The 69805-nt window shown below is 56.7% G+C and overlaps 1 protein-coding gene across 1 annotated transcript; it reads left to right on the top strand.

Annotated features, from left to right (window-relative positions):
* Positions 1-17879: 17879 nt before the first annotated feature.
* CD82 (CD82 molecule) lies at positions 17880-67426 on the top strand. Its single transcript, XM_012790380.3, has 9 exons — positions 17880-17982; positions 44704-44786; positions 49400-49472; positions 54017-54141; positions 54320-54394; positions 63197-63298; positions 65783-65986; positions 66207-66290; positions 66590-67426. Exons 2-9 carry the CDS (start codon positions 44724-44726, stop codon positions 66665-66667), a joined length of 804 nt encoding a protein of 267 aa, XP_012645834.1. The 5' UTR covers positions 17880-17982; positions 44704-44723; the 3' UTR covers positions 66668-67426.
* The last annotated feature ends 2379 nt before the right edge of the window (positions 67427-69805 follow it).

Raw genomic sequence — 69805 nt, 5'->3', positions numbered from 1 at the left:
GTATGCTTTAAATCATCTCAGGATTACTTACAATTCCTAATACGATGCCTACAAATCACTTCATTCATGTGGATTCAAGGTAGCACTCAGCACGCAGTAAATTCAAGTTTTGCTTTTTTGGAACTTTGAGAATTTTTTCCTCCAAATATTTTCAGCCAGCGATTAGTTGACCCCATGGATGCAGAGCCCACAGATACACAGAGCTGGCTGTAGTCGTGCCAGCAAGAAAGCACTGGCGCAGCAGCAGCAGCAGTGACAGTAGCAGTGGTGGTGACAGCAGCAGTAGCAGCAGTGACAGCATCTCTTAGTGGACGTCACTCCGAGGCTGGGAAGGGTGATGGCCATGCTGTTGCTGCGGGTTATTGTGATGATGATGAAGATAATCATGATGATGATGTTGTCAATAGTGATGCTGATGATGTAGACAGTGATGATGGTGACAATGACGATGGCAATGATAAGGATGATGGAGGTGGTGGTGGTGACACTGATGATGATGGTGCTGGTGGTGACACAGATGATGGTGGTGCTGGTGGTGACGCTGATGATGATGGTGCTGGTGGTGACGCTGATGATGGTGGTGCTGGTGGTGACGCTGATGATGGTGGTGCTGGTGGTGACGCTGATGATGGTGGTGCTGGTGGTGACGCTGATGATGATGGTCCTGGTGGTGACGCTGATGGTGGTGGTGCTGGTGGTGACGCTGATGATGATGGTCCTGGTGGTGACGCTGATGATGATGGTCCTGGTGGTGACGCTGATGATGATGGTCCTGGTGGTGACGATGATGATGATGGTCCTGGTGGTGACAATGATGATGATGGTGGTCCTGGTGGTGACGCTGATGATGATGGTCTTGGTGGTGACGATGATGATGATGGTGGTCCTGGTGGTGACGATGATGATGATGGTGCTGGTGGTGACGATGATGATGATGGTGCTGGTGGTGACGATGATGATTATGGTCCTGGTGGTGACGATGATGATGATGGTGCTGGTGGTGACGCTGATGATGATGGTCCTGGTGGTGATGATGATGATGATGGTGCTGGTGGTGACGCTGATGATGATGGTGCTGGTGGTGACGCTGATGATGATGGTCCTGGTGGTGACGCTGATGATGGTGGTGCTGGTGGTGACACTGATGATGATGGTGCTGGTGGTGACGCTGATGATGATGGTCCTGGTGGTGACGCTGATGGTGGTGGTGCTGGTGGTGACGCTGATGATGATGGTCCTGGTGGTGACGCTGATGATGATGGTCCTGGTGGTGCCGATGATGATGATGGTCCTGGTGGTGACGATGATGATGATGGTGGTCCTGGTGGTGACGCTGATGATGATGGTCCTGGTGGTGACGATGATGATGATGGTGGTCCTGGTGGTGACGATGATGATGATGGTGCTGGTGGTGACGCTGATGATGATGGTGCTGGTGGTGACGATGATGATGATGGTGCTGGTGGTGACGATGATGATTATGGTCCTGGTGGTAACGATGATGATGATGGTGCTGGTGGTGACGCTGATGATGGTGGTGCTGGTGGTGACGATGATGATGATGGTGCTGGTGGTGACGCTGATGATGATGGTGCTGGTGGTGACGATGATGATGATGGTGCTGGTGGTGACGATGATGATTATGGTCCTGGTGGTAACGATGATGATGATGGTGCTGGTGGTGACGCTGATGATGATGGTCCTGGTGGTGATGATGATGATGATGGTCCTGGTGGTGATGGTGATGATGATGGTGCTGGTGGTGACGCTGATGATGATGGTGCTGGTGGTGATGCTGATGATGATGGTCCTGGTGGTGACGCTGATGATGGTGGTGCTGGTGGTGACGCTGATGATGGTGGTGCTGGTGGTGACGCTGATGATGGTGGTGCTGGTGGTGACACTGATGATGATGGTGCTGGTGGTGATGATGATGGTCCTGGTGGTGACACTGATTATGATGGTGCTGGTGGTGACGATGATGATGGTGGTGCTGGTGGTGACGCTGATGATGGTGGTGCTGGTGGTGACGATGATGATGGTGGTGCTGGTGGTGACGCTGATGATGGTGGTGCTGGTGGTGACACGGATGCTGGTGGCTGATAATGACGATGGCAATGGTGGTGGTGGTGATAGTGGTGCTACTGCTGATGCTAATTTTTCTCCTACGCAAATGGTTAGGTCGGGGGCCCCACTGAGTGTGCGGGTGAAATCCTCTCTCCTGTCTTCTTTGCTCAGCCTCTTCGATGTGTAGCTGCTATCTTGAGGTCTAAGATGGCTGCATGAGCTCCAGCCATCACACCTCTATTCTAGCCAATTCAGGGAAGAGGAGGAGCAAAAGTCGCCCTCTAGTCCTTTCAAGAGCATAACCTAGAAAATTTTGAAATGGAGCTCTGATAAAACATTTTTTTTAAAATACTGCTATCATGAGTAAAGTTCACCATACTGCCCAGTGCCCCTGTACCTAAAAACCTCCAAGCAAATTCCTCTTAGATCCAGGGTAAGGGGGGGGGTCTCTCCTGGTGAACTAGAAGGTTTTTTTTTCCTTCCAGTTCTTTCTTCACTTCCAGCAAAGTGCCTGAGCTCTAAAGACGGCCCACAGACATGCTGGCTGGGCTGGTGTTGGTGGGGCCAGACTTGGAGCTGGGACGATACCACAGACTTGGGGCCTCATGAGGAACAGGGAGGGGAGGCTTCTAGCAGAGCAGAAGGGAGAGATCTTGGCAGAGAGTGTAAGTTGCTTCTGCCTCTTAAAACATGTTCCTAGTGGGCTGATATTAACATGTGATGTTATTGTTTGAAATACTAGTGCTATAATGTCAATGTGTGTCCTTGCTAAAATCCATGTTGAAACTGAATCCCTACCGTAGAGGTGGCGAGAGCCTGGCTGTTGGGAAAATGTGATTGAGGAATTAATGAAATGTGGCTCATAAGATCATTATTTTACTGTATAACCCCATATTACTACATTAAAGACAGAAACAGGAGTCTGCAGGGTTTTGCCCTGAAGGAATGTGTGGACTCAATGGTTCACTTATTAGAGGCTGCTATCATGGGCGAGCTCTCAAATCTCTGGTGGGGAAGTTTTCCAGGAAGGCTTCCCAGTATCTCAAAATCTGTGAGCTTCCCTGTGTCTTGAAAGACAAGGCAAAGCAAATATGGCCCGCTGGATGGGAGCCAGAGACAGTGAGTGCACTTTGCCCAGAGATGTGCCCCGGTGGTTATAAACAACCTGTTTTATAGAAATGGGCTTCCTGCTCTCCCCTGAGTGTCTACCTTTAAGTCCATCATAACTAATCAAAGATATTTAGAGTCACTATACCTCTTTTGTTTTACCTCTGTTAATTGACAGCTATCGGTTAGAACTTAGAAGTTAGCCCCTGAAAGATGTTGTACCTGTTTTTTCACCTAGATAGATTAGAAGCCCCTTGAGAGGACTTTTGACCCTAACCCACTACCTGTATCCCCTAGCAACTGCATTCTCTGATATGCAAATATGTTATCCTGACAACTGGTCATTGATGTTTGTGATTATAAAAACCTGTATAAATCTAACCATATTGCCGGCGTTTATGGAGATACACCAGTCTCCTAGGTATTCTCCACTGTGTTATATCTGATCTTTTTATATATATAAAACTATAAACTATACCTTAGTCTCTGTGCATTCTTTTGTTTCTCCCTGTTGCCTATCCATTTCCTTATCCTCTGTAGTGAGCCCTATCTTAGAGACCTGGCTCCGTGGGGAGAAGTAGCTGATCTCCTCGCAGGCCTGCCTCAACTACTCTCCCCCGCAGCGGGCCTTGCGGGAAGGGACTGAGTCATGAGGGCTCCACCCTCATGAGTGGATTCGAGCCTTATAAAAGGGCTGGAGGGAACCAGCTTAGGCCCTGTCTGCCCGATCATCTCTCCCGCCACGGGAGGACTCCAGAGGATGCTATCTATGAGGGACCGGCCTTCACCAGACACCGAACCTGCTGGCAGTTTGATCTTGGGCTTCCCAGCATCCAGCACTGTGAGAAGTAAACTTCTATTATTTACAGACTGCACCGTCTCAGATATTTTGTGATAGCAGTACAGACGGACAAGACACCTGGTTAAGGGAATGGAACAAAGAATCATAAAGAGGCTGTCCTAGTTTTGACTCTAGCACAATCTGCTTGACAGCCATAGGCAGTTCTCTGATTCTCACTTTTTTTTTTTTTATTTCTGATGAAATTTAGAATGCACACTAGTGCATATGAAAATATACATGTCCACTTTGAGGACACTATTAAAAACAAACGTCTGTCTAGCCATTACCCAAGCCAAGATATGTAACCTCCCTTCACCTCCCTCCGTAAACTAGCATTAATTATAAAAAATGTATCTAATGTATAAGCCGGTTTTAAGCACAAATAAATTACAATATATTAAAGGCTTATTTAGCGCAGTGCCTAGGATGTGGGAAGTACTCATTAATATTAGATATCACTGTGACCAGTTCTTTAATTTTTTTATATACGAGTATGCCTCCGTATAAAATCTAACCTATGCCTGAAGTGTTAGATAGTAAATTTTGCATAGAGAGGGACTATAGTCTCCTTTTTTATGAGTGGGAAAAATAATTCATTCCTAATTGTTTTAGTCGGGCCAGGTTGCTATAACAAAATACTACAGAGAGCGTGGCTGAAATAACAGAAACTTATTTCCTCACAGTCCTGGAAGCCAAGACATCCAAGATCAAGGTGCGAGGACTGGTTTCTGGAAGGTTCTCCCCATGGGTTGCAGGTGGCTGCCTTTTCCTGTGTCCTCACTTGGGCGAAAGAGCTCGAGCACGCATGTGTGCGCTGGCATCTTTTCTATAAAGACACAAATCCTATCAGATCAGGGCCACGACCGCCTTTAACTTTGGTTCCTTCCTTAGCGGCCCCATCTCCAAATACAGTCCCACGAGGGGTTAGAGCTTCAACATATGAATTTTAGGGGGACATAAGCTCTCAATACGTAATACTAACCATCCAAAATTCCCAATCAATTTCCTCAAATATCATGCAAACATGTACAGTGTAGCAATCCGCTAAGGACTTCCTCATAATAGAAAGCATCTAAAACACCAGATGCAGCTTTTAGAAGCAATGGTGATATAGCACCTCTTGTATATTCCTGGATAGGGCTGGAACCCATTCTACTAAGTGAAGTATCTCAAGAATGGAAAAGCCAGCACCACATGTACTCACCAGCAAATTGGTATTAACGGATCAACACCTCAGTGGACATGTAGGAGTAACATTTATCGGGTGTCGGGCGGGTGGGAGCAGGGAGGAGGGGATGGGTGTATACAACCACAACGAGTAAGATGTGCAGCTTTTGGGGGATGGACACGCTTGAAGCTCTGACTCGAGGGGGGAGGAGGGAAATGGGCAATGTACGTAACCTTAACATTTGTGCCCCCATAATATGCTGAAATTAAACACATAAAAAATAAAACACCAGCTGCCTAATTAGTCCGCCCTAACGGAGTCATTAGCGGGTTGGCGTGTCAGCTGGGCCCGCTGTGTGGACACGGCGCTCAGGGTGCTGGCGGATGAGGGTGTCTGCTCAGCGCTCAATCCGTTTCTCTATGTCTTTCGAAAACACCTGTCGTGCTCAGGAAATGCAGCGATGCTTCCCAGAGCCAACAACGCCTCTGTGATCATTCTTTACTTTTTATACACGGAAGAAACCCCGCCCAGTAGATGGAGCACACGCAGGGCCACATGTGGCTCACTGGTGCCTCTCCGGCATTACTCAGCTCTTCTGCAAGCGATTAGATTTTCCAGGTCTCCTGGCTCATCTGTTAATACTTTCTCTGCAGGCTTTTGCTACTTCTCAGAAAATGTTTACAGGTAATTACGTGGGGAAGCCGCTGGGGGTGGTAACACATTGCGCTGGGAACGCTGGACAGGGACCTCCCTGAAGAAGTGCTGAGATACAACTGCTGCTGACACGCGTCTTAGAGGGAGATCCACCCACAGCGGAGATGTCCTCACTGCCCTGGTTGTGTCCAATCATTGCAGCAGGCTTTTTGTTCATTAGTCAGGGCTGCGGTCTGAATGCTTGTGCAGCCCCCCATTCATATGCCCGAGACCTAACCCCAATGCGATGGTATTAAGAGTCGCAGCCGTTGGAGGTGATCAGATAGAGATGGTTCCATCCCCGTGAGTGGTGATATGGTTGGACCATTTGGCCTCTCCAAATACCTTAATCAAATGTGATCCCCGGTGTTGCAGGTGGGCCTGGTGGGAGGTGTTTGGGTCATGAGGGTGGATCCCTTATGAATGGCTGGTGCCCTCCCCAAGGTAATGAGAGAGTTCTCCCTCTACTGGTTCACTTCAGAGCTGGTTGTTTACAGGAGCCTGGCACCTTCTCCTCCCTCTTCTGCACCTTCTCTCACCACGTGACTCACCTGCTCCCCATTCGCCTCCCACCTTGATTGGAAGCTCCCAGAAACCCTCACCGGAAGCAGACCCTGGTGCCATGCTTCTGGTGCAGTCCCAGAACCATGAGCCAACTAAACCTCTTTTCTTGTGGATTACCCAGCCTCAGATGTTAGGGTGCTGCAAAAGTAATTGCAGTGAATTTTAAATCATTATAACTAGGCTCAAACACGTCTTTATTAATCAAAATAGGAACCGTTACAATCGATACATTGATGCCAATGAGAAATAAGTTTGTTTATTTCTGTAGCGTAAAAATCTGTGCTCCAGGATTCAGTGAAACCTTGGAAAGCATTTTCTGCATCCTGCTGATCGTGGAAACGTTTTCCCTGCAAAAAGTTGTCGAGATGCTTGAAGAAGTGGTAGTCGGTTGGCGAGAGATCAGGTGAATATGGCAGAGGAAGCAAAACTTTGTAGCTCGATTTGTTCATCTTTTGAAGTGTTGGTTGTGCTACACGCGGTCAGACGTTGCGTGGAGAATCGGGTCCTTTCTGTTGACCGATGCCGGCTACAGGTGTTGCAGTTTTCAATTTGCTGAGCAGACTTGTCAGATGTAACGGTTTTGCCGGGATTCAGAAAGCTGTAGTGGATCAGACCGGCAGCAGACCGCCCAACAGTGACCGTGACTTTTGGTTGGTGCAAGCTTGGCTTTGGGGAGTGCTTTGGAGCTTCTTCTCGGTCCAGACACTGAGCTGGTCATCACCGGTGGTTGTATAAAATCCACTTTTCATTGCATGTCACAATTTGAGAAATGGTAAGTTGTGTACAAGAAGAGAAGATGACACTTCGAAACGACAACTTTTTTGATTTTCAGTCAGCTCATGAGGCACCCACTATGGAGCTTTTCCACCTTTCCACTTTGCTTCAAATGCTGAGCAACCACAGAATGGTCGATGTTGAGTTCTTGGCAACTTCTCGTGCAGTCGTAAGAGGATCAGCTTCAAAGATTGCTCTCAACTTGTCGTCAACATCCGATGGCCGGCCACTGCGCTCCTCGTCTTCAAGGCTCACCTCTCCTTCACCAAACTTCTTGCACCACCACCGCACTGCGCGTTCGTCAGCAGTTCCCGGGCCAGATGTGTTGCGAGTTGTCTCTGCTGCTTTATGACCCATTTTGAACTCGAATAAGAAAATCGCTCAAATTTGCTTTTTGTCTAACATCATTTCCATAGTCTAAAATAAATATCAAATAAACAGCAAGTAGTAAGTCATTAGCAAAAAAACATAAAGCAAGAAATGTGCATTAAAATGATGTATAACATAACCACATTTATTTAAGAATGTATTCCAATATCAAACAGCAATTACTTTTGCACCAGCCTAATATTTTCTTCATAGCAACACAAAGTGGACTAACACAAATGGGGTTGTAAAAGAGGCTCAAGGGAGTTTGTTGGCCCATTCAGTTATGTGAAGATGCAGTTGGAAGGTATCATCTTAGAAGCAAAGAGGGGCCCCCATCAGACACCAATCTGCAGGAGCCTTGATCTTAGACTTCCCAGCCCCCAGAACTGTGAGCGGTAGGTTTCTATTGTTTATGAATTACACAGCCTAAGTTATTTTGATATAGCAACCTTCATGAGCTAAGACAGAGAGTGAATTTTGAGTAAATATTTTCCAAATAATTATGGCAAATATATATTATGTAAAATATTATTGTATAATATGTTATAAATATTATATAAATCCAAATATATATCAAGTGGGCAAGGACATTGACTGCTCACTGCTCTGTCCTCAGTGCTAGAGTATTGCCCAGTATACAATGGGCACTCAATAAACATTTGTGGAATGCAGGAATGGATTTTAGTCAAATAAGAATATCAAGCATGATTTACTGCATTCAGTTGCTTTGTGACTGGTGTACATGGCAACTCTGCTCCCCAGAATCCAGCTGTCAGTGCTAGAGGGACAGGTGGTGATGTATAAGGACAGGTGGTGTCCTTTCGTTCCCAATTTTTCCTTTCCCACCCCTGTAAGATTGGACAGCCCTGCCCTGTCATGTGACTGGCAGCGCCTCTCTGAAAGATCACTTCTCTGCCCACTGATGTGGGGCTCAGCCATGGGCCTTGCTTTGACAATGGCATGTGGGCAGAAGTGACAGAGGCCATATCCAAGTAGACACTCTGAGAGCCACCATGTGGCTTGGCCATTGCTTCTTGTCCCCTCTCCCATGAGAAGAGCCAAATAGGGGCTGATTCTCCATCTTAGATCTAGAAATGACACAGACACATAGCAGAGCCTCAGGTGACCCAGAGCAATCCTTAGTGGTCATTTAACACCAGTGAGAAATAAGCCTGTGTTGATATAAGTCAATGAGATTTGGGGGCTCTTTGTTACTGTAGCATAACCTCACAGAAGCTGACTAATACAGGACAAAGGCCGCACTGCAGGAGTAGTTAGATGAGATGACCTCTGAAGTCCCCTCTAGTCCCTCATTCTAGACTCCATGGCTCATTCTCAGTAATGGAACAGGAGTCCTGAAAAAGAAATTGCTTTAGGAAGGCAATATAGCATATTTACTAGGTTTTGGAATCGAGCAGCCATGGCTTGCCCACGGATTTTGCATGTATGAGCTGCAAGGTCTTAATCAAATTATTTTAACTCATGAGCTTTAGTTTCCTTCTCTATAAAATGGGTTTGACCTGCTTCAGAGGGTGGGTCAGTGTGCGATAAATGCAGCACACCCTGCATCTGCAGTAGCTGCAGTGACATCTGTTGTATTCATAACTACCCTGTGCCTTTTGAATCATCTTTCTGTATTTGAGGGAATTCCTGTATTACAAATGCCATCTCCCCAAAGTAGGCATCAAACGCTGTAATTCTCAGCGTCCTGCAGGCTAGTGGCTTAGCCTCTCTGAGCAGACAGGTCCCATGCGTGGCGTGGATTTGGAGGGGAGCCCTGGGAAGAAACAGCTCTGCAAGGAGCTTCCCATGCTTTGCTGGTGTGGCCAAGACAACCTCCTGGTGGTGGTTTCCAGGTTGACTTCCCGGGGCTGAGGAATGTCACATGGAGGATGGGAACAGCAAGGATTGCCTCACTAGGCCAGCTCTGCAGTGTGGTTTGAGCCTTATTCCTGGAAACTGATCTTGAGCCTGACTCTCCAGGCGACCCCAACCCCCTGCTTGGGGACTTTGCAAGAGGACTTTTAATAAATTTTCCTGCATAAACAACTAGATTCCACTGGCCTGCTTATAACTAATACATATGGTGGTTAATATTATTTTATAAATGAAGAGTCATCAAGTCCTCTAGGCCTCCACCTCCCGAGGGGACGCTAGGCCAGCTGGCATTGGCTTATGAATCCCACATCTCAAGCGTGCTTGCCTGAGCTGAGTGTCTGCAGTTGGAACCTGGTGTGAGATCTAATTCCATGCCTGCCTTCACCTGGCCCTCCAGCCCGGGGAATTAACCTGAGACCATGAGGGGTGGGAACTCCCTGCCCCTCCCTGCAAGCTGTCATCTCCTTGTCCCTCTCCAGGCCACTCTCGATTGGCTGCAGTGAGCACTGTGGACACCAGAGGGCGATAAACACTCATTTTGGAGGGAAGAGTGCATGAGTTTCTCTCTCTCTTCCCACACCCCCATTTCTGTTGGGGAAAAAAAATGACTTGGACACAACTAACTAGTCCTTATTCTTTCTTTCTTTTTTTTTTTTTTTTTGAGACAGAGTCTCGCTTTGTTGTCCAGGCTAGAGTGAGTGCCGTGGCGTCAGCCTAGCTCACAGCAACCTCAAACTCCTGGGCTCAAGTGATCCTTCTGCCTCTGCCGCTGGAGTAGCTGGGACTACAGGTATGCACCACCATGCCCGGCTAATTTTTTTTTCTATATATATTAGTTGGCCAATTAATTTCTTTCTATTTATAGTAGAGATGGGGTCTCGCTCTTGCTCAGGCTGGTTTCGAACTCCTGACCTCGAGCAATCCGCCCACCTCAGCCTCCCAGAGTGCTAGGATTACAGGCGTAAGCCACCGAGCCTGGCTTAACTAGTCCTTATAGCTCTAAAGCAGCCACTATTGTGGGTGCATTGCCCACAGCTTACAGGTGAGGAAACAAACCCAGAGAGGCCAAGGGCCATGCGCAAGGTCACATGGCCAGAAAGTTAGCAGAGACCTGAGCCCACCCCAGGGCTCCCAGAGGAGGGCTGAGCAGACACTGTGGCTTGCATAGGGAGGGTCACCGGGAGAAGGGAAGAAGGGAGTGTGGTGTCCCTGTCTTCTTGCAAAGGTCTGCGTAGCACTGTGGCTACTCAGAACGCTCTCAATACGAATGTGAATCCAGCCAGGATTGGTTGATCCCTGGATTGCAAACTCAGTTGCCCACAGGAGCCAGGCAGGTCACAGAAGTGCGGGAAGCAGGCGAGGTGAGCAATAGGGAGTGGTGGGGACTGTGGCCAGCTGGAGGTTGTATGTTGTAACTGGAAGGGGCAGCCACAACTCAGGTCCAGCCAGCTACTGCCCTGTTGGAAGGCACCTCAAGATATTTCGATGTTCCTACTTTTCAACAGTAGCTATAAATCCAAATGTCAATGCGAAATTTCCCAATTTTCATATTGTGGCAACAAATTCAAAACTTTTTCAACTCAACTCTCTGAGCCTTGGCATTCTCGACTGTACAATGGGGAGAATGTCTACACCATTGGCTTCTTGGGCCACAAGAGTGTTCTTTTTAACCCTGACTCAGGGAAGGATCTCCAACTGATTCTGTGCAGCTGCCCCCAACAGCTGGTGTGAGAACTTCCCTCTCCACAGCGCCGCCTCGTCCATCTCAGGGGCCTATGGGTACAGGTGTACCCCACTTGATTTCACTTCACTTTATTATGCTTTGTAGATACCGCATTTTTTTTTTAGGAATTGAAGGCTTGTGGCAACCCTGCATTGAGCATTTTTCCAACAGCATGCACTCGCTTTGTGTCTCTGTGTCAGCATTCTTCGGCAATATTTTTTAAGTAAGTTATGTTCATTGTGTATTTTTAGACACCATGCTATTACACACTTAATAGATCACCGTATACTGCAAACATAACTTTTAAATGCACTGGGAAACCAAAAAAAAAAAAAAAAAAAGTATGTGACCCCCTTTATTGCAATATTGACTTTATTGCTATGGTCTGGAACTGAACCCTCAGTGTCTCTGGGGTGCATCTGGAGTGCACCTACATCTGGAGACTCTGCAAAAGGATTGTCCAGAGGATTCGTCTCTGTTTTCTGCTTTGCTGCCCCCACAACTCTTCCCTGTGGGTGCAGAAGCCGGGGTAGATGGTCTATAACGCTATCTCCTGGGATTCCAGGACAAAACTGCTTAATGTTTATTACATAGAGAGAGAGAGAATATTTTTAATAATCACTTTGATCTTATCTTTTTAAATTTTGTTTTTGTGTATGGTTTATAATATGAAAAATGGCTAGTAAAATAGTGCATACATAGTACAATTTATAAATAAATAACATATATTGGGGTGTGGGCTCATGGCCCTTTGGGGTTTCTAACTCCACAATGGGGTTGAGCTGATGTCTGAAAAGGAAAAGGAACAGGTGCAACAGTGACTTGTGGATAAGGGGACATCATTTAATAGTTCCAAACAGTTACCCAAGCGCCACAGTTGTAATCTGAATCAACAAGTTTCATAATATGTAAAGGACTGCACAAATGCTGGTTATCAAAGTAGCTAAATAAAACTTAAATTAGTCGTTTTAAAAATGCCTGGCCCATGGTACAGGTTACTTTGAAAACGGTAGCTGCCATTATTAGTGTTGTGGTTGCTATGGCGACGTTGCAGTGTACATTCCCCACTGTGCCAAAAGCCCCTGAGGCCAGGGCTGGGTGGGATTAACCCCGGGACCTTCAGCTGTAGTAGGGGGCAGGGTGGGATATGGGCAGGGCCTAACCGATCTTTTTAAAGTGACTGTGACAGGCACAAATCAATGGCTCAGCCTCTTGGTGGGAACTTGGGCCCTTGCCCCAGCTACAACCCAGCTATAATGGGCTTAGAATTCAGATCCCCATTAAGCGCTTTGGAGAAGAAAATAAAGGTCAGTAGCCTGCTGAGCCCATTCAAATGCAGGCCTTAATGTGCTTAGAATAGAGAAAGAGAGAAAGAGTTGGAGAAACTGTTATTAACCACTTCCCGGCCTGAGACTCAGCAAGAGGATGGAGCACGATGCAGAGTTTTGCCAAGGGCTTGCTGGGGCTCAGCTGTCTGGGGCCAGTGCTCTTTCTGCCACCCAAGCAGGAAGCAGGGGCCCTTCAAGGCCCTGGGGAAGCTCTTTGACTCAGGGTGAGCCTTTGGGGTAGACCATGTGGTTCAGCCATGGCTGCTCAGAATCTGGGTCCCTGCAGTACTGACCAACTTGGGCCTTTTCCTTAGGGCTCAATTTCTGCAACTGAAAATTGGGTTGGCTATAAACTGTCACTTCTCTTCCCTCCATCACTTATCAGTTGTATGGCTTTAGGCAACTTACTTAGCATCCGAGTGCCTCCATTTCCACATCTTGGAAATGGGCACAAAATAGTATGCACCTCATGGGGTTGCTGCTAGAAGGATTAAGTGGGTTGTTGCTATGAGGATTGAGTGGGTGCTATGGAAGCTTCTGACTTTGAGGAAAATGCAGGTTGAGGAGAGGAAGTTGCTGCTTTTATTCTGAGGACTCTTGAAGAAAGAAGATCTTAATCCAAGCACTCAAGACTAATTGTCCATTGCTGGACTTGTTCATTTGTGCACAAGTGCTTGTGCAAGACATATTGTATACCATTTCCTCTAAATCAACTGAATTCGGACTCTCAGCTCCCCATCAGAGGAAATTCTACTCCAGCCATTCTCAGGGCCCACTTGGGGCAGATGGTATTTTCCTAAAGTGGCTGCAACAATATCTCCTGTCCCACAAGCTCTTCCAGAACTTCGCCACCCTCTCCCTCGAACCAGGTGAGCCTTTGTGATTGCCTCCACTAACAAAACGGAAAGGAAATGATGCCATGTGACTTCCAAGGCTGGGTCACAAAATGCCACGCCCTTCTAAGTTTGTTCTTAACCCACAGCCCAGTTGTGAGGAAGCCCAAGCAAACCTGTGAAGTGGCCTCATGGGGAGAAACTGAGGCTTTTGGTTCACAGCCCTGGCTGCGCTCCCCGCTGACAGCTAGCGACAACTGGCCATGTGAGCAGGCCATCTTGAAAATGGACCCTCTAAGCGGCCGGCATTGCGCAGAGCCTTCACTGCTGTGCCCACCCAAAACTACAGATTTATGGGCTATGAAACGAGTGGGTTGGTTACATAACAATAATAAACAGTTATAAACAGTTATCCCCCTCACTCTCCCCCTCCTTCCCTCCTTTCCTCCACCGGAGTTGTGCAAAAATCTTGAGGCCTTACTTAAACCCAGGTACCAATAAGAAACCGACCCCATGTTCTTGCTAACAAGGACCTTGAGGTCTCTTGCCCCCTGCCCCTGGGCCACCTTTGGGGTGGGAGAATCTTCTGAGAGACTGGGAAGCCCATGGCCATACCCCTTTGAGGTCTCGCCAAACTACCATCTCCCCCCACCTCCGGTTGGCCATTGGTATCTTCTCTCAAGACTTGGTGGAGGGGCTCTTCTCACCCCTTCCCCCACCTCCGGAACTCCTGGCTTCACTTCTGGAATGGACTAAAGAATTTCGAAAAGGTGGAGTCTCCCACTAGAAGCCTGGCTCTACTCTCTGCCCAGGGTGAGTCATGACAAAGCCATACTCCTACCGGAAGAGAGGGAATGAAGACAGACCTGGGCGAGCCAACCAAGTGTGATAGTCCAGTGAATGACTCTGCTACAGTTTGACAGTGTCCCCCAGATTTCATGTGTTTGAAATTTAATCCTCAAATTCATATGTTGATGGTATTTGGAGGCAGGGCCTTCGGGAGGTAAATAGGATGAGATAAGGTCATCAGGGTGGGGTCCTGATGATGGGAGTAGTGGCTGTATCAGAGGAAGAGAGACCTGAGTTGACATACTCTTGCTATCTGACCATGTGATGCCCTCTACCGTGTTATGAGACAGTAAGAAGGCTCTCACCAGACACAGCTCCTTGACCTTGGACTTCCCAGGCTCCAGAACTGTAAAAAATAAAATTATTCTCTTTATATATTACTCAGTGAAATGGTTTCGATATTTGTCACCTCCAAATCTCATGTTGAAATTTGATCCCCAAGGTTGGAGGTGGGGCTGAGTGGGAGGTGCTTGGGGGTCCTGGGGGAGGATCCTTCCTGAATGGCTTGGTGACCTCTTTGTGATAATGGGCTCTATTTCTATTAGTTCACAAGAGCTGGTTGTTTAAAAGTGCCCAGTGCCTCCTCTTGCTCCTTCTTTTGTCCTGTGACACACCTGCTCCCCCTTCACTTCTGCCTTGACTGGAGGCTCCCTGAAGCCCTCAGCAGAAGCAGGTGCTGGCACCATGCTTCTCATACAGCCTGCAGAACCATGAGCCAAATAAACCTCTTTTCTTTATGAATTACCTAGTATCAGATATTACTTTATAGTAATGCAAAACGGACTGAGACACCCAACCTGTGGAATTCTGTTACAGCAACAGAAAATGGACTAAGACAGACCCAGACACACATCTGCTCAACAACTGTCCATTAAACTTCCAGGTACTGTGCTAAGTGCTGGGGGTACAAGGCCAAATGACAGTGGCACTACAGACTCGGACAAGAAATGCATTTGTGTCCACCCAGAGCCCACACTCACCTTGATCATGCTTCAGGTACCTAAGAACCTGGAAACCTCCACCTCACTGGCCCAAGCCCACTTTTAAGACTTGCAAAGCCTCCAGCCCAGGTCCATCCTCCTGAGGGTGCATCCTGTCCCTAATGTACATTCACAGAGGGGTGACAAAGACATGGCTATACGCAAAGTGCATGGACAGGGTTTGGGCATGTGGACTAGAGTGTTCACATGCCAAAGTCCTAGGCCACTCGTGACACACAATAGAGATGGGGCCGGGAAGAGGAGTGGGTGGCCTGAGAGCTGGGGTCAGGTTGACCTTCCCACACTACCATGTTTTTGCATGTAATTCCAAAGAGTCCAAGAATTCTAAATTTGAACACGATCTTCTTGGTCATTATAAAGAATATTTGTCAAGGTAGGATACATATATTTCATTTTATAGTCAGTTAAATGTTTAAATACAAGGTAGGTGGTCCTCGATTTGCATTCCTAATGGGCTGCTCATGTTGGGGTAGGGCTTCAAAAAGGGACCAGTGCTCCAGGCTAAGAGTCCTGCAGGGAGACCCTATTCTATGGGGCTCAGAGGGTGGTGGTGGGGTATGGCAGAGATTCCAGAAGGCCTACAGGCTGCCCTCCATGCAGCCACAGCTGCCTCCATCTCTAATCTGGAGTGGCAGAGACAGGAAGGGGGAGCAGATGGGACTAATGGTGGGAATGTCTGCCTGGGGGGAGAGAGGGCTGACAGGATCCAGCTGTTTTGCAATTCCCAGTCACCATCACAGACACCCCCAGCTTGGAGGGAAGGAGTATGAAGCAGGGTGGGAGAGGAGGGTATTTTATGCCCATTTTGCATGGGTTGGGTAGGATAAGGAGCTGGAGCCCAGCTCACGACAGAATAGCACAGTGCTTCTCAAAACGTGGACCCTGGACCAGAACCCACATCATTTGGGATTTTATTAGGATTTTGCAGGATAGATGGTGTCCCTCTGTGGGGAGAACAACCAGATGGGACACTGCTGAGTTTAAAGGATTCCCCAGCCCAGCTCCCCCAACTCGGTGTGGAGCTTCTGAAAAGGATACATTGTACTGGGAAGAGGACATCATTGAGCATGCATACGTGCAAGCAATGGCTCACACCGTCATGAACACTGTCACACTGAGCCTTCAACAGCCACCCTCAAGACTGGCATTATCGTTATTGCTGTTGTTATGATTCCCTGTTTAAGGACTCTTCCTAGAGAGGTTAAATACCTCGCCTCACCCTGGGTTAAAAAGCTAGGAGGAGGCTAAGTCTGTGTGATTCTCAGACCACCCTAACTTCTTTACAGTTTGCTCAGCAGTGGTTCAAACTTGAGTGTGACTCAGAATCACCCGGAGGCTTTGTTAAAACAAATTGCCCCACAGTTTCCCATTCAGTAGGACTGAGATGGGGCCTCAAAATACACAAGTTCCCAGATGACGCTGCTGCTGGTCTAAGGACCACGCTTTGAGAACTACTGTGCTGGGCTGGAATCCAGCGCCCTGCCCTGCTCCACCCATGCAAAACGGTGGGTTGTAATCATGCCCTTCCCACAATGCTGCTGTGAGATGCCAGTGAGATAATGGGCAGGAAAGCGCCTTGTCAGCAGCACAGGTGAGTGGCCCTGGTCATTAACCAGCTAACCTGCCCAAGGCTGGTCCCTGGAGTCTGGGAGTGCAAAGGGCTGGGCCCCACGCCACCTAGAGATCTTTTGCAGCCCACTTTAATTCTGGGCCACATTTTTGGGAAAGCCAGCTTTGAGGGTGCAGGCCCACAGCCCTTCCCGCCACCTCAACCAACCCACACCCCCTCCCCCACCCCAGGCAGCCTGCTGGGCACTGCCCCAACAGCAGCTGGCCTGGGCCACTTCTCCAGGGGCCGGGCCAGGCAAGCTGGGGCAGCGGCACGCCTGTGATTCAGGGCCTGAGGCCGGATCCCGCTCACCGCCGCCTCCCCCGTGAGAGTCAGAGCCTGGGACTTGTCTTCTCCAAGCCTTAAACTGGGCATCAGCAAAATGGGCGCAATATGAGTACCCGTGAGCTGTGGGAATTCAGGGGCCAGTACTTTTCACAGCGCTTGGCATGGAGCCTGGCCCTGGCAAGGGTTCAATCAACGGGAGCTGTTAGCATTTTCAAAAAGTGCTGCCTCCCGATAGAGGCCCCGGCTGGGAACGCAAGCCGCTCCCACGCCGTTCCCCGGTTGCACCCGGATACACCCGCCCTGGAAGACCAGCGTGGGGGCCCCCAGGGCTGCCCGCGCAGAGCTGGGGTTGGCAGGGCTGGGCGCGACTGGGGAGGCGCGGAGGCCAGGCCTGGGGGAGGGGGCGTGGCCGGGGCGTGGCCTCCCCGTGGAGGGCCAGGGGGCGGGGCGATGGGGGGCGGGGCGATGGGGGCGGGGCGATGGGGGGCTGGGGGGGCCACCAGCCGCCGGGAAGAGACGGGGACGGGTGCGGAGGGCCGCAGAGGGGCGGGACCGATAGGTAGGGCTGGGAGCGGGCAGGGCTCGGGAGGGCTGGAGGGCACCGAGTGCGGGAGGCGGCGGGGCGGGGGGCGGGCCTCACCGCTGTGCGGGGTGCGGAGTGCGGCGGCCGGTGGGCGGGGCCTCGTCTGGCCGGACCCTTGGGCCTTCCCGCAGGGCTCGGGGGCGGGGCCTCCGGAGGGGCGGGGCCTGGCTGCGGCCGCTGCGTTCCCCCACAGCGTCCGGGAGGGGACCGCGGAGGGACCGAGCCAAGCGCTGCGCAGTCGGACGCTGACTGGGGAGCGAGCGGGCGACGCAGGGTTCGCAGCGCGGAGCGAAAACAGAGCCAGCAGGTAAGACGAGGGGCAGGGGCCGAGGCAGGCCGGCCGGACAACCAGAAACAAAGTTAGTTTTCGCTCCCGCTTGCGCAGCTGGCTCCGACAGCCTTCTCGCAAACAGTGACAGGTCGGGGCAGCTGGTGGGGAGAAGGAGCATTAGCCTGAACCCCCAGTTCTCTGGCCCCCCAATGCACCAGCTGTGTGACCCCGAGTCTGTCCCCCGACCTGGCTCTGAACCTACGGTAGGTTCCAGTAGGAGGAAGTTGAACCAGGTGAACTCCACGCTCCAGTGGCCCTTTCTCACTAAAAGCCCGGAAGGGCAGGCTTGGCAGGTGACAGCAGGCTGCAGCTCAGCCACAGGTGTTTGTGCTGTCCAGTTCCTCTCCCTGCAAAATGGGACTGAGCGAAGCGAATCGCTTTAAAGGTCACACTGGTTCCTCACATGGGGCTGGAGCCCAAGCCACAAGTCCTGGGGAAGGGGCGCTCAAAGCAGGGAGGTTTCAATTCCCCCTTACTCCCACCTCTCACCATTTCTGATAGCTCAACTGAGCAAGGCCCTCTAAGACGTCAAGTCGCAAACTCAGCGGGTCAGCCAGACTTCCAGGTGAGCTGGCCTGAGAGGCTGAGAGGGGGCGAAAACTGGGGCACAGTTCTTACCCTGGTGCGTGGGAAAAGAAGGGAAGACACCAAACCTTGGGCCCAGTGTCAAGCCCTGGGCACCAGCAGCTCTTGCTGCATACCCAGGTTCATTTCTTGGGCTAGAGTGCTCTGGCCCTGTGGCAGTGGGTGTCCTGTGCCGGCCACGGTAGCTGGGGAGCCGAGTTCAGTGGTCAAAGGCTTGGGGCCTTGGGACCAAACTGACTTGGATGCTACTGCCCCTCCAAACTTCAGTTTCCTCCTCTGTAAAGTGGGGATAATGGCAGCATCCAACGGTACCAGCGAGCACTAAATAGAATAATGTGTATACCGTGCTTAGCAAGCGCCAGGTGCCCAGCAAGGCCTCGGTATGTGACAGCTGCCCTGATGTGGATGGGCAGGTGATGGGCTGGCTTCCTGCTGGGGAATGAGCCCTTTCTCTGGGGTGGGGAGTTGAGGGGGAAGGCTCGGGCTGGCTGCAGCCCCTCCTGACCTTGTGAGAGCCAGAAATTGCCACCCACCAGCAACATTACTCTGTTCATTTGAGAGTTGGGAGTGTGTCATCTGGAGCTGACAGTGGCTGGGTTTTCTATAATATTGCATGAGATTGGCCAGTGTCTACTGAGTGCCTACTGTATCCCAGACAGAGCTAGAGGATGCAGAGGCGAACCAGCCAGGCCTGGCTCTGCCCCCATCCTGAGTTGCTGACAGTGAGGGCTCCCATAGGCCCACCGTGTCGCTGCAGAAGAGGATCATTGCCACCCAGGGCTCCAGGCCAGATGGGATTTCATGGGTCTGTACTGCCCTGGTGGTTGGAATCCAGCTATACCATTGCATGCTTGCCTTGGGGCAGAGGTGAGGGGCAGCGTGGGCACCTGTTGTCTGTTTGAGCAGGGTCGGGCACCAAAGAACACTGAGGGTGCTGCATGTTGGCTTCCCACATCTTCTGGGGGGATAAGCTGTACACCGTGCAACCAGCTGGAAAATACTATAGGACAGAGTCTGATTGGAGGCTGCAGTATGTGCAGGAGACAGTGTGTGTGTGTGTGTGTGTGTGTAGGGCCCGGGGAGGTGTTCCGAAGAGAGGAGACATTTGAGAAACCAGGGTGGGGGTGGGGGTGGGGGAAGGAGATAAGGAAGATTGCTGGAGTTGGTGAGACTTAAGCAGGACTTTCTGTTTGGGTTCCTAAGTCCTGGTTTGGCTTGCACCAACATGGGGCCACAGACTCTCCAAGCATTTCAGTGGCATAAGATTAGAGTTCGGTATAGTGTGGATGGAGAGGGCCCGGTAGGTGGTGCCTGTGGTGGGGAGGAGGCGATGTTCATTTCAACAGTGCCCACCTAGTAAGCCTCAACGGAAAGCCCTCCCCAGCACCACCCCTGCCCCACATGACGAGTGACAAGCGACCGTACAAGGCCTGAACCCTCAGGTTGCTTACCTTCTGCAAAGGGGCTTAGGCAGGGTACCAGGGACTCTGATAGACGATAAATGAAGAAAGGATTGGAGGGTCTTCGGAGCCATAAGGATTGGGAGGGTTTCGGCAGCAAGAGTGAAGACCGTGTCTCGGGCAGAGGAAAAGGCCTAGGCAAAGGCAAGGAGGACAGCCTGTTCAGGGCATTCTTGAGAAACTGCTGGGTTGTTCAGTCTGGCCGAAATGTGGGACCTCACACTGTAGTGGGAGTGGTAGGTGGCATCAACTCGTGGAGGGCCTTGAATGCCAAGGTGAGAAGTTTGGATTTAATTGGTAGAAAGTGGGAGCCCCTGAAGGTTTTTGAGCTGGGAAGTGACCCAACAGAAGGGTAGTTCAGGAAAGGCAGCCTGTGGCAGGTGTGCTGGGAGGGGGACCCAGCAGTGGTACTGAACCAGTGGCCGTGGTGACGGGGAAGAAGAGGTCCGGATAGTTTTGGGGACATCTGCAACTGGAAGTGAAAGAAGGGGCACCAGTCACAGAGATAGCAAAGGCTCCGGGGGGGGGGGGTGTTCTAGCCTGCCTGTCTGTTCCCCTACCCTGCCTGGCCCGTGGCACTCAACAGGGGCTCCGGAAGGTGGCTGTACTGGGGGGGGGGTCACTGGGGAAGGTGGTGGGTGCTGCAGAGCGGTGGGGAGGAGCCACCCACGAAGCCCTGTGTTCGCCCATGAGGGGAGGCGTCTGGGTGGCAGAAGCCTGAGCCAGCTGGCAGGTCTGGGAGTGGGGTGGGCAGGGAGAAGTGCCCCCCCTGCCCGGCCCGGGGAGGACGGGGGTGAGAGGTTAGCCTCATGCTGTATCTGGCAGGGGTGGCAGTGAGGCACAAGCTTCCCACAATGGGGGAATTCTGGGTTCTCTGGGCTCCTCTGAAGTTTCTGCCATGCGGTAGCCCCCTCTCGAGGCCTGGAAGCCCCCGCCGGCCATCCCCCTCGCTCGGGGGACCCTACGCCTGCTCCCTGGAGGACTGGACAGGCCCTCCTAGCACAGGGCTGAGCAGACCCAAGCCCTGAGCGTTCCTTCGGATCTGGAGCATCTGGGGCCAGCTGGCACCCCCGGCTTTAACTTGGCCCCTGCTCCAAACCGTTATGCCCACTTCCTCCGCCCCACGGGAAGCTCGGAGGGGGGCGGTTATGATTTAATCAAGAGCATCAAACGGCCAGGAGTTGGCTCCGCGAGAGGCGGGAAGGGAGGGAAGAGCCAGGGCTGCTTGGCCGCCGGGCCGGGGTGGGGGGCCGGTTTAATCTCAGCAGGAACTGCCCTGCCCACCGCTTCCCCTCCTCTAAGCCTGGGCCGGGGAGCTGGGAGGGAAGCCCAGAGGTAAACACGGTCCGGTGATGTGGGACGTGCCGCTGCTCCCCTCCTCCCTCGCCCCGCACTGCCTGGGAAGAGGCGGCCAACCCCAGGCCCCGGCCTCTAGCAGGCCCAGCCAGCGTCTCCCCGGGGCTGAGGCTGCGTGTTCCCGACTCACTCCCGGGGTTCCCCCTCCACCGTGGGTTTCCTGGCAGCAGCTGATTCACTCTGCGCTGACATGGAGGGGCAGCTGAGGGAGGAAAGAGGCCTGTATTCTGGTCCTTGGGGTTAGCGGGGCTCTTTGTGTGCTGTGTGACCTTAGGCGAATTCCTGCTACTCTCTGGGCTTCCTTCCCTGATCTGCTAATGGGGGGCTCTTGGGGTTCTAGGACCTGGGATCTGTCCTTTGTAAAGTAGGCCATGTGTCTGCATGCCCAAGAGCACGTGCACACACACCACAGCCTCAACGTGGTAGGACTCGGCACCTCCCCTCAGATGGGCAGTGTGAGGTCCCACCTCCCTGCTGGCCCTCCCTGGTTCCCCCACCCGAGGCACGCTCACCTACCCTCTGCCCACCCACAGGTTAGGGACAGGGTACAGCATGGTGGCGAAGAACTGGACGTTAGCGTTGGAATCTTGGCCCCGCCAATTCCTAGCTATGTGACTATTTCTGAGCCTCGATTTTTCAATCTGTAAATTGGGATAATAATGGTAACTGCTTCCTAGGGTGGCCTGAGGAGAAAACAAAAAGTATATGTGAAACACTTAGCGCTTTTATACGTAGCACCTGGTCAGCGCTCGAGAACTGAGAGCGCCGTGACTTTCTGCATCTGTCTGGTCTATCAAACTGCGCCAGGCTCCCAGGGACATTCCCCCAGCACCTCCCTTCTGTCCAGGCCCTCTGGCCTCTCCAACGTATGTGTGTGCGTCATTTTTGGCCACGTGGCGCTCCCTGGCTCCTCCTGGGGGTGGCTGGCGTTCCCCACCGTGGCTGCAAGCTTGCTGAGGGGAAGTATGTCTGAGCGTCCAGGCCCAAATCGCCTTCCCAGGCCCCTCCTCTCCCTTCGCACTCTCCTCCGTGCTTGTCCGCACAGAGCCAGTGCCTTCGCTTTGGCCCTGCTGTGTCGTAGTGCACAAAGTGTCTCCGTGAACTGTTGGGCAGGCACTGCCCTGTCCATCTCTGTACCTTTGACTCCTGGCCCGTGGTTTGGGAAGTGATGGCTGGATTCTTGGGGTCGGGGGCAGGACCCATCTTGGTGCCAGATACTTGGTGACTCCTTGTCAACGGGGAGCCAGGAAGCAGGGTCCACATGCCCCTGCCGTGCCCTGCAGGCCCGTCCGCCCCGCTCCTGGAGCCTGGATCCAGAGAGATGGGAATGGCCTGGGATTGCTTGAGCTGGGGCTTCCGCTTCCCTTGTGAGGCCTGGCCTTTACCCTCCTGGGAGGGGAACGGCTCCACTTCCTCCAGCCCAGCGAGGGGCCACTCTGGCCTTCAGCGAACTCTGAGCCAGAAAAGACATCTCCGAGTCAGCAGTTGTCTGTGGAAGGTGCCATGACCCTGTGGGGACTCGGGCTAGGGCCTGGGGGAGTGGGACCGCGCCGCTCAGGAAGTCCATCCTGGACCTCATCCATGCAGACCTCCTGGGGGGCAGCTCTGGGAAGCGCCACTCTGCCCTCTGACTTCTCCCCTGCAGTGGACGCTTCTGCCCCTTCTTTGGGCTCCACCCCTGACCTTCCCTGCTGTGTGGAAGGGTGATCAGCATGGGAGTTGTTCAGAATTCCGGGCCTGGGCTCTTAGGCTGATGCAGAGAAGTGGGCGAAGCACTAGAGGCTGGGCGGGCGTTAGGAAGCCTGGGTTCAAATCCTGGTGCTGCTGTGGGGCTGCAGAGCGATCTTGGCCAGGGAGGTGACCTCTGGACTGGTTTTCTTACTCCCAGGCAGCAAGCGCTCCAGAAGCCTGCCTGGGGTCCCAGCTGGGCTTGTGCCCAGGGAAGCAGGGAAGAAACCCTAGGCAAGGTCACAGACTCTGGAGTCCACCTGCCTGAGGATGATTCCCACCTCTGGTGCTTACCAGCTGAGTGTGACCTTGTGCAAGCGTCTAAACCCATCTGTGCACCAGTTTCGGCATCTGTAAAATGGACACAATAGTAGTACTTACCTTGTACAGTTGTTTGAGAAGAGTTTCACTTAGGACATTTAGAAAGCATTTAGGACAGTGCCTGGCACGTAGTAAGTGCCATGTATATTCCTGCTGGTTTTGGTAGTTTTACTAATAGGAAGTAGGATGTATATCTTTGGGAGACAGGAGAGCTTGGGAATAGCTTGAGTATGGGGATCAGGAGACCTGGGCTTTGCTCCCAGCTCATCTTTTATTTGCCATGTGACCTTGGGCAAGTCACAGCCTTTCTTGGGCTACAAGACTAGAACTATTATCCTGCACTTGCTATACCTGGCTTTTGTGAGTGAGGCACATGTGATGCCGCAGTGGGCAGCTGCCAGCTTGTATTCAGTGAATGGACTCCTGGGGGCCTGGCCCGTTGCCCCACATGGAGACAGCCTGGGGAAGAAGGCTGTGGGGGGCAGGTCCCAGCGGTTGCAGACACGAATAGCTGAGCTTACTCAACAAAGCCAAAATGTAGATGAATATATGTAAATACACTGAATATATAATTATATAGATTAGATTACAGACCTTTATTATCTTTTTATTTTTCCTATTTTCTGAGCCTTCTGCGGTGAGCCCGTATTGTTTTTATTCTCAAGAAAAAAAGAACACACTCATACCATAAAGCTATAAAAAACTTACTGTACATATTCAAATAAAAATGTATCATATGAACTTGAGATCACATTGAGGTTTGTGTTGTGAATAAATCATATTTTTTTCATATTTTTTCAAAGGGGGGGCGGGGTGTCGGTCTGAAGTGAGTATCAACTTGTCAAGCCCCAAAAGACTTCGAGGGAGTGTCTTTGGACACCAGCCTTGCAGCCTGGGAGACTAGAGTCAGATACGGATGGGGCTGTAATCCGGCTTCCCAGGCGGTGGACACACCCTGAGTGCTAGGTGGTGTTTAGACAGCTTTTCGACAGTAGTTGAGAACAACCGGCTTAATGAACTTTCTGAGCCTCAGTTTCCTCATCCCTGAGGGAAGCTGACCAGAGAAAGTGGCTTTAGATCCGGGGCCCTGAGGGTTTGCTGACTGTCTACCCTGGGACTGGCAGAGTTTATCCGTCCAGCCACAGGCAGTGCCGGACAGGAGCCAGTGTCCCAGCAGGCCCAGGTGGCAGGAGCAGAGAGCAGCCCAGTTGGAACACTCCCTGCAGGTAACCTGGCTCAGCAAGGGGCGGGCCCAGCCGGGCATGACCTGCCTGTTCCCAGACGGACGAATCAGATAAGCCACTCTGGGGCAAGGAGTGAGGCAGAGGGGCGGAGCAAGGCCTGAGGTGTTTCCCCGGTAGAAGTCCCTTGACAGGGAAACAAATGGAAAGGGGAACATGAGTTCCTACTGTCACATACAAGGCTTTTCTAGTGATACCCAGTGTGCAGTAAGCACTCAGTAAATGTTAACTTGTTGCTGATAGTAATTACAATTAGCAATTACACTACTGCAGATGGAAAATTATCTCCCACTCACTGTGTTAGGAGATGGAACACTAGAACGGTGTTGCAATGGGACCTATGACATGTCATCATTTGTAGAGGAAATAGAAACTTGATGGGGGAGGATTGTTCTGCAGGAAGTGGATGTCTAGGCTTGGGGTCACCTTCGGTCATGCAGATACCCCTCCTCCCTGACCCCTGGCCTCTCTGAGCACACAGTGGCAGAGTAACTGAGGCAGGGAGGAGGTGTCATCTACTCTGGCACTAGGCATTTATTGTCTATTCCAAAAGCCCCTTTCCTGTCTGCCTCCACTCTCTCCTGGTAGGGTCAAGCAGCAGGCTCCTCTTCTGCCAGGAGACAGGATAGCATGGTGCCAGGGTTCTCCAACTGTGTGCATATCAAGAGTCCCTGGGGGCCGGGCGCGGTGGCTCACGCCTGTAATCCTAGCTCTCTGGGAGGCCAAGGCGGGCGGATAGATCTAGGTCAGGAGTTCAAAACCAGCCTGAGCAAGAGCGAGACCCCCGTCTCTACTATAAATAGAAAGAAATTAATTGGCCAACTAATATATAGAGAAAAAATTAGCCGGGCATGGTGGCACATGCCTGTAGTCCCAGCTACTCAGGAGGCTGAGACAGCAGGATTGCTTGAGCCCAGGAGTTTGAGGTTGCTGTGAGCTAGGATGATGCCACGGCACTCTAGCCTGGGCAACAGAGTGAGACTCTATCTCAAAAAAAAGAGTCCCTGGGGATTCCTGCAGGTTGCAAGTGGGGAACCCCTGGGGTTGTGCCTGCAGCCTGGGGTTCCACTGGCCCCTCAGGCATTGACCTTGGCCAGACCTAAGTATGGGCCAGCTCTCCCCTGCAGTGTCTCCTTGCCTCCGGGCAAGTTTCTCAGCCTCTCAGAGCCTTGCTTTTTGTGAGGATTAAATGAGATAATTCTGGTAAAATGCTCAGTGGCAGGCCCAGGGAAGAGTGCAGCCTCAGTAAAAGCCAGAGGTTAAGAGTGATGAGGATGAACAAAGGCTGCTCCTGCCACTCCTTTGGAGGAAAGGACAGGGAGTCCTCCTCCCCAAAGGCTGAGGTCCTTGATCTAGACTGAGGGCGCTTTTCAGGGCTGCCTGGAGCTCTGGGGTCAGGAGGGATCTTGGTCCCAGTCAGACTCTCTGAGCCCAGCCTAGACCTGGGTGCTCTTGGGGTAGAGTTGAAGGCAAAGGTAGGAGCTTGTGTCTAGAGTCACAGGATCTTGGTGTTGTGAGCAGCTCTATAGTTCATTGACTCAACCTACCTACCCAGTCTGGTCCCATGGACAACAGGCAGCCCTTGCTCGCACACTGCGAGGCTTGGAGAGCTCACCACCTTTCATCTCTAGGCAGATCCGGCTCTTAGAAAAATGTGGCGCAGAATGTGAGCAAACCCACACTCCCGTAGCTTCCACAAGTTGGCCCTGGTCGTGCTGGCTGAGACCACGTAGAATGTCGACACTCCCTGGTGGGGCCAGATCTTGTAGCAGGGGACCGCAGGCCAGCAGTGCCGCGATAGGAAAGAGACGTCTTTAAAATGTTTCCTCTCCATTTGAACCAAATGGCCACAAAAAGTCCCCCTAAACTTTCCGATTGTGGAAGAAAGAGTTTTTGTGGAAAATTTTGGAGGGCAAGGAACAGATGTACAAAAGGAAATAACCACTCAGAGATAACTGCAGGGAACAGTGTGGCGTTTTGGGTTTTGAAAACCGCACACACACAGGATTGGGATCGTACCACGTGAACCACTTCCTGTGCTGCCGTTTTTTTTGGGTTAGCATCGTAGGGGGGGATCTCTCCGTGTGACCCAACGTCCTTCCAAGGCGGTTCCCAGCCCCGCGGGTCGCACCGTGATTCCGCCCGGGGAACCGGCTGAGTGTCGCCTGCCATTGCAGTTAGCGTCCACATCGAGGCAGTGACCGCCGAGTCCGGGCGCCGATTTTGTGCTCGGGTCCAACGAGTGCCACAGAGCGAATCCCTAGAAGCGGCTTTCCCACCAGGTGGGTTTTAAACCCGACGTCCGAGGACCAGAATCCCCCGCCACGACGTGGCCCCCAGTGTAGCTCCGGCCCGCTGCAGGCAGGGGTGCTAGCAGGCAAACCCGCAGCAGGAAGGGAGCAGGCCCTTGGGGTGTGTGCGTCTGTCAAAGACACAGAGATGGACAGAGGGAGACAGGTATGGGGAGGTTTTTCTCTAATTACAGTCTGACTTCTGACCCCTCCTCCCTCCTCTCTGGGAGCCTGCGGTGGCATTAACTAATCATGGGCTCTCTTTACTATTTAATGACCTCTCCCCACAGCGACTCCTTCTTCCCTTCTGGAAACCAGGGAGTGGGCAGATGAGTCGGTGCGGGGAAGTTTCCCCAGAATTGGGGGTGGGTAGTGGGAGTGGTCCTCACGCTGAGACTTGGAGGGTTTGTGAAAGTCCAGGTCGCCGGGCACCACCCCCAGAGTTTGATTCTGTTGATCGGGGGTGCAGCCTGAGAACGTGCATTTCTAGCATGTTCCCAGGAGACGCTGCAGTGTTCCCGGACCACACTTTGGGAACCAGTAGAGCGGTGGAATGGGGCAGGGCGGGGCTCTGTGGTGAGTTTTAGCTCCGGGTGCTGCTGACGGGAGGAACCTTGTCCTGTTTAGTAAAGGCCCATCCTGTGAGGCCTGAACCCACCTTCCCCCTTCCACCTCCCCCACCCGCTACCTGTCTCGAATATGTGTTTTGTATTGGGGACTTCGTGTGCAGGAGAACAAAATAATTATCACCATCCCCATTTTACAGGAAGGGAAACAGCCTCCCACAGGTGACCCACTATGTCCAAGGATGCCCTGAAAGCTGGCAGGAGCTGTCATGCTGGAACCCTGGCCCTGTCCCACCCCCACCTGCACCCCACCCCGACTTCTCCCCTGCACGTCTGGTGCGGAGGCAGCAATGCCCTCCCTGACCACTGCACCTGCCCCAGGAGACCCCAAGTGAGGGGCCCGGGAGCCTGGTTCCCCCACACCGCCTCTGAGCCAGGGGCTTGCTCTGCTCCTTACCCTCCCACTAGCCATTCCGTAACGTGATCTTCTTCCAAGGTCTAGTGTTCTCCAGCCAGTTTAGGTTCCCGGTTATTGTTCTGGGCAGGTTTTCTGGGAAGCCGGAAACTTTCTCCTGCCAGGTCTGGGCTCTGCCTGGCGGGCACAGCAGGGGGAGAGGAGAGAACCCTCACCTGCTGAGCATCTAATGTGTGTGCCAGGCCCGGCCCTGGGCCCTTTGCAGCCTCCCCAGGCGGAGGTTATTATCAGTCCCTCCCTATTTTACAGGTGAGGAAGCGGAGGGTCCGGGAGCTGAAGCAACTTGCCCAGGGTCACAGCGCTGAAAGGGGCAAAGCTGGGCTTTCAGTCCCGAACTCCGAGGCTGGGCCTGGCCTGAGGTGGCGCAGGTCCTGGGCGGAAGGCAGCTGGGATGTGGGGGAGGCAGCCTCTGCCCCGTCTGCCATCCGTGCAGAACTGGTCAGAGCTCTCTTGGGATTCAAGGTCTCGCAGGGCCAGAGCCCTGGCCGAGTTATCGCAAGGCCCAGTTCAAATGCTGCTCCGCTGCTGTCTGGCTGTGTGACCTTGGGCAAGTCACTCCCGCTCTTGGGGCATCTGAGTCCTCATTTCCCATAATGATCCCTTCTGCTTTATAGTTGCTGGCAGTGGGAACTTTCTCACGTACTTATCCCCTGCAGCCCTCCAGCGCCCTGTGAAATAGGCAGGGAGGGTGTCATTACCGAGCCCATTTTCACTGATGATGACAGGGCAGTGAGTGAGCTGCCCAGAATCCTGCAGCGAAGGAGGTGCTCAGCCGGGACTTGAAGCTGCGTTGTCTTTGCGCCCCGGCCTGCGCCTGGCCCTCGGGGAGGGAGGACTCTGGGCTCCTCTCCCTTCTCAGTCTTAAGGATCCCAGGGCTCTTCGTTGGGCTGCTGCAAGGGGCTTGGGACCCCAACAAAGCTGCCAGGGGTCCTCACTCTGGGCCAGGAACCCATGGGGAGGGGAGATTGGGTGGTCTAGGCTGTCCCTGTCACTGGCTCCTGCCCAGACCTTGCATTCCAGGCCCCTGGTAATGGGGAGAAGAGGTGCAGCCCAGGTTCCCCCCTGGCTTCTCCTGGGGCCTGCACCTGTCCTCCAAAGTACACCATGCAGAACTTTCCAGACTCCCACACCTTGGTGCCTGGGCCCTGTGGCTTTACCTGAATGCCATCACCTCCTCCCATCGCCTGACCTGAATCTTCCTCATTCTTCCAGGCCCCGCTCCAGCCACCTTCTTCCCTGGGGGAAGCCTTGGCTCTCTAGCCAAGCCAACTCAGCCGTCTCAGGTTCTGTCCTGGGGTGAGCTGGCTAACCAGTTTGGTCAACTCCCCAGCCCAGCCTGAGAGCAGGGATTGTGGCTGGGTCCAAGCCCCACCAGGCCTGGCAGGGCTCAGGGAGGCTGAATCCACGTGTGTGCTGCAGATGGGTCAGCCTCAGAGCCGTGACTCTCAGGCTATGACCTTGAGCAAGTCACTTATCTTCTCTGAACCCTGGCTTCCTCCTTCTAAAAGTATTCCTCACTGACCACTTGTGCTGCTTGCGGGAGGTGAGTGCGGGGCACCGAGCACTGGCGTCTGGTGGGCTCAGGGCTCAGGAAATGCACATCCCCATTCCCTGCGGCGGGCTCAGGCTACGTTCTGCCTCCATGCCCCCAGCCCTTGAGGCCTGGGTTAAGGCCTGCACTGTGTCTGCTCTAGGTGGGGCGAGGATTGGGCAGAGGGTCGGAATCAGCTCCGAGCACAGAGGTCTTCAGTCAGGCTCTGTCAGCTCCAGGTTGTGACCCCGAGTGGGCACAGCACCAGCCTCCCTGAGCCTCAGTTTCCAGATCTGTAGAAGGGGGGTGCTCCTATCTCCTTTGTTGTCCTCAGCATCACTCGGGGTCAGCAAACAGGAGACCAGGGGATGGGACCCGGGTGGCAGAGGGCTCCCTCCCAGGAGCCCTGAGTCAGGCCAGTGGCTGCTCATTTACATACCCAGTTTCCTCCTGAAAACAAACAGTCCCGTTTTCGCTCTTGGCCTTGGGCCTGGCTCGCTGGGTCGTCTGAGAGAAGCAGCGTCTCTCTTTGCTCCTTTCTTCTTGTGGGAAGTGAGCCCCGCAGCCAGCCCAGGTGTGAGGCCCTCGTGACCATCTGAGACCACGGTGGCGTCACTGCACATCCGTGCCTGGTCCCTGGGGACACAGACCCCTTCCTGGAGCGCCTGGAACCTTCCCTTTCCATGTCGCTCTGTCTGTGCATCTGGGCCCCCTCCTCTTCCAGCCCCCTGTGGCCGGACCTTCTCACGGTGGCCATAGCATCGCGATTCCCTTTGCTGTGCTGCTGTAGGTCTGAGGACCTGCACACCTCCCTCTGAGACAGGAACGAGCTGTTACCCCGACAGGGAAAAGCCCTTGCCCACAGCCAGCACTCACTGCCGGCCTGCCGGATCTCGTGCTGCTCAAATTCCCTGCTAAACTTTGCCTCTCGAATCAGGAGGAGGAAGAGGGTAGGCCCCTGAGCAGAGGAGACGGTGGCAGGGTGCAAGGTCTCCAGGCCCTGGGGGGAGGGTCCCAGGTGTCCAGCCTGCATTAGGAGCTGGCATGGGGACTGTCCACTCTGCACAGACAGGTGCACTGAGGTTTAGGGGAGGGGAGTGATTGATTACAGGGTAGGGCTGTCTGGGCTTGTTCCCTTTCTTTCTTCCTCCCCAGGGCCCTGGGGCTCCAGCAGAGGGGATTCCTTGGAGCAAGCTGGGACAGGGGTACTTGTTTGACTTAACTGCCACAAGCAGAGGTCAAGTCCCTTCTCCCTGCGGCAGCTTCCTTAGGGGGCTCTGAGTGGCCTGGCTCTGAGCACGCCCAGCACCCCTTCTGGAGATAAAGACCCAGCCAGCACCTGCTCGGGACTCCCGGGGGGTGGAGATGGGGTCCTGGGATCTGGAGAGGCCAAGGGGGAGGAGAACATCTGGGGAGGGGCCGTGTTGCTGGCTGATGGGGGAAGGCAGGGGCGTGAGAACCAGGGGTGGGCAGGTCCCTCCAGGCGGCCACAGGGGAGGCAGAGCTCATGGCTACCAGACAGGGTGAGGGGAGCACGCAGGGCAGCCTGGGGAGGGGGTGGCCCCGCAGGGCAGCCTGGGGTGGGGGTGGCCCCGCAGGGCAGCCGGGCTGGCTCTGGTTAAGGCCTGAACTGTGTCTGCTCTAGGTGGGGCAAGGACTGGGCACAGGGACAGCATCAGCCCCAAACACAGAGGCCTTTAATCGGCTCGGTCAGTTCTACAACTTGGAACTGATTAAAGGCTCCCGGCTCCCGGGGTGGGGGCTGCCTGGATCGGCAGCCCGGACGTCCCTGAAGGGACCAGAGAGGGCCTGGTGGTCTGCAGGTTGGCGCTCTGGATGCAGGGAGGCTCCCTTCTCCCGGGAGTCTCTGTCTCTGTCTCTCTGTCTCTCTCACTCCTCCCTCCGCACCTCCCCACCACCCCGGCAGTCAATCCAGAGCATCTCTTGAGGCCCTGGCAGGTTGGCAGCCTGTGGCCACCCTGGCCAAGCCCACCTGGAGGGGGTTAGAGTCTGCCCAGGCTGCTCAGCGCTCAGCGATCCCAGAGCAGAGCCCTGGGGAGGGCCCCCTGCCAGGCCGTGCCGGCTCCCTTTTGTTTCCAGCTTTGCTGCCGGAGCTGCCAAGTGTCTGGGCTGGTTGAATAGCCACTGCCCCGCCTGGGAACCAGGGCCCACTGAGTGGGAGGCACAGCCCTTCATTCTGTCCTCGGGGGGCCCAGAGCCCTGCAGCTGCCCATGGAAGTGGGTTTCTCAGGTCACCCCTTGCCAGAGCTGGGCTCCTGGCACGGGCAGGGCTGGGGTCCGAGGCCTGTGCTGGTGAGGTTGCCCTGGACACTCTGGGTGTTCCGGGGCTCTCAGGATATAAAAGGGAAAGTTGGGAAGGAACAGGGAGAGGCGAGGCAGAGGGAGGGCCCAGGGGACACACAGACTGAGATGGGGACACCTGCAAGCGAGGACACAGGGGAGGGAGGAGAGCTGAGGGAGAGAGCACTCCCTCTCCTCCTCCCCCCAGGCTGGGCTGCCTCTGGCTGGGTCTCAGCCAGGGGGACCCCCACCCCCACCCCACCTCTCTGTGATTTCACCCCAGGATCCTTGGAGAGAGTCCCTGCACCTGGTGCAGCACTTTGCCTTCTGTGTGTCTCGGTCACCCCTCTCTTGGCCCATCAGGTACCCCAAAGCCCAAATGGCTCTCAGGCCTAGGCAGGTGCTGAGATCTTAGCCTTGGGAGGCAGGAAGGACTAGCCCATTTTACAGACTAGGGAATTGAGGCTCAGAAAAGTGAAGTGACGGGATGAGGTAGACAGAGCCAGGATTGCACCCCTGTCTGTCTGACACCCACCTTAAATACAAAAGGTAATTGGGGTTGTCACATGGTGCCCCCTGAGGGTCTGTGCAGGAGAGTGTTCTGGGAAGGCTGCCTGGAGGAGGTGGCATTACAGCTGCCCTGTCTGTAGCTTCCTGAGCTCAGTGCCAGGGGAGGGTATGATGTGACTGAAGGGCCTGCCTGCTGCCATGTGGGGTTCCTGATTAGAGTCCCCAGCCCTCTACCTAATCGTCCTGCTCAGGGCCCACACCCTTTTGTTAGCCACCTGCCTGCCGGGCTCTCTGATGGGTGTGCGAGCTGGTCGCTGGTGCCTCGGGTGGCCCCAGAGTGTCTCGGTGAGGTTTGGAGGCTTGGCTGTAAAACTCAGTTAGCACACATTGGGCCTAGGTGGGGTTATTTGAATGACCTGTCATTTGTAACTGTCTCTGCAGGCAGCCTGGCGTGGCAGTAGAGCAAGGGCCAGACTGTTGGGGTTCAGGTCCCTGCTCTCCCAGCTGTGCGACTCTGGGCAAGTCCTTTACCACCCCGAGTTGCGATTTCTACGATGGGGTTAAACGCAGTGCTTATCTCATCGGGTCATCGCCAAGGGTAAACCGAGCCACGTGAGGGGCTTAGCACAGTCTCTGGCAAGTAGCAACTGTGCAGAAGCGTCGGCTTTGGGTATTGCTAAATACCGGAGGCTGTTCCAAAAAGCCTGCCCCCGCCCTCAGAGGGCGTGCTCGGGGAGGTGGAGTCGGGTGCTGCCTTGTGATTGTGTCGGCGTGTGACCGCTCGTGTTCACGTCTGTGCCCCTCCAGGCTGGCTGCTCCCTGAGGGCAGGGGTGGGCGGAGTCATTCGTTTCCTGTGTCCAGCCCTGGCCCATCCAGGACTGGGGATTCGCGGAACGTGGTGCGCAGTGGCTCAGGACGGAAGCTCTGAGCGGAGGATGGCCACTTGGGAGTCCCCTGGCAGGGCAGGCCCTCTGGACTCATGAGCCCTCTGTTCTGGTGGGAAGGTGTGCTGTCCCCCTGAGGTCCCCTCTGAGGGCTAGGCCAGGTTGCACGTCCTGCTGTTTCAGCCTGGCCCTCTGCGCCGGCCTCCTGTGCCGCTGGCTGGCGGAGGGTGGGGATTCTGAAATGCTATGTGTCTGTTACGCCTGCCCGAGCCTGGCCACACCCCGGGGTGCTCGGATTCTGTGGGCCTGGGACCCGGGCATTGCCCCTTTGACACCTGGCTTCAGTGGTGAGAGGCAGCCTCACAAATTAGGTAGGACGTTGGACTCCAGAGTCAAACCTCAACTGTGCCACTGTCCCCTGTGTGACCAGGGCAAGTGCCAGCACCCCTCTAAGCCCCGGTGATCCTGCTTGGGACTTGGGGGTTAAACAGGATTAGTGAAGCAACGTTCACATGGCAGGTGCCTTCATATAATAAACGTGCCTTTTGCTCCTCAGTCTTCCCTCTGCCCGACCTCCATCCCGAGTTCTTGGGTGCTGGTGACTTCCTGGGGCAGTCTGCGGGACCCCGTGTCTGCCCATACCTCGAGGGACCACCTCTACGCATCCTCCTTGCTACGGGGCCTAAGAGGATCTCTTCCCGGAGCCCTCTGCCTCCGTCATGCTCACATCCTTGGGTTGAGCGAGCTGATTCTGCCTTCCTCACGGACAAGCCTAGATGGCACATTTTACAGATGAGAACACCAAGGCTCAGTGTGGGTGGGAGACTTGTCAAAGGTCACACTGCCCCGAGAAATGGGATTGGAATTTAGGTCTTTCTAAAAATCCATACTATGATCTGGTCCATTGTTCTGCCTCTAGCCATGGGGCTGGGAGAGAATCTCTAAAGGTGGCCCACCTGGGGATCCGGGCCCACCTGAGAGCCCACCTGAGAGCCCACCTGGGGATCTGAGTTCTATTATTGGGTCCCCTGGAATCTGGGGCTTCTTGCGGCCTCTTGCATAGTCCCTAAATGTCCCTCTAAATTAGAGCTTCCCAACCAATGAGCCCTAATGGGTTATAGGTGTTTTGAGATAGTTATCTCCTCAACCTTCGGGGACAGAGCCCTGGGCCAGTCACCTCAGGCCCGATGTAGTCCTGTCTACCCTTCCCGGTGTGCTGAACAAATAGGTCTACTTCCCTACGTGTATCCTGATGCGAAATAGGTGGGGAAGCACTGCCTGGCTGTCCTAACCAGTCCCCTTCCTAACCCCCATCACACACACTGGACACACACATTCCCCAGAAAGGCAGGGGTTCATTGTCTTCTCTGGGCCTCAGTCTCTTCATTTGAGAAATGGGGACTGAACTAGGTGATGTCAAAGGGCTTTCTGGCAGAGTGAATCTGAGTATGTGAGCCTTGGAACCCAGCACTGGGAGGGAGTGGGGGCTGCATGGGGCCCAAGCAGCCTGCTAAGAAAAACAGGCAAGAAGGGAGCTGTGGAAAGCAAAAGGTCAGGGGCTACAGCTCAGCCTCAACTTGAGTCTTTGGCTGCATGGGGGCCAGGTGGGAGAGCTGGAGGGCTCCAGGTGTCTGCTCTTCCCCCACTCTGTACCCTCCCATCAGAGTGGCCCCATTCTTCATGCTAAGGACCTCTAATTTGATTGCTTCAGTTTCAAAGCAAAACCACATGTTTTGCTGTTGACCTCATCAGCCAAACTGAAGGAATGTCCTGGCCACAATCGGTGGAGCAGATCTTTTTCTTCCTGACAGGAAACCAAGAGTCAGGCCTTGGGGAGCTGGGGCAGGTTGGGGGGGGGCAGGCAGCAGAGGTGCGGAAGGGTGGGGTGGGTGTGCTCCACCATCCACTTTGTTTACTCAGGCAGCAGGTGAGGAAGATGGAGCTCTGGCCTCAGTCAGACCTGGATTTTAATCATGGCTTAGCTTTTGTGTGGCTTAGGCAAGTCACCGAACCTCTGAGCCTCAGTTTCTTCATCTGTTAAATGGGGATAATAATCTCTCCATCGGAGGGTTGTAGAGATTAAATGTAAAAAAGTGGGTAGTGGCATGACACAGACTATAAAGTGCTGTCACTCTTCTGCTGCAGTCTGGCCAGGGGTGGCCTGTGTTGCTCTCGAACTCCTGGCCTCCTTTCCCTGACAAATGTCAGGAGCGGGTCCCAGCTCCAAGTGTCAAGGTCCTCAGGAGAGTGGGAGCCTGTCACACTGGTTCCTGGGATCATGTGACAGGGGCTGTTCCCTAATCGCTCAGACAAACAAGGAGGCCTTTGGGCTCTAGAATCCTGCCATTCCTGGGCGGGTCTGATTTGAGAGAGAGTCTTCCAGCCTCTGGGGGCCGGACCCGCTCACTTGTGCTGTGAGTGGCGACAGTGCCCCCAAATCTCTGTCCGTGCCTTAACCCCGACAGTCCTGTGAGGCGGGGGTCCCACCAGTTTGTCGGGGTGAGCGTGAGGGTGTTGGGGCTCCGGTCTAGGAGCCCCCTGGCTCAAGGTCACACAGCCAACAGGAGGCAGAGCTGGGACTCAAAGCGAGGTCTTAAAGGAAACTCGAGACCCTGATCCTGCTTTGTGTTCTCACTAGTCTCCTGTTGCCTGGAGTAACAGCTTTTTTTTCTGTTTGGTTTTCACAACAACAACAGAGTTAAGACCAGAGATTGAAAAACACGATAGTGGCAGGTCAAAGAGGCAGCTCCCGGAGTCAGCTGGAGTTTCAGGAAACACATCACCTGTCAGACGTGAAAACAAACACAGCCATCCGTGCCCAGCCTCTTTCCAGGGGGGACCAGGACAAAGTCCAGAGAGCCAGGAGCCTGCGGACAGCTGGGTTTGCCAGACTCACCAAACTGGCTGGGCCTCTGAGCCCCACGCAGGCCTGGGGGGCACAGCCCAGGGGCGGGGGGCAGCGGCCTCCTTCCTTAGGTGGCCCGGCCGTCCCGGAGCAGCGGTGGCCGTCCTCTGGCACCGAGCCTCTAGGCCAGGCAGACAGCTGCAGGCTGCCTCGGGACCTCCGAGGGCTTCCGAGTGTGGGCCAGGAAATCAACAACTCCCAGATCGCCGTCACCCTCATCGGTAGCGTTTATTTGACACTTAACCAGGTGCCAGGTGCTTTACAGATAGTATTAACTCCTGTAAGCCTCACCGTACCCCATTATTAAGTTCATTTTACAGGTGGGAAAGTTGAGGTACAGTGTGGAGTGATGGTCTAAGGCCACAGGGCTGGCAAGATGCGGCAGGCTTGGCACCTTCAGGCAGGGAGAGCCGACGAGAGGGCCAGGCAGCAGCGTGGATGCAGCCCTACTGTGCGCCAGCCTGCCTACTGTGCGCCACCCCGCACACCTGTGTGGGGCGGGCGGCCGTGTGATGGAGCGGGGGCTTCTCACCCCTCTCAGGCCGGAGCCCCAGTGCACAGGGACGGGGCTGGGGTAGAGACAGGAGCTCTGGAGTGGGGATCGCCAAGCCCCCACTCCAAGCTCAGCCCAAGCTGTGCCAGCGGTGTTATCTGGCTCTCTCTGGGCTCCTCTGAAAAATGCCGTGATCCCGAAGGTCTTCTCCTGCACAGCAATGTTACTCTGGGGTAAATGACCTGAGGGAGGGAACCCGCAGGCAGGCAAGGGTGGAACAGGGTGCGGGGAGCTCCGTGTGCCACTGTTTTCCAGAGTGCCAGGAAGATTCTCCCAGCCAGGTGTTGCCCACGTCCCACTCGGGACAGAGGGACTGGGCTGTGCTAGGGACGGGCAGCACTGGGTCTCAGCACACTGGAACCTTCTGGAGAGTGTGACCAACCCTGCCGCCCAGGCTGCACCCAGAGCAACGCAGCAGGATCTGTGCGGGGGGTCAGGCATCCGCAGCGTCTGGACCTCCCGGGAGAATTCCAGCGTGCAGCCGAGGCCGGGGGTGAATGCTCTGGCGCATTTGGGAGGTGGGGGAAGACAGACCTCAGCCCGGGCGGGCTTTCCGAGGTGTGTGACTGGGTAGAGGTGTGTGCCTGCCCGTCTGTGTGTGTCTCTAGGGAGAGAAGTCCACAGCTCCTGTCCGCTTTTCTGACCCAAAGGAGATTAAAATCCTACCTAAGGGGAAAACAACCTCCCCGTGCCACAAGCCAGTGGTGTCATTCTAGGGATTGGTTTTTGAGGACCAAAGTTATCTGTCTTGTCTCCTCTAAGAAGCGGTGGGCGGGCGCGGTGGCTCACACCTGTAATCCCAGCACTCTGGGAGGCCAAGGCAGGTGGATCATTTGAGCTCAGGAATTCGAAACCAACCTGAGCAAGAGCAAGACCCCGTCTCTACTATAAAATAGAAAGAAATTAATTGGCCAACTAATATATATAGAAAAAATTAGCCGGGCATGGTGGCGCATGCCTGTAGTCCCAGCTACTCGGGAGGCTGAGGGAGGAGGATCGCTTGAGCCCAGGAGTTTGAGGTTGCTGTGAGCTAGGCTGATGCCACAGCACTCACTCTAGCCTGGGCAACAGAAAAAAAAAGAAGCCGTTCCAGCCCTCCCCTCCCCGCCCCCCAATACACGCCGCTTACTATGTGCGAGTCACTGTTCTAGGCTCTGGGATGTGGGTGAGGGAGATGGGGCAACCTCTCCCCTTACGGAGCCTCCGTTCTGGTGGGACATGTAGGCACGCTGGAGGACAGATAGGATAACTGCAGTGAGGGACCATGTGACAGACCCAGGTGTCAATCCTGGCTGCTCGTTAGAGTCCCCTGGGGGACCTGGCGCCATCCCTAGAGATTCTGACGACTGGGTCTGGCTGGGGGACTGTGCATTGGCACACGGCGATTCTAATGCGCAGCTGGGGTTGAGGCCTGCCGCATAGAGGGAGTGATCGGGGAAGGCCTCTGGGAGGAGGGAGCTCAGCCTTCTGAGCCAAGGCCCACAGGAGATTTGGGGAAAAGGGTGCTTCCGGCAGAGAAACAGCAAGTGCAAAGGCCCTGGGGTGGATAAGGGTCTCGTGTACTAGTGCAATAGGAAAGAGGCCACATGAGCCTGTGTGGTGGGCAAGGGTGACGAGCAGAGAGGACAGGAGCAGCCAACCAGGACCAGCCCCACGGCTACCTTGGGGGTCTGGATTTAGAGCAGATACATCACTGGTCACGTTGCCATTGGAGGGCTGCAGAAGGGGAGTGACAAGATCGGGCTGCATTTTTCAAAGTGCCCTCCCTGCTGTGTGGACCAGTGCATGGGTGACGGCGGGAGTGGGCCCTGAGCAGCCCGGAAGCTGCGCTGGTTGCCGCGAGAGGTGAGGCGTGGGCCAGGAGGAGGGGCTGCAGAGGCGTGGGGGGAGACCGGGGCGAGCTGTCACATGCCCCGTCTGAGCCACTGGGCTGTTTACTCCCCTCCTCTGGATCCTCCAGCACTCTGAGTCCTGCAGTGCCGCCCCAAAGGGACCTTCAGAAGCCTCGGGTCTGGCGTCTCCCAAGATGTGTTGCACATGGTGTTAAAAGCTACTGAGTTTGGGAATGACTCAGTCGGCCGTGTTTACTGCCGGGCGTCTCGGGGATGTGGACGTTCTAACGTGCGGTGCCTCTCGGGGGAGCCTGGCGCTGCACAGACGTGGTGACGGCAGGGCCTTTTGTTCTACGCGATCTCCTAGGACTCGAGTTCTGAGCAACCACTTGGGGAAACGCGGCCGCCTCCCTACATGCGCAAACTCACGGGGGACCCATGCAGGGCAGGGCTCCCTCGAAGGCACCAGCCCTTCCCCCATCCCACCTAGCAGGGCAGGGCTCCCTCGAAGGCACCAGCCCTTCCCCCATCCCACCTAGCAGGGCAGGGCTCCCTCGAAGGCACCAGCCCTTCCCCCATCCCACCCAGCAGGGCAGGGCTCCCTGGAAGGCACCAGCCCTTCCCCCATCCCACCCAGCAGGGCAGGGCTCCCTCGAAGGCACCAGCCCTTCCCCCATCCCACCCAGCAGGGCAGGGCTCCCTCGAAGGCACCAGCCCTTCCCCCATCCCACCCCTGCACCCGTGGGCTGGGGGGGAAGGTGAGGGAGGCTTGGCAGCAGGCCCTGGCACTCAGCTGGCTCAGGCGCTCACCCTGCTCATCTGCACCCACCCCACCCCTTGGGCCAGGGCAGAAGGGGCCTGAAAGTGTGATAGAGTCTCAGCTGACCGGGGGCAGTGGGTCTCACTTCCTTCAGGTTGCTGAGCACTTAAAAAGTCCTGGCGGTCTTTGTGGCAGTCCTCCCCCCTCCCTTCCCTATCCATCTGTCTGTCCATTCATTTATTCACCCACCCGTCCATCCCTCCATTCACCCACCCATCTAACCCATTCATCCATCCATCCATCCATCCATCCATCCCGTCTTTCGTTCAGCAACATTTGTTGGGCGCCTACTTTGCTCTCCTAAATGACACAGTCTTTCCGCTCCAAACATCACAGTCCACCGGGGAGATGGACAAGTCAGTAGAGCATTACTGCATAACGTGATGAGTTATAGTAACTGCCATGTATGGACAGCCGACCACGTGCCAGGCATTTTACCCACGTTATCTAGTTTAATGTCTAGGCAAATCTGCAAAATAGGTTTAGCTTCTCATTTCCTACGTGAGTAAAGTGAGGCTCAGAGAGGTTAATTCATTTGTCCAAAGTCACACAGCTAGGAGGTGATACAACCGCTTTCAAACCCAGGCAGTCAAAAGCCGAGCCAGTGCTACTGGCAGGAAGTGGAGAGGAAGTGCCCCTCACCAGCATGTGTCCTGGGAGTCAGGGGATGGCAATGGTGACAAGGCTGGCTGGAATAGGAGGTTTCCTAGAGGAGGGGATATCTAAGCTAGGTATTAAAGGATGAGAAAAGTTGGCAAAATATTAGTATAATAATTTCACTGTATAAGTGGATTTGGCATAAAATGATATATTTGGTCAATTTAAGTTGTAGTTGCTTAGAAATGGTCAGTTTACTTGCTATAAAGTATAACTTTAAATCAGCACCTCTGTCCTGCCGTTCCTTACGGCTCTCTGTGACTGTTCTGGAATTTTCCCATAAGATGTACTTGCATACCGTTCCCTGTGGTGTTAGTTTTTTCAACACAGGAAGGCTTGGGCAGACCTTCCAATGTTTACAAAAAGTATACACAAGAAAGCATAACATTGGGGGACATTCTTTTTTTTTTTTTTTTTTTTTCGCAAGCATGAACCAAAGTTTATTGAGGAAGGACAAAATAGGTTTACAGAGCAAGATACGCTCAACACAACGGCAAACAGACCCTTCTGTCATAACAAAAGGGCGGGGGACATTCTTTTTGCTTAATTTCATCTGTCAATAAAATGCTCACCCCTTGTTGCAAGTCCTGAGCCAACTGCTACGTAGAGACAGCGACCCCAGCTCCACCTCCCTGAGCCCTGAGGGTGCCAGGCAGGGGCCTCACTGTCTCTTCCCGACTAGGGGTGCCATTAGGAGCCCCGCTCCCCGGGGAGGAGAGTGAGGCCCAGGCAGCCCCTTCCCAGCGGCCACGCATTGGCAGATCCGGCATTTGAGTCCTGTCCAGGGATCCTGTGTCTTCTCTCTGGGTAGCAGTCCATCCTGCCGCCCGCTCCCTGCTTCTCCCGCCCCCAAGATCCTGACCCTTGGTGTCTCTCGCTAGCAGGTAACTCCTCGCACCCTTTGATCCCCTGCCCGGCGCTGGCAAACTTTTTCTGTAAAGGGCCAGACAGACGGTGGCTGTTTTAGGCCAGCGCATGGCTGTGTGCCAGCACAGCCTTGTGTGTGGACGCAGAGATTTAAGTTCCGTGTAACGTGCACGTGTTGAAGAAGGTTTGAAAAGGTGCAATCTGCTCTTGGCTCACAAAATACAGTCAGGGGGCAGGATTTGGCCACAGGCTGCAGCTAGCTGACCCTGCCCCCCGCCAACCTTGTCTCTAGCTCACAGCTGAGGCGGAGGCTCAGCATGGGAGGGCAGAGCCGAAAAACCCCAGGCCCCCCAAATCCAGCTTCGGGGCCCCCTTGGGGTTTGGTAGTGGTTGTGGTTTCCCCGAAGTTGATCCCACACTCTGTCATGGGGTGTTCTGGGCGTATTTCCAGCCTGAGCTGAGCTGACCTCCTGCCCTTTGTAGAACCACCCATCTCCTGCCAAGTGTAGAGAATGTTCTTCACCCCGCTGTGCCTGTGAGGTGGAAACGCTGCACGTGCCGGGCAGAAAGACTTTGTATTCTGGATCTTGGCCACCGTGCGCTGGGGCTGCCCGACCCCGGTTCCAGTTCCTGGCACCTTCTTCTCCCCCAGGCAATGCCCAGGTAGCCTCTGGGTCCTTCCTGATTGGCTCAGCTGCCTGCCAGTCAAGGGCTGCCTGCCTCTTGCCTCTTGTCTAAACCCACCCAGCTGCCCCCTGAGTGAGAGGGAGCAGATGGGTGGACAGGTGGCCTACGGGGCTAGGCAGCCTGGGCCCTGTCCTTGCTGGTCCACCTACTGGTGACCTTGGCAGGTTCCTTCACCCCTCTGTGCCTCCATTTGCTCACAGGGCGTGGAAGGGCTTAGTCCAGTGCCTGATACAATTTATGTGAGTGGCCAAGGGACCAGCCAAGGTTGTACGGGGTCTGGGACATCAGGGGGATTCCAGCCCGGCCGCCTGAGGCTGGGCCTTGGCGATGCGTTTCCCACCCCCTTCTTGCCCACCAAACCGGAGCACCTTTGAGCAGCCACGTTTGTCCTCACACCTATCTGGGCAAAGGAATCCAGGCCACTCCCAGAGGTCCCTTTATAGTCTTGGCCACCACCCAGAAGGTAGCACTTCGCAGTGGAAATACCCTGGACTCTGGAACCCGCCGCCGTTTATGAGCCGAGTGACTTACGCAAATTACTTGACCCGTCCGAGCCTCAGGTTCACCGAGGCTGGGAATGCCCAGCTCCAGGGCTGTGCAGATCACGGGGCTTCTCCCTCCGCAGACCCCGCAGTTGCTCTTTTCTAAAATCTGCCCTTCGCTGAACGTCCCCTACACCCCCACCCCCACTGCCCTGGGGACCCAGCCTGCCCAGAGGACGCATGAGCCAGAGAGTGCAGAAACCCCTTCCCTGCAACAGCAGCAGAGAGGGTCCGAGGCAGGGCTGCCAAAGAGCTCTTTCCACATCTCTGCAGTTTCACAAGGACACCAACGGCCCCGTCACCCAAGACGCGTGGCTGCTCGACTGCGGTCAGATGAAGTTCTGCTGGCAAAGGGAAGGCTTGTCCCCACTGCCTGGGCGCCGAGCCTGGCTTGGTCCCCTGGGGCCTGCCCCGTGCGTCTGCTGGGAGGAGACCCAGCCCCGCTGAAGCCAAGCAGTCCGGGTCTGGGTCCGTGGTAGGAAAGAAAAACACGCCTTGCTCTGGGAGAGAATGTCTCTCCTCTCGCTGTTTTGTTTAGCTGCCTGTGGTGTGTCAGGCGCTCTGCTGGGAGGCGGGAGGAGAAACAATGGCCCTCCTTGATGTTCCCGGCCCCCAGCAGGCCTTCCTCTGGCCGGGCTGGCTTTGAGACCTCAGATCTCTGGCTCTCCTGACTCGGGGGAGTCATGTTTTCTCCTCTCTAGGTCTGGGGGAGGCCCCGGCGGGGGGCGGGCGTTGTTGGGACCGGACTTCCCCGCTTTCTGAGTCACCACCGTCTCTGCAGTTCTCAGGCCCAGGCTGTGGCCCCTGCTAGACTGCAAGAGCCATTTGGTCTAATCTCCTCATGTAGCACTTGAATCCTCCATAGGTCTTTTAATCAGACTTTGCTTCCAAAAATGCCACATATGATGGGGAGCTCACTGTCACCCAGGCAGCCTTTTCCTTCTGTGGGCAGCTTTGTTTCATGTTGTGCCCAAATCTGCCCTTTAGAAAGGCAGTTAAAGAGAACTCCCTCTATAGCAAAGCTGCCAGAACACCGAACTGGACCCCTTGGGAGGGCAGGAGCCCCCCTGTTAGCCACCTCTCCCATCACTGGAGGTGTGCAAAGTGGAAGCTGAGTTCCCATTTGGCAAGGATGCTAGAAGATTTTATGGCTCGTTGGCATGTCCAGAAAAGGATGGGCAGGGTGGGGGGTCTGTATAGACTAGGAAATCTGCAAGACTTTGGGACAGGCTCTCACATGGCACACAGGAGGAAGGGGGGAAGCCCAGGCCTTCCTTTCCTCTCTCTGTGGCCTGCTCCCCCTCCTCTACTGGCAGGGGGAACACACCGGGCCTAGTGCCTCCCCCCAACCCCCAGCCCAGCTCTGCCCATGCAGCTGTTCCAGGCCAGCTGTCCTGGTCCCAGCTGCCTGGTGGCGCTGGCTCCCTTCGCCCTGCAGGGCTAGAGGGCTGGCAGTTGTCATTCCTGGATTGTCTGGTCCCAGAGCGGGTGTGGGGAGCCAGCTCCCAGCTCCCCTCGTCCTCCCCAAGTCTTCCCCTCTCCTGGGATCCTTCAGAGTGGCAGGGGCAGCATGCTCACGCCTGGTTTATGTCATTTCATAAGCACAACTTGTGTCATCCGGGGTGACTACGAAAACTTGGAAACAACCTGTGTGTCCAACCTTAGAGTAATGGCTAAATGCTCTGTGGTATGGTTGTATCTGGGACTTCAACGTGGGCTTATTGGGGTTCCAGAGTCGGTTTCGTGGAGTCCATGAACTCCTAGAAATTATTTGCAAAATGTTACCTATACACGGATTCCCCCCCTAGCCCCTGGGCATCCCCCTAGCTCATTAGCAGGCGTGTTGGAAGAAGAGAGTCTGTGACTTCCAAAATGTTAAGCACTGATTAACAGGATGGAACATTCAACATTCAACATGTAACCTGTAAAATTATGTTATAGAAGAACATTTTATCAGCATTCAGAGATTGTATGTTGTAGAATGAAAAGGGCAGGCTCCAAAACACTCTCTACGAGACCAGCCCAATTTTGTTTAAACCCATTTGTTACACACACACACACACACATTGGAAGTATAACTATTACAACAATGACCATGTTCACCTCTGGGCTGACATAAACGTTTTTGTTTGATTTCTATTTTTCTGTGTGTGTCGGGTGTTCTACCACGCACGTGCATTCCCTTTGTGATGAATACTCGGTCCGTTTTCTGAGAAGGCTCCGCAGCCCAACCCCCAGCCCCCAGCCCTATGGAACAAGCATAGGTCTCACCTCTGGGTCCCTAACTTCCATCTGGGAGAGTGTCAGAGCCTGGGGTTGTGGAGGTGAGGGCTTCCCTGAGAAATTTCCCTCCCTCCGGCCACAGCCCCCAGCTGCCAAGCGTCAAGTGGCCAAGGCCTCTCACACGACCACCCTTCCTGGCCACGTGGCTTTTGGCCGGTCATTCCGCAAAGCAGGGCCAGCGTTGGCACCTACCTCGTGGGGTTGCCGTGAGGGTGACCCGAGATGACCTTGGGCCGGGGTCCCGGGTGCCGCCAGCCTTGGCTCCCCTCCTCACTGACCTGCCTTCTCTCTTCTCCCCAGGGAGCTCCTGGACTGGCAGGATGGGGTCAGCCTGCATCAAAGTCACCAAATACTTTCTCTTCCTCTTCAACCTGCTCTTCTTTGTAAGTATGGCCAGTGCTGCCCCCACCGCCCCCAGCAGACTGCCCTCCAAGGGCCTCCAGCCTGAGCCCCTCCAGGGCGGGGGCACGGGCGATGGCGTGCGGTTGGTGGGGGCTGAGGACAGACTGTCCTGAGTGGAAGCGGGTGGGGGCGGCGAGATTCCCGGCATTCCCAGTTGGCTCTTGGGCAAAGTACTGAGTTCCTGTCCTGGAGCACTCAGAGCCTGGGCCAGGCAGGGCTGGAGGTGGGTGTGGGGAGAGGAGAGGCCTGGCACCCCCCAGCTCGCTAGCAGGCGCGTTGGACGAAGCATCTTGGCGTGTCCAGTCCTGATCGCCCCCACCCCCACGCTAAGAACTTACCTGTGACAGTTCCAGGCCCCAACTGCCCCCAGAACCCCCACACCTGTCTCGGGGTGCAGCCCCCTGAGCTCCCGCAGGGTGAGCAAGAGGAGGCCAGGCTGCGGTCGTGGAGGGGCATGTCGCCTGTCCCCAGCCCCACCCAGGCAGGGGTCCCCGGGTCCCCCAGCTGCCCACGTACAAGCTCCGGGGCACATCTGGAGCTGGTTTTCCCGGGGCCTCAGTTTTCCTCTCCAGCCTGGCACCGACAAAACTCCTGCATTGAAGTTGCCAGGGTGGGGGGCTGAGTGTGTGAGCGAGTGTGGCCTTCCCAGCCCCAGAGTGGTGCTGGGCCGTGGCTTCTCCATGTTCTCTGTTCACCCCACGCTGCTGACAAGTCCGTTTACACAATAGGGTATTTGTTATGATCCAGTTTTATTTTAAAAAATGTATATGTTCATCAAAACATGAATATTTTTGAGAGGAGAAGAAAATCCCTATGAATGTTAGTTTTGGGATTCTTGGGAATTTTTATTTTATTCTTTGTGCTTCTCTGTACTTTCCAAATTTCCTACAGCAGATATGAGTTACTTGTGGTAGGGGAGAGTTTTACATGACAAGTTACATAGGATCCTAGGAAGTTTGGAAAATAAAGAGTCATTCTGACTCGATGGTACAGTGTACACTATTTGGGTGATGGTCCCACGAATAGCCCAGACTTCACCACTACATAGTATGTTCATGTAACAAAACTGCTCTTGTACTCCTTAAAATTATACAAAGAAAATTTTTTTCAGTCTAAAAAGAAAAGAAAAGAATCCTTTAAATCCCCCTTCATAACTTTAACCCAATGCACATATATGTACACGTGTGTTCCTGGCACATGCACACACACGTGCACACACACACATGACAACCCTGGTGTTGCCTGCCCTGTCATTTGTCCACCCTGGCTCTGGCCCCAGCTCCTTCCTCGAGGACCGAGCTGAGGCCGCACGGTGGCTGTGGCCATCTGCTCGTGGCAGCCAGGCCTGGAACCCACCCCGGGCAGGGCCTGGGCTTCCCCAGCGTGGCGGGCAGGTCCCGCCCACTGGCCCAGGACCTTGGGAAGCAGCTGCTCCTGCAGGCGAAGCCAAGCCCTCCCTGGCAGGCGCTTGGCGTCTGGTGGAGACCCAGAGTAAAGGGCTGGGGTCAGGGGGCAGAGCGCTGCGGCTCGGTCCCACGGGGCTTCAGGGGTCTAGAGAGACAGATCTGGGCGCTGGCCTAGGAGGTGGCGGGGCTTGAGTTTCAGGAGTATGGAAACTGTCTTCCACGAGAGAACGGGGTGGCGGGCAGGACGGCGAGACCTAGTAGAGAAAGGGGGTGGAGTTGGTGGTTTTGGCCACGGTGTCCCTTCCTATCCTGCTCCCAGGCTGCCCCACAGAACCAGAGACTGGAAAATCTTCTCTCTGGCCAGAGCTCTGGGAGCTGGTCCCGGGCCATCTAGGCCTTGGCCTCCTTCCCGCTCCTCCTGGGGGCTGGCGGGAATCACACGTTAACTGTCTGTGTGCCGGCCCAGGGCAAGCCCTCAGGACGCGGGTGGGGTGGGGGGCGCAGGAAGAGGGTTGGAGGAGGCAGCGTGTGTTTGTTCATCTACTCATCACTCGAACAAGCGTGTGCCCCACGCCCCTGTGTGTTCAGTCTTTGCAGGCAGAAGAGCCTGGTTGCTGCACTTGCAGGGCCTGTGTCCCGGGACGGCGGGCGTCAGTCCAGCGACTACCCGAGTGGATTGCAAATTGCAGTTGGGGGGCCTAGGATGGGCCCTGGCAAACTGGATGACGAGGCACTAGCCTGGCCCAGACGTGACCAAGGGCTTCCCGGGGTTCCAGGTGTGGCTGGGGCGAGAGGGGTCCCGGCAGCAGGGGCGTGGGGTAGTGGCCCCTCCAGGCACAGACTGTGCAGCCTGCCCCGGGAGGGCTCTGGCCCGTGTTTCATGCACGTTGGAAAGGGGTTACGTGATCGTATTTGCAGTTTGGAAAAATTGCTGTCTGCCGTGTGTGCTGGCGCCTGCCCGCGTGAGCTCGTGTTCATCCCTGCCTGCATGCCCTCCCAACCCCACGCTCCTGGCACGCCGCCCCGCTGCTCTTCTCAGGTTCAAAGACACGCAGAGCGGCTGGTGCTGTGGCTGCAGGGGGAAGGGCACTCGTAGCCTAACCCCAGCGAGGGTCCTGGCTCCTGGCTGAGGCTCCTCCGGAGGTTGCAGCCAGGCTGGGGGTGGTTAATGTGGGGTGCACCCCAGGCCCAAGTCTTGGCTCACAGAGAAACGGGGGCCATGGTGCCTCGCCCAGGCTGGTGGTCCAGCCACGCTGTGGTCACCAGACCCACAGAGGGACTGAACAGGCGGCACCAGGGACCTCTCGCTCTGGGTTCCTCTTGGCGAGCTCAAGAGCTGGCTGGGCAGTCTGGGATTTTGATCTCTTTGGGATTACGTTTGCCCAGCAGGAATTTTCTGCCCCGCCCCCACTCCCTTTTTGGAGGGGCTGTCCTCCCTCCCTGCCCACCCCGTGAATGAGGCGGGGGGCTCTGAGGACTGGGGTGGGCAGGGCTGCGGGAGCCTTTGGGAACCAAACTCCAGGGCCTGGAAAGCCCCCCTTCCTGCCAGCTGTGCAGACTCAGGGGCCACCTCAAAGGGACCCCTCCCCTGCCCCGTGTCTCAGCCGCTTTCCTGTCCCCAGAGCCTGGCTCTTTGCGCTAAGGCCAGGGCAGATCCCAAACACCCCTATGCTCCCCTGCCACTATCTGGCTGCCAGTCCCTGAAGCGTGAAATCAGGGCCTCAGTTTCCCCGTGTATAAAATGAGGACGGTTACAGGGCCCGTCTCACTAGGAGAGAGGACTCTTGATGCTTTAATGATGAATTTAACGGAAGGTGGAGGACAAATGTGGGGCGGTCCCCACGCTTTTATGGCCGTGGTCACCAGCTGGGGTGCTCTTAAAGGCGGCTGGGCCGAGGGTGAAGCAGGAGAGGCGCCGCCCCACCCAGCCACTCTGGGGCCTGGGATGAAAGGAAAATCAGTAGTGCCAGTCCTGTCAAAATTTTATTTCAAAGTTTAATGTTTCATCATGGATTTGTTTTGCCTTTATTTTATTTTTAAAGTATTACCATAAAATATTATTTATCTTGATAACTGGGTTTTGGGTGCCCTCTCACATGTTGGGCCCAAGGCAGGTGCCTGGTGCCTTGCTGTGGTCCTGGCTCTCGTCTTTAATAACACCAGAGCAAGGCTGCGAGGCCGTGGGGCCATGCTAGCCCCAGGCTGAGGGCTCAATGGCAGCTGCTGGCCTTGGACCTGGGACCATGAGATGGTGGCTGGTGATAGAGGTTGGACCCTCAAGGTGTGTTGTCCACCAGGTGGGCCCGGTCCTGGCCCTAGGTAACATCCAGCCTTGTGGGGTGACACAGGACCACCCCCAAAGGCAACCCGTGCCTTTACTCAGACCATAGGCACGTCTCCCACTTGGCCAGCTTTGCGGGGTGGTGGATCTTGGTTGAGCCACCTGGGAAGGTGAGCTCAGGTTGTAGACCCCACCCTGGGGGAGGGAGGAAGGCAGGGAATCCTGGGCCTGGGGCCCACATTGGTCACCCTCAGTCACCCCTCATTCATTTTCCTTCCTAACCTGCATCTGCAGAGTTTGGTTCCTGAGCTCCCTCCTTCCCTTGGCTGCCCAGCACCTAGTACTGCAGGACTGCCGGGGGACGTTCCTGCCCTCCGCGGCTCACAGTCGAGCCAGAGAAAGCAGCACAGCAGAGACGCCCGGGGAATGGCTGTTAAGAAGGGTCAGGCAGTGGTTGCCACAGAATGGGGACAGACGCCTTCGTCTGCCCGGGGGAGTCAGGGAAGCCTCCTGGGGAAGTTGGGCTTTGACGTTCAAGTCCACGGAGAGTGTTCCCCAGACCCCTGCTTCTCGGAGAAGCTTCTGGGCCCTGACCGGGCTGGAGTGGAGGAGTAGCGACAGGAATGGCACCCTGGCGGGAGGCTAACCAGGACACTCAGGGGAACAATGAGTTTGCAGGGGTGAGGGGAGACAGGAGGGATCCCCTACATGGGGTCTTGTGGCTGGATCGCTGGGGTTTGGGCCCTGAGGGCATCTTGACGTCGCTGGGCTGGAGAAGAAGGAGGTGGCTCCCTCTGTGTCCCCTAGCCCTTCCCTCCCTGGCCTGGGCCACAGGGGTAGGTGGGAAGGGGAGGCTCTCACTCCACCTGCTCTTGGGCCCCCCATTAACTGCCCCTTCTCCTTCCAGATCCTGGGCGCGGTGATCCTGGGCTTCGGGGTGTGGATCCTGGCCGACAGGAGCAGTTTCATCTCTGTCCTGCGTAAGGACCCTCTGCTTCCCCAGACCCCAGCCCGCGGTGGGGGAGGGCCGGGCTGCAGGCAGAACTGTCCCACAGCTACTGTAGCTTCGATGCCTGTGGCTTTTCCAGCTGGCCTCAGGGACGTGACCAGGTCCTGTTGCTGACCACTGCACCCTGGGTCCCACGGCAGGGGTTTCCAGAAGAAATTTTCTCTTCTTCCCCAAACAAAGCTGCTGTTGTCTGGAGAACACTGGGGGATGAGGGAGGCTTGTTTTCCCTTGCTGGCCCCTTCCCTTGGGAAAGCCTTGTACATTCTCTGTGCCTCCACTGGCCCGGTCAGCAGGATGTGGGCAGCAGCCCCTCGCTCCCCATTGCAGAGAGGTGTAGAAAGGAGCCAGGAAGGCAGTGCTAGGTGTTGCGGACACACCTGCGTGAGCCAGGCAGCGCTAGGAGGTCGGCCTGTGCACCACCAGGGGCCAGGCACGGCTGCCTTATCACGCTCCTGTGTGCCAGGCACTTGCGTGTATCGACTGTCTTAATCCCACACAGCCTGCGAGGCAGATGATATCCTATTCCTGCCTTATCAGTGAAGACACAGAGGCTCAGAGAAGTTAAGTCACCTGAGCCACAGCGTGGAAGCACCCTCTCTCTCTCCTTGGGGGCAGGAGGCAAGGAGCGGGCATTCCTGCATGGATAACAGCCCCTCGGGGACTACTCAGGACTACTCGGCCTCCTCCGGGAAGCCCCTAGGGCTTGCTGCGGTGAGGGGAGGCCCAGCAGAGGCTCGGGGAGCACAGCTGTGCCCCCTCTCTGTGGCCTTGGCACACTTCCCCACCCAGCAGCTGCCCGGGGCGGCTGGTTTGGACTCTGGCCCATGACAGCTGCTCGATTTGAATAAAACGGAACCTGGCTAGGATGTGGTGATAGAGGGGCCACATCTGTCACTCTGGGCCCCAGGGGCTAGGCCTCCCCTCCGTGAGATGGGAAGCAAGGATGATCCACCCTCTAGCCACATCCGATGTGCCCCAGGGCTATCGGTGCCTGCCTCTTCTGGGGTTAGGTTGTGGGGGGCCACGCTCCCAAGCCTTCCCAACGTGGGCCACACCCTCCTCAGCCCTGACTAGTTCTGGGCTCCCCCTTCCTGGGCCATGGCCCACACCCCGCGGGCACTGCGCCCCAGGGCAAAGTCTAAAGGCCCGGCCCGCCCACCCGCATTTCTCATCTCTGCCCTCTGCACCCTGCCCCGGGACTGGAATGGGGGAGTGTCCTGTTGCAGCCCCAGCCTCCTCCCTGTTGGGTCTGAGGATCTTGACCTGGCCAGACCTCAGAGGCTCCCGAGATGCAGCCAGGGGTGTTTTTGACAAATACCGCGAGCCCCTCCCACCCCAGGGATCTGACTCCATGAGCGCGGGTGGGCCCTGAACACTGGTGTTGGTCAGACATTCCCCGGTCCCCTGGCAGCCAGGGTCCGGAAACACTGATTTGCCAGCCCAGTCACTGTGCACTTGGGTAGACTGAGGCTGGGGGTGGAGAACGACTCGCTAGAGTCACACAGCCAGCGGGGGTCAGAGGCAGGGACCAGGGCCGTGTGACACAGTGCTTTCCTCACCCAGCGAGCCCTCACCGTGGGTCCACGGGGCTGGGCCTTGCTCTCGCCGTGTTTCAGAGGAGGTGACGCGTGTGGTCCAGGGGCACCGAGCTGGCAGGCGGGGGCGCTGGGATGCAGACTGGGTGGCCTGGCACCCCAGCCCCTGCCCTGAACCCCTGCACCGACGGCTCTGCTGTCTGCCGCTGGTTAGTGCCCTGGTGAAGGGCAGACTGGAGCCCGACTGCCGGGGCCCGGCGTGGCCGTGCTGCCGCCAGCCCTGTGGCCCTGGGCGCGCTACTTCACCGCTCTGTGCCTGCTCACCTATGAAATAGCGACAGTCGTAGAATGCACCTCGTCAGGGTATGGAGGGAAATTCAATCAGCCATTTCTGTCTGGAAAGAGTTTAGAACAACTCCTAGTGAACAGGAAACCCTACATCAGTGACTGTTTAAGTTTTATAGTACAAATTTAACACTTATAATATCTTTAAGAAGCAGGACTTACTCACGTTTTGTAGAGGAAGGAATAGAAAACGGCTCGCCCAGGTGGGAGCACGTTAGCGACAGAGCTGGGGTGAGAACCTACTCCTCTTGGTCCCCAGCCCCTTCTCTGTGGCCACTTCCTTTCCACCTCCCTAGTCCCTGCCAGGCCCGGGGAAATTAAAGGGTGGTTCTGTCGTGCACAGCGGATGGGGTACCCCAGTATATACCCCTGACCCCCTTCCTAAGTCAGGTTGCCCAGATTTGGGGCGCACCTGGGCCCTGGATGAGGACAGAGACTGGACTCCGCGAACCGTTCTGAGACACGGGGCCGGTGGCTGCGCTGGGCTCCGGGCGAGGATCTTTCCTGCCGGCCGCTCCCGGCCCCACAGCCTCTCTGAGCCTCGGGTCCTTGCAGAAAGTCAGGATGTGAGCGCGGCCTCACTCCCATGAAACTAAGCAGGACGGTCCGGAGAAAGGGCCTTGTTCGGGGCTGGCACACAGTGGCTTTTTGGGCAGTGCCAGTTCCTTTTTTCTGGGAGTAGTGACTGGGAGGAATTGTTGGAAGCCAAACCCAGGAAGTTTAGGAAAAGTGGAATCGACGGCCTCTCCCTGCCCACGCTGACTGCTGCGGCCGGCGGGCAGGGCAGGGCTGGGCTCAGCTCCAGGGGGCCCCCACACTCACCCCGCGGGGCTCCGCCCAGCTTCCTGGGGGCTCTTGCGGGGAGCTAGGCGGGGGCAGCCTGGGAGTGGGGCACTTCCTGAGCTCCAGAACATTCTGTGACCAGGAAGTAGAGCTGGATATGGAAGCCACCCCCCTCCAAGCTTAGTGGTTATACCTTAGGGTGCTAACACCAAGGAGGGGAGCTCAGCCTCCCCGAGGTCCCCAGGGCACCATGGCCTGCCAGGCCTGTGTTCTCCCTGCGAGGCCAGTGGTCAGCCCTGGCTGTGCCTCGGTCCTTAGGGGGCCAGTTTAGAAATGCAGATTCTTGGCCCTCTGCTGGGGGAGGCTTTGTCCGGCGGTGGTGGACATGAGCATCTGCATCCCTGAGAGCTTGCTCCGACCCACACTGCTCCCTAGCCTTCTGCAAACGATGCCCAGCCTCCCAGAGCGCCTGGGGCTGTCTGCAGCCACCTGCCCATGGGGGAGCACCTCCACCTGGCCCCCCAGGGGTATCACAACACCCTGGGGGTAGAGCATCCCCCAGGCCGAGGAGGGAGCTGGACAAGACATGGGCTTTTCCCTGTGCGATCTGTTGAGCTTCTAGGAAATGCTAGGAAATGCTAGTCAAGTGGTCCGACCTCCACCCACTGGTGGGCTCTGTCCACCGGCAGCTCTGAAGAGGGTCTCGGCCACCAGGCCCTCCCCGTGTGCCCCAGGCACCGTTGCCTGCGGGACTGCTCTGTCACTGCCTTCTTTCCGCTCTTCACGCACACCAGGCCTACCCTTCCTTGGCCCTTTGCCCCTGCTGCCTGGAGTGCTCTTCCCTCCGCCTTCACGCGCTGACTTCTCCATTCACGTCTCGGCCAACTGCGCCTTGCCAGGCCGCCCTCCCGGCCATCCCACCCCCTCCCTGCCTTGTCGCGCTCCGTGCTGTCCGCAGCCTCAGCACCTTCATGGCCCCTGACACAGCCCGAAATCCCGTACTGTGTCCGTGCCCCCACCCCCACGGCGAACATCAGACCTTGTCGGCCTCCCTTCTGTGTCCCCAGCCAGCAGCAGGTGCCCGGCACGAGCGGGCACCGGGGAGTATCTGCAGCTGCACGAGTGGGCAAGCACCACGCCTGTACCAGTGCGCGCGCCCCACACATCAGCAGACAGAGCGTGGCATTGGAGGGTCACATATTTCCAAATCCCAGCTCCGTCCCCGGCCCGGGCACCTCTCTGAGCCTCAGCTTCCTCCTCTGGGAAATGGCCATGCAGGTGCCTGCCAGGCCGGGTCACGTCAGGGTTGGGGACGGCGTGTGTGAGGGCCCGAGGCACAGTGAGCAGCAAGAAAGGCTGGTGTGTGTTGTTATATGGGTGAGAAGGCAGGCAGAACAGAAATCGGCCTGGAATCCTAACGGGCCCACGGTCGGTCAGTTCCGCGGATACTCAGAGTGTGCGGCGCCTCACTGCGCCAGGCACGGTTCTGCGGGCTCCAGATTCTGCAGGAATAAACCGAAGCCCCAGCCCCTGTGCACCTCACCTTCCTGGAGGGGGCTGGTGGGCAGACAGAGAGCAAGAAAAATCAGTAAAATGTAGGGGCTCTTCAGTCCTGATGAGTGATAAGGAGAAAAAGCAAAGCAGAGAAGGGGGTTGGGCTGGATGGGGTGGGGGCTGCAGTTTGACGTGGAGGAGGGGCTTGTCCAGCTAAGGAGGCTTCCCAGGGGGGTGAGGGGCCTGCAGAGGACCGCGGCTGACCCCAGCAGCCCAGCCCCACGGAGGGCATCCAAGGGCAGACTGGAATGCTTACCGATTCTGTGCTTGGTGAGTGGATGCCTTCTCCTTCCCCCAGAAACCTCCTCCAGCTCGCTCAGCATGGGGGGCTACATCTTCATCGGCGTGGGGGCCGTCACCATGCTCATGGGCTTCCTGGGCTGCATCGGCGCTGTCAACGAGGTCCGCTGCCTGCTGGGCCTGGTGAGTACAGCCCTCCTGCCCCCGGCCCCAGGCCCTGCCACCCGGCCCCTCTCCCAGCCACGCAGGCCCTGAGCACTGCGCCTGCCCGGCCTTTGGGCAGAGAGCGTCTCCCGGGGCGAGCGGGACGGGTGAGGCTGGCGGGGCCGCAGCTGACTCCGGGCCTGCTCTGTGTCCCCAGTACTTTGCCTTCCTCCTCGTCATCCTCGTCGTCCAGGTGGCTGCCGGGATCCTCTTCTACCTCAACGTGGGCAAGGTAAGCTCCCTCCCTCTCCCTGCCCCTCACTGGGCTGGACCGGCCACACGGGGGACGGACCCTGGGTGTGAGGATGGACAAGAAGCCTCTCCGCTGTCGTGGACAGTCCCACCAGGTGCCAGGGACAGCCCCCTTGACCACTGGCACCTCGGGCCAGAACATCAGAGGAAGGGCAGCAGGCGTGGGCAGGCTCACTGCTGGGCCTAGATCTCAGCCTGACCCTGACGCCACCACTTTCCAGCTGTGCAGCCCTGGGTGGGTTGCTTGCCTCCGTGTACTGGTTGCACTATCCGTAAAATGGGATAACAGTAGCACTTCACTCTCGGCTGGTTGCAAGGACTCTGCGAGATCTTAGTGAAACACTTAGCACAGTGCGGGCACCATAAGCACTCAATAGATGTTCGTCGTCCTTGTAATTGTTAAGACACCTTAGCAAGCGTTAAATCCATGCCACTCGGCACAGATGAGGCCCAGAGGAGACTATTAATAAAAAGGCATCAGTCCTGCGTCAGAGGGAGGTGTTCAGCTTTCAGAAGTAGAAAATCAGATTTGCTGTGGCTTTAACTCTAAGGGCGTTTGTTGTCGACTTAGCCAGAGTCTGGTTTGGAAGCACAGAGACCCTGGTCCTGGCTGTCTGCCCAGCACCCTCACTGTGACGGCTTTTCTGCATCACACACTCTCACCTCATGGCTACATGATGGCTGCCACAGCCCCAGGCATGACATCTCCACTGCCGTGGCCAGAAAGGAAGTGGGCAATGCCAGCCGTGACTATCTTTTTCATCAGAAAAGCAAGCCCTCCAGTAGACCTCCCTGGACTGGGGTGTAAGGGCCCTTTTAGCAGCAAGGGAGGCTGAGAAAGTGAGCGTCCTGCTCTCGGACTCTGAAGACAGAGGCATGAGAGAGGAAGGAGCCAGGACGGGCTGTTGGGTAGGCCAGTGCATTGTGACTGTCACCGTTAGCACGCATGGAGCACCTACTGTGTGCCGTCACAGCACGCATGGAGCACCTACTGTGTGCTGTCACAGAACTCATGGAGCACCTACTGTGTGCTGTCACAAAACACATGGAGCACCTACTGTGTGCTGTCACAAAACACATGGAGCACCTACTGTGTGCCGTCACAGTTAGCACGCATGGAGCACCTACTGTGTGCCGTCACAGTTAGCACGCATGGAGCACCTACTGTGTGCCGTCACAGTTAGCACGCATGGAGCACCTACTGTGTGCTGTCACAGAACTCATGGAGCACCTACTGTGTGCTGTCACAAAACACATGGAGCACCTACTGTGTGCTGTCACAAAACACATGGAGCACCTACTGTGTGCCGTCACAGTTAGCACGCATGGAGCACCTACTGTGTGCCGTCACAGTTAGCACGCATGGAGCACCTACTGTGTGCCGTCACAGCACGCATGGAGCACCACTGTGTGCACGTGGTATCTTCCAGAAGCCGTATATACATCACCTTGTCCTCGCAGCAGCTCTGCGGGCTCAGTTTTGTGTTGACAGAGGGAGAGGCAGGTGCTCGGAGGTGAACCGCGAGACCAGCAACAGTGACGGCGAGCCCCACGGTCCCTAGAGCCGATCGGGCGCGCGCCACATGCCAAGCACAGTGTCGCCACTTCACGTTCATTCTCTCACTGACCTCACTGGGCCCTCGAGGGGCCGTGCGAGAGTCTCCATCCTTAGGCGAAGGGGAGAGGGCAGCCCAGGCTGTCTGGCTCCCAGCCCAGCGTTCGCCCTTCCCCAGGCCCCGCTGCATGTGGCCCAGGGCCCCGCTGAGCCCTGGGGCCCTGCTTGTCCCCAGCGCTGCCAGCTCGTGTCCGGCGGTGGAGGTGCCAGAGCCAGCGGCCAGGTGGACTCCGCATCTTTCCACTTGGAGGTCAAGTTGCCTCACACCCCTCCTGGAAGGGGCGGAGACAACATCACACCACCATCAGCACCCAGCGCTTCATGGAGCTCAGGACAAGCCTAGTGCCGAGTGTCTGCACCTGCTGCACTGAATTGTTCCTCCCAGCAATCCTCTGGGATTGTGGCTGTGGCTACCCTCATTTTCAGATGTGGAAGCTGAGGCACAGAGAGATGGAGCGACTTTCCCAAGCGCGCACAGCTACAAGGGGCAGAGCCAGGGTTGGAACCCACGCAGCATGGCTTCAGAGTTCATGCCAGGGAAATTTCACCGTGGTAGTTCCTACCTGGAACTGTTTTATTTGTTTATAATCCACAACCAGTTTGTTTCCCAGGAGACCTGGAGCTGACTCCCATCACAGGCACAGGGTAAAGTCTAAATGAGAGGGAGAGAGAGAGAGAAAGCGAGTGAGCACATGAGCAGAACCTACACTGAGAGAGGAAGACCATTGTTCCTGAAACCACAGCCTGAGATACTCTTGGGCTGAGGCCTAACTGGAGTGGTGCTGAGCTTCCTGGCAGTCAAAGCAAAAGGGGAAATAGTGGATTCAGTTGATGAAAGGAAGCTCATTTGGCTATGAGACAGGAAGCCAGTGGTTGGGGAGGGAAAGTCCTTTTCTAGCAAAAGGGTTGTAGGGTCAGGTCTTGTTTCTGCCCCACGGCAGCTGGGGCTGGATCAGGGGGATTAGAACCCAGTGAGCTGGTCCCTGTGGCTCCGCAGCTGGCTGCCTCTGCAGGGGTCTCGGGCAGTCCACCCTCTCACCCCGTGGGATGTGCCATCTCACGGTAATAAAGATGGCACCGACCCCACGCCAGGAGCGGAGCCAGTGCTATGAACGGAAGCACACGTTTCAATTGTACAAACGGTTTCCATTTTAAGAAACTGAGGCCCAGAAAAGCAGAGTGACTTTTGGCTACGGTCACACACAGCTGTGAAGCATTGGAATGCGATGTGCTTCCAGGTCCCTCTGACCCAAGGCCGGTGCCTCCCCCACACCACGCTGCCTCCCCAGCGGCTGGTAAAAGCTCTGCTTGGCTGACGATGACCAGCTGAGCCTCAGAGCGTCCCGCCAGCCCCAGCCCAGGGCTTGTGTGGAGAATTGGGCCTCCTGACTGCAGTCCAGACTCTGTGCGTGTACCCTACCACCCCTCCCCTCCCCTGCCCCTCCCACCCCCTCCCCTGTCCCTCCCACCCCCTCCCCACCCCTGTCCCAGCCTGCCTGGAAATTTCCCGGCTTTCCCGGGGAAGTTCTGGTGCCGCTCTATCGCCTGAGTTGGAATGAATGATTTGTTTTTTTTATTTCCTAGCACATTGTAAATTTCAGTGGAAGACTAAACATACCCTTGATGCTGTTTATTCCTGCAGATGGGCCCAGCTGGGAGGTGGGACTTGTTTGAGCCGGGGGCATAAAGGCCTTTTGAAAGGGAGTGGGCCCGTCTTTTCCCCGCGGGCCTCCTGGCAGGTGGATGGGAGTGGGCCTCGGGGCTGCCCCCGCAGGGGTCCCGGGGCTGCAGTCTGTCCTTCCTGCCCCGCTCCCGGCAGCCACTGTTCCCAGGGCAGCGATGGGGACGCTGGAGGCCTCCGGCAGGGCATGTAGCCTCTCGAGCCTTGAGTTCCACTTCTGTAGATTGGGGAGAATAAACCTGCCTGACCCCTGTCCCTGCCCAGGGTTGAAGGGGGAACACAGACCATGACACACTTGTATAGAGTGGTGGCCAAAAGCTTCGAGTCCAGAACCACTGCTCTGAGATCCTGACCAAGTTACGCAGCCTCTCTGCGCCTCAGTTTCCTCATTTGTCAGATGGTAGTAATGACACGGGCCCACTGCCCCTTACCTGCAATTCCGAAATCCAAAAAATGGTTTGAAAACCAAAAGTAGAGTTTGCAGCTCATTGGGTGGCAAAACAAAGCCCTAACGAGCAGGAGCGAGGCTATTTCTGGCCTGTGCTTACCCCTCCAGGTGTCCCTGGGGACAATGAATTGAGCGATTGCAGGGGGCGGCCCCAGACCCCCGCTGGGTGTGACGTGTCCCCACGCCCCCTTTCTAGAATTTGAACGTTTCTCAGCGAAGGGGCCCCAGGGGCTGCCTCGTAGCCGTGGCAGAGGCGGAGTGCTGACGTGGGAAGGGCCTGGCGCAGCCCCCGCCCGGGACAGACGTCGCTGGCATCGTTGCGAGCATTTATTAGTACTGCCACCATTGTCACCTCCCTCGGATTCAGGGGGAAGGCTCTGCCACCGATTGCTGTGTGGCTTTGGATGAGTTACCTCGCCTCTCTGAGCCGCGCGTGACCTCTTGGGCCATTTCCAGCTCTGGCACTTTGGAATTGTGACTTGTTTGCTCCAGACAGTGGGGGTTGAAGGGGGTCACAAGGAAGGACGTGAAGGTCAACCGATTCCTACGACGAGCCAGGCGCTGGGCCCGGTGTGCTCAGGCGGGCCAGACCGCTAGCCCAACGGCTAGAGACTGGGGGGCTGGGAGCTTGTGTCAGGGGCCTGAGCAGAAGGCCGGGGGCCGAGAGCTTGGAGAGGAAGGGGCTCGCTTGGCCTGGCGGAGGTGGGGCAGTGACGGTGGCCGGGCCAGCCTGCCCCCAGAGAGGTTGGTGGGAGAGCAGCGATTCCCTTTGTCCTCCTCCCCCATCGCCCAGGACGCCCCAGATCACCAGTGCTCGCGTGGCCTCCCGGCACAGGTGGTGAGGCGGTCCCCAGCGGCCCCGCGCTCCTCTGTGAGCCGTCTGCCTGCGGGTTGGAGCCCTCTGGCCCTCTGGCCCCGGTTTCTACGGGCAGGCAGGCTATGGGGGTGCAGGGAGAGGTGGCCTTTCTCTTCCCTGTTAGGAAAGGAAAAGGGGTGTCCAGGCTGCCCCTCCTGAAAGGGATTATGGAGAGAAACTTGAACAGGGTCACGCGCTGGGTGCTGGCTCTGAACTCGGGGCGGCTGGCGATGTGGGGTGCAGCCGGGCCTCCAGGACAGGCCCAGTGGTTGCGGAGAGTACACGCCGCCACCCTCGCCGTGGCAAAGGGCCCCGGCTCCCCACCGGGAAGAAGCCCCGGAGCTGGCATCTCGGCGGCCCAGCACGGCGTGTGGCGCATCTCCGTGGGAAGCCTGGAGGGAGGGTGGGAGAACGCGGGCCCTTCACGTCACATTCGGGCGCCTCATCGTGAGGGGCGACTCGACACGTTGGAGTGAGGAGCACGGGAGAGGCCTGCACTCCGTCCCCAGGAACAGGCACGGGAGCCTGGAAAGTCCCCCGGAAAGAGGGGTGACGTTGCCCTGGAGACTGGTCTCCAATGTCGGACTGATCTCTGTCCTGGGAGAGACAGGTTTGATCTGTTCTGTGTCGTCCCGGCTGGGACTCAGGGGGCTGGGGAAGATGCAAAGTAATACAAGCGTGTCGGAATCATTTGGGCACAATGACAAAGCGCGGGTCCTCTCCACGTGCTGTCGTGTGAGGTGCTGAGTTCCCCGTCTCAGGGAGCACTGACGGAGAGCCTGGATCAGGGCGGGAGGACGCTCTCCTTTGAAGGGGAGGCTGGACCCAAAGTTCTCCTCTGTCCCTGACTCTCTGTGAAAAGTCACACTCCAAGGTGACACAAAGCACTGCGTCACCGTGGGAAGTGAGTGGAGTCACCAGGGGGCGGTGGGGTCTCCGGCCGGGCGGAGGCGTCTTGCACTTTGCGCCAACTCTCTGGGCCACGGTTTTCTCTCCTGGGAAATGGGGAGGGGGTGGAGGGCGGGACCAGGCATGCGGCCTCTGGGGTCACACAGGATCCCACACTCCCAAGGACTCTGTGCTCGCTTTCGTGCTCTGCTGTTGCTGTCTTGAAATTCTTACTCATTTTTAAACAAGGGCGCTGCGTTTTCACTTTGCACGGGGTGCGACGTGCACAGCCGGTCCTGGGCAGGACTCGTCGTTGCATGCTCCAGAGTGGCCGGAGCTGGCTGCAGGCTCAGCAGGGGCCAGGTTGGCTCCCTTCTCGGGCAGGGCTGTCCCCAGTGGAGCCTGAGGTGAGCTCAGGTCCTATCCCGCCGCAGTAGCAGAAGGGCCGCGTATGTGACCTTGGGTCTCAAGCCCATCCCTGAACCGTTACTCGTGCCAGGGTGTGGGGAGTCGTGACGGCAGGGCCTCCCCAGCCGTGGAGCGATGGAGGGGTGATCACCCCCGGGGCTTCAGGAAGAAGGGAGAGGGTCACGGGGCGGCCCCGCAGGGACGCGGTGAGATCATGAACGTCTGCTCGTGCCACCTCTGGGCTCTCACTGTCTCAGCAGCTACCTGGTTGCCAGGGTGACCTCCCTGGGCTCCCAGCACAGGGGAGCACTGGGGTCCCAGGGCCTCCGTTCCGAGCCGAACCAGCCCCTGTGGCCCGGCCGGCCGTGTCCCTCAGCCACATCCTGGCCTGGCCAATGATGCGGCGTTTCCACGGAAACCGCCCAGTCTCGGTGGAAACCACGCAGCTTCCGTCACCTTGTCGTTTCAGGGGAGGGAAACAGGGAAGTCCAGGCTGCAGCGACAACCGCTGGAGTATAAATAGAGCCCGAGGGCGGCGTGTCGCTCGGTGGGTGGGGGCGGATGTGGGAGAGGCGGCTCTGCACAGACGCTCCTGGGGACCCCTCTGTGCACAGCGCAGGGCGCGTTCGCCCGCTGGGGACTCGCGCGCAGCCGAGGCGTTGGGGCAGAAAGACCTGTGCTCTGCAGGAGACGGTCCCCGCTGCGTGAGGCCAGCAAACCGCTTAGCTCCCCTGTTCAAACTGTTCTGACCTGCTTCGGCCGCGACCGTGTGGTCTGAACACTGACAAGGCTCGGTGGGCGAGACCTGGGCTCCGGAGTCAGGCAAGGCTGGGGCCAAACCTCGGTGCTTCCACCTGTTGGCTGTGTGACCTAGGGCAAGTTAATTAACCTTTCTGGGCTTGTTTTCTGTGAGTCTGTAATGAGGGAGCAGGGGCAATACCTAGCCCATAGACCTGGATGGAATGGAGACACCACGTTAAAAGTGCGTACCACAATGCCTGGCTCGGAACCGGCATCTGATGAAAGCTAAGCCACTATTAGTGTCATGATTGATTACTGATAGGAAAGCTTTGTCAATTGCAGAACTCTGTATGAGGTATTTTGGGGGTTGTTTGTGTGTTTTGTTTTTAAAAAGTCTCCTGCTGAGAGCATCACTGCCTGGCAGGGTGCAGGGAGCAGCCCCCGGGGGCTGGTGTCCTGGTGTCACTGAGGGTGACGCAGGGGCACAGGGGCCCCCGGTCCCGCTGCCCCACTGGCAGCCTTCCCTCCGAGCCCGGCTCTGGGAGCCCCGCCTGGAAGCACCTGTCCCCGCTCCTCTTTCCGGGGAACCGAGGGGGCAAGTATTTGGCCTTGCCCCTGGCGGCCCTGCCCTCTCGGGTCCCTCACCCTGGGGTCCCTGCGACAACCACGGGTGGCCGTGACCAGCCCATCCATGCTGTGTGCCTGGGCAGGGCCCTGGGCAGGGCCCACGGAGACGCCAGGCGTCCTGCCCGAGGGAGGCCCGTCCTCGCCCGAGAGGCCGGGTTCGGGTCCGCCTCCCTCCGCGCGGCTGGCCTGGTCCTGAAAAGCTGCCGTGGCGAGGTCAGCTTCTCCGAGGAGGGGGCTTTGGGGCTGAATCCTTCTTCTCCCTGAACCCCTCGTTGGTTGTCTCTGCGCATCAGCGTTTTCTCCCTGCAGTTAAATGGGGGCTCCGCTCCACCCCCTGGCGGGCCCCTGAGTCCCGGGGCGGGTGGGGGGGGGAGGCGGGGAGTGGCACAGTCAAGGTGTGGGCCTGACAGAGCCCTGGGGCCGGCAGCCGGTCACAGAGGGCAGGACCTGAGCTCCAGGTGCCGCTGAGGGCTGGGTGGCAGGGCAGGGCTGTTTGAGCAGCAGGGGTGCTGAGGTGCCAGGCCCATCCGTCATGGGGCCCCACGACAGAGGGGTGTCTGCCCTGCAGTCTTGGGAGTGCTGGTCTGAGAGGCTGCACCCTGCTCCATGCAAAAAGGAGGGTAGCCAAGCTCCCTCTCTGTCCCTCTTCTCTGTGAGGGGCAGCAACGGCCCTCGCTCCGTGCGAGGCGTGAGGCGTACCTGGAGGAGTGCGGAGTGTGGCTTCGGTGCCATGCACACTTGCGTCTCTCCGTGCTCTGCACACCTCCTCTGTGCAGGGCTTCCCACTAGCCCTAGGGACCTGGTGTGTCTGTCTCGCTCTGTAGCACGCACGCCAGATACAGTCCCTGCCCCCACGGAGCTGACACGCTAGTGGAGGGCGCATGACAAACCCTAAAACACCAGCGGGCATGTAACGTCAGTGCTGTGCAGAAACACACAGCATGCTCACCCTTGCAGGCTGAGGACAGCCTGGGAAGGGGCGGTCGGGAACGGGCTGGAGAGGGCTGATAGTTTGTGGAGAGGTCCAGGAAGGCCTTTCTGAGGAGGTGGCAGTTGAGCAGAGCCCTTAAGGAAGCAGAGGAGTGAGCCGTGTTAATATCTAGGGAAAGAGCATTCCAGGCAGAGGGAACAGCAAGTGCAAAGGCCCTGGGGCAGGAGCATGCACAGAGGCAGCAAGGAGACCTGTGCAATTGAAGCAGAGGGAGTCGGAACAGAGGAAACGAGGCCTGGGAAAGCAGGGACAAAAGGTGTAGGGCCTCGCAGGCCATTGAGAGGACACTGGCATTTTTCCTGAGGGTGGCGGAGGGCCACTGGAATTTTTCAGCAGTGGAAAAATTGGTGTTTATGGGGCCAGGTGGCTGCTGAGTGCAGAATAGACTGGGGCGGAGAGGTTGGCACTGGCTGCCTTGGGTACCCAAGGAGCTCCAGGGAGGGACCAGGGCAGGCAATCAAAGTGGGGTGACCGGAGGTGGGGCGCGGGGTCCAGGAAGCCTGACCCTGGTCCTCGCCTCCCCGCAGCTGAAGCAGGAGATGGGGAGCATCGTGACCGAGCTCATCCGGAACTACAACAGCAGCCGCGAGGACAGCCTGCAGGAGGCCTGGGACTACGTGCAGGCCCAGGTGAGGCCGGGCGGGGCGGCGTGGTCTCTGGGCTGGGCGTCCGTGTGTCTGGGACTGGTGTCTGGGCCCCGGTGTGCCTGGCGGAGAGAGTGTGTATCCGTTGGGGGCAGGGGGTGCCGGGGCAGCCCCCTCTCCCGGAGCCCCGGCCAACACCACGGTCCCTGCTCAGGGGCCCAGAGTCTGGGAGGCAGCTCCACGGCTCACAGAGATCCCGTCTGTGGCCCGGGGTGCGGGTGTGGGGGCAGCTGTCAGCCCTCTCATTCATCTCGGGGCAGCCCTGGGAGTGTCGGGAGCTCCCCAGGTGTTTGGAAATGGGGTGCCAAGGCTGAATTGCGGAGAGAAGTCTGAGTAGAGGCTGCCTCTCGGGAGCGGGGCTGGGGAGGCCCCAAGGGAACCTTCTGGGGTGAAAGCCATCTTCTATCCAAATCTTGATCTGGATGCTGATTGCACCAGTACGTGCACATACGTAGAAGTTCGCCAAGCCGAATCTGTGCACATCAGTGTATGCGTGTCACGCCTTGATTAGAGTGAGATGGACAGACGGACGGATGGATGGACTGACCGACTGACGGGGTTCCCAGCCTGACTCGAGGGTTGAACCAATGGCACACACACACAAATGGACTCTACTGACCAGGTCCTGGCTCCCATTTCTTGTGGTCCCAGGTGCTGTGTGTGCCTGTGGCCAGGGCCCGCCCTCTCTGGGCTGCAGCCTCCCCTGTCCTGTGAGGGTGCTGGGCACAGTGGTCACTTAGGGCCTGCTGGCGCCTGGGGGAGGGCTGTGGGGAGTGAGGGGCGGGGTGGCGGCAGCAGGAGGAAGCCCAGCTCCGCAGCACCGGGAGGCTCTGGGGTCTGGAGGTAGGACGCTCTGTCCAGGCCTTCTCCACGCTGGGAAGGGGCGGGTGCTGTTTCCTGGCCCCGGCAGAGGAGATCAGGGCTGGGGCCCACGGCAGCTGGGGAGCTCGTTGCATGCAGGGAGACATTTTGGTCACACCTGTAGTTTGACCGCAAATTGTTAAGACTTTGCTAAGATTAGAGGGAGCCGGATGTCCCAGGCCCAACCGGTGCCACCCTTCAAGGCTTCCTGGGGAGAGGAGGGTCCTTTGGGAGGTGGTCGGCGGCCCACCATGGGAGGCTGGTGGCTGGTTGGGGGTTCCTGCAGCAGCAGGGCTTCTAGATTATTCTGACGCTGCTTGTGATGGTGGCCTAGAAAGCAGGCTGTGAGTCAGGCTCCCTAGAGCTGGAGTATTAACTCTGCTACTTCCTCGCTAGACCTTTGCTGAGCCTCAGTTTCCTTATCTATAAAATGGGGCTATTGATCCATGCTCGTGGGAGATGCATTGGTAAAGCCTGTGGCACTTGGGCAGTGCTTATTATGTGGCACGTGGGTGGTGACGTCTTACTCACTGTGCCCCACCATTGAGACACAGGCTGGAGGTGGCCCGTGCTGCTGGGGGCAGGGGGCAGCAGGGGGCAGGGCAAGGGGCCCTGGGAAAGGAGGGCTCTGCCCGGTGTGTAGACGGGCCAAGGAGAGCTGCCTCATTTTGCTCAGGTGTGGGAGAGCCTGCCGGTGCCCCCAGCCCTGCAGGCCTGGGTGTCCCCCAGAGGTGCCTCTTCTGCCAGAGGAGGCAGCCCGGCCACTAGAAGGGAAACCTGGGTTAGAAACTGCCTGGAGCCCGCGCGCTCCTGAGCGTGCCCAGTGCGCCCCCTGCTGGCCACTGGCCGCTGGCCTGGGACTAAGGAGGCAGTTCCCGGAACTGACCGTGCTGGGTGCCCCTGCTGCCCCGTTTAATCCTCCCAGCTGTTAGCACGCCCAGCCCAGAAAGGCTCTCTTCCCTCTGGAACTAGAGCATCGTCTCCCTTAAAACAGCAGAATTGACCATGTCTCCTTTTTCACATTGGCAACTGGGGAGTTCAGAGCCAAATCTCAACTCCCGCACACGTCAGCGCGGAAAAGTAGAGCTGCCCTTTGCTGAGCTCTCACTGTGCTGTCCCGCCCGCCCTGGACCCTCCCCTGCTCGGCCCACTCTGTCCTCCCAGCAGCCCTGCCAGTTAGGAGCCTTTGTTATGCCCATTTTGCAGATGAGGACGCTGAGGCCAGTCCCTCGTCCACGGGTGCTGAGCTAGTAGTAGGTGGCAGAGCTGGGATTTGACCCCAGTAGCCTGACTTCAAACCCCACATTCTCAACCGTATGCCGTTTGCTCTCCCGTGTCCTGCACACCTGTGTTCTTTCCACTCGAACTTCCCTCCCACTCTGTTTGGTGTTTTTGCTGGCCCTGGTGTTTGCTGTCTTCGTGGTGTGTTTCCTGAAAGCAACCTGAAATCCCTCGTGGCCCGCAGGAGCCAAAATAAAACCTAAACGCTAACCCCTGGCGGTTTGGCTGAGACCAGGGGGGCTGGAGGTGGCGGGTCTGAGCCCCCGCCAGGAGGTGCCCCGCCTCGGTGGGCAGTGGGCACAAGCCGCCTGTCCCCCGCCCCGCCAGGTGAAGTGCTGCGGCTGGGTCAGCTTCTACAACTGGACGGACAACGCCGAGCTCATGAGTCGAGCCGAGGTCACCTACCCCTGCTCCTGCGAAGACAAGGGGCAGGAGGATGACAGCCTCTTCCCGAGGAAGGGCTTCTGCGAGGCACCCGGCAACAGCACGCAGAGCGGTAACAGCCCCGAGGACTGGCCTGTGTACAAGGAGGTGCGTGGGGCTGCGGGCCGGGTGGGCTCCTGCCCCGTCCTCCTCCATCCCGTCTCTCCCCTGACCGACTCGTTCCTTTGCACCTGCATCCTCCCCGGGAGGAGCGTGCTCATTCGGGGAGCACGCAGAGCCCCTCCGCGGGCCCTCTGGGCGGGGTCCTCGGGTGGCTCCGCACGCTGGGGTCCCCGTGCGGGCGACGAGCCGTGTGCTGCCCTTGCAGGGCTGCATGGAGAAGGTGCAGGCGTGGCTGCAGGAGAACCTGGGCATCATCCTCGGCGTGTGTGGGGGCGTCGCTGTCATCGAGGTCTGGCTCCCTGCCCTCCCACCCTTCCTCACACGCTGCCCTCCCGGTTGTCTCTGCCCTGCTGACGTCCTGGGGGGCGTGGCGAGGCCCATGGGGCAGGCACCCCTCCCCCTGGCTTGCAGAGTCCCTCTGGCCCGAGCACTGTCCGGCTCCGTGACAAGGCGCTGTCCCTCCCTGCGCCTCCCTCTGCTGCCCGCGTCACGGGGTGGCCGTGGGCTGTCGCCGACAGTCTGCTGGTCCCGACCTGGACGCGGGAGCCGGGCTGGGGTCCCTCTCACGCGCTGTCTCTCCCTCCACAGCTCCTGGGCATGCTGCTGTCCATCTGCCTGTGCCGGCACGTCCACGCCGAGGACTACAGCAAGGTCCCCAAGTACTGAGGCAGCTGCGGCCCCTCCTCCCCGGCCCCCGACCTCAGGCCTCCCAGGGGCTCCCTGGCCCCTGCTCCAGGCCCACCTCCCACCCCATGCCAAGGCCCCCGCCCGCCGTGCTGGGGACGTGGGGCTGCTGCACCCGGCCTCCGTCCTGCCTTTCTGCTGCGCCCGGCTGCTCTGCGCCCCCCGCCCTGCCCGCCAGGGCTCCCAGCAGCTCAGCTCAGAGAGGACGCTCCTGCGGTCCCCGCGGGTGGGCTGGGCTCGGCCTGCCCCCGAGGCCGTGTATATTGTATAGGGGACGTGTGTTAAAAGTTGGGGGGGTGTCAGGGGACTACCCACCGGGTGGGTCAGCTTTTCCCACTGTGACACGTACGTCTGTTTCTTCACGTTTTTATCGAAGGTAGTGGGACGGGGCGGGCGCTGCCCGACAGGGGGCCGCAGCCCTTCCCCAGGCCTGGCTCGCCCCGTCCAGGCAGCTCAGATCTGGGCCCGAGGGGTCTGCCCGGGTGAGGGCATCGGCCTGGCCCCAGGGCTGTGGCACAGAGCTGTCCGGCTTTCTCCAAGATCCTGAGCTCTCTGGGGGAGGGAGGAGGAGGAAGCCCTCTCCCGGGAGACGCTGGGCCACCCGTCTCGGCAGACGTCCCCTGGCCCCCGGCAGGGGCGGGTGAGGCTGTGCCTTGGGGGGAGGGGCAGGGCATCTGTGTGCACATTCTGTAAAACGTATTCAGGATTCTAAGACTGACTATTAAAGAGGATTTGTAACGACCCAGCCCGAAATGGGGGGGGGTGCCACTGCCTGGGGCAGGGGAGGGCCAGGCGGAGAAGGTGTGGGCGGAGTGGCCGGGGCTGCTGGAGGGAGTGTGGGCCCCTCGCTGCGGTCCCCTGGGGATCTCGGCTCCCTCTTCAGCCTGCACACACAGGCCCCGCCGCCTGCCTGCTGCCGGGGTCCCTGGGGTTTGCTTTTTGTGCTGACACACGTGTAGATCTTACGTCTCAGTTGCTGCTTCTGAGATGGAGAAGCTGCCCCCAGTGAAGCCACAGGATAACTCTGCCTCTTGCCTCTCTTTCTAGAACATCTGTTTTTGCAAAGATTTGTGAAAGGAAACATTTCCATGCTAAAGAAATGTGATAGAGTCACTTGTAGAATTCAGGGGACTCTTAAAGATGAAATACGAGACTTTAAGAGAAGCTCTTCCTTGAGCACGGTTCCCACGGCCGAGCGCCACACACGCTGCGCCCAGCGTCATGAAGCCCAGAGGGCGCTTGCCCTCGTCTCCTCTACGCTCACTTCTCCGGGTCCCTGGCGGCGGAGGGGGGCTGGGGTGGGGTGGGGGACTCTCGCCTCCCCAGGGGGGCTGCCGGGCCCTCGACAGGTGGTGTTTCTGCAGGACCCACCAGGTGGCGCTGCTGCCCCAGCCTAGGAGCCCGGCAGAGCCCGAACACCAGCCCCAGGCCTGGGGGCCTCTCCCTCCAGCAGGGACGCTTGGGAAAATGCAGATTCCAGGGCTCCAGGATTCTGATGCAGCAAATCTGGGATGAGGATAAGGAATCTGCATTTCTCGCAGCCCTCTGCACTGATTCCTGAATCACGTTGCTTTAAGATGCTCAGGCCCTGGTAGGGTACAGCCACAGACGAGACGGGATGGGAGGAACCAGGCCAGGGAGCCTTGACCTCAGAGAGGAGGAGGAACACTTTAGGGATGGTCCAGCTCTTGATCTGAACCCAGTTAGTTCCTTGCAAGAGACTTTCTGTGGCCGAGATCCAGGACACACACGGCCACTTTCAGCCCTGTGGCAGGTGGCAGGCCCGGCACCCAGGGCTGATGTGGGCTTAGGGTCTGCGGGGGCTGTTCCCTGCGGCAACCAGAGACGCTGTCTGCGGCTGCTTATCGTGCCGGACGGCTGGGGCCTCTGAGTGAAGCCGGTTCGGTTCTCTGTATGTACGACTTGCCTTGTTTCACAAAGGAAGTGCATATGATATAAAACATAACGGGGAAGATGTAAATTTATGAGGAAGTGTAGGCTTGGGTGAAATAAACACAGCTGAGCTGCCCATAAGGTTACTACCTCCTGATGCCAGACGTAAGCTGAGCGCACAGTATGCTTTCTGTGGCCGCACTCACGGCAGATATCACTAACTGATCACCGTTTTCATTTTCTTAGCTCAGATGCACCCTGGCCGTGCTTACGGCCAACATCACTCACTGCAGCCTCAGACCCCTCAGCTCAGCGCCGTCAGTCAATCTAGTTGCAATGCAAAACGAAAGCACTTGCTATCCTTGAGCTGTCATCGTTATGTTCAATAACATGCAGTTTTTGCCTATGAGCTTCCTGGTGGCCAAAGCAAAGAAAGGAAAGCTTTGTCAGTTATATAGCTCTCATTTTCCAAACTGTACACACACTTAGCTACTAGAAAAAAAAATGTGGCTGGCTGGAATCTAGAATTCAAAGCCACCCCCAAACATACCAATCTTGATATCCCTTCGTGATGGAAACGAGAGAAGTCATTGGGCCAAAAAGTAAAAATGAGCCCACTGTGTGCTCGACCGTGTGCTGGCTGTCAGCAGCGGGCACAGACGCTGTGCTGTTTGCCAGGGAGGGCCTGGGAAGGCCCAGTGAATGCACCAAAGGCGGTTGGGCAACAGCTTTACATAGTAGTTGGAGTTTAGGTAGCACGTGCTCTGTGCTAGCATGGCTGACATTGCTGTGGGGTGCCTGGTCACCGGCATCCCCACTTTACAGATAGGGACAGTGGAGAACAAGAGGTTAAATGATTTCCCCCGCATTCCACTATCGCTAAGAGGAGGAGCCAGTGTCACAGCCTGGCCACCTGGTTGCAGAGCCGATGCCACCAGCCCCTGCGCCGTGCTGCCTCCTGACCACAGCCATGCTGACAGGAGAGTGACGGGACCTGCCCCTCGCTATCCACTCTGCACCGCAGTGGAGCCCGAGAGCTGCTCCTGCCCTGTGGGCAGCTCTCAGGGGGGCAGCGTGGCGGGCAGGGCAGGGCAGGGCAGAGTGAGGAGGCTCCAGCTGAGTCGAGGCGTAAAGCTTAATCCCTGACTGCAGGCTGGGGACCTTCGTCAGATAAGGAGAACCAGAGGCTTCCCCAGACTCCGAGCCGTGTGGGTGGGGGCCGGGTGG

Source organism: Microcebus murinus, chromosome 4 (genome assembly GCF_040939455.1).
Source record: "Microcebus murinus isolate Inina chromosome 4, M.murinus_Inina_mat1.0, whole genome shotgun sequence".
Classification (NCBI taxonomy): domain Eukaryota; kingdom Metazoa; phylum Chordata; class Mammalia; order Primates; family Cheirogaleidae; genus Microcebus; species Microcebus murinus.
The sequence above is the reverse complement of the archived record's forward strand: the minus strand, read 5'-3'. Positions and strand labels throughout refer to the sequence as shown.

Excerpts from the sequence above, each read along its gene's own strand:
- CD82 (XM_012790380.3), top strand. The coding sequence starts at position 44,724 with ATGGGGTCAGCCTGCATCAAAGTCACCAAATACTTTCTCTTCCTCTTC. Across the intron at positions 54,395-63,196 it reads TCTACCTCAACGTGGGCAAG|CTGAAGCAGGAGATGGGGAG; the intron begins GTAAGCTCCCTC and ends GCCTCCCCGCAG. Across the intron at positions 65,987-66,206 it reads ACTGGCCTGTGTACAAGGAG|GGCTGCATGGAGAAGGTGCA; the intron begins GTGCGTGGGGCT and ends CTGCCCTTGCAG.